Source organism: Empidonax traillii, unplaced genomic scaffold (genome assembly GCF_003031625.1).
Source record: "Empidonax traillii isolate 1590-97213 ecotype Southwest subspecies unplaced genomic scaffold, ASM303162v1 scaffold180:size851510, whole genome shotgun sequence".
NCBI classification, from domain to species: Eukaryota; Metazoa; Chordata; class Aves; order Passeriformes; family Tyrannidae; genus Empidonax; species Empidonax traillii.
In genome coordinates, this window is record NW_020955373.1 from 582301 (window position 1) to 654389 (window position 72089).

Below are 72089 nucleotides of genomic sequence, written 5' to 3' on the forward strand. Positions count from 1 at the left end.
GAGCGGCTTATCTGCAGGCACACAGCGAGTCAGCGGCAGCTCCAGGAATAGCACATGGGTCTCTCAGCTCAACAGGAACAGATAATGCTTAATAAAGAATTTAAACCGGCAATTAAGGGCGCACTTCTACCAACTTCACATTAAATGAGGAATCCCCCGGCCTCCTTGGGAAGTAAATACAGCTCAGAGTGAGTTAGTGGCACAGACCTGGGACCCAGAGAATGGCTTTGGATGAACAGTGTCACTTGAAGGGTTTTAGCAAGCAGAAACCAAAGTCAGTGCTGAGGATTAAGATTTGAAAGCAAGTGCTGACATACTGAGGTCCTTGGAAATTTTGTCTGTGAGGAAATCTACTGTATAATTAAATTTGCAGTTTCCTTAGTGGGACCATCATTTCCTTCCATGAACAAAAAGATAAATTTCTTAGATATTCTGTCATGGAGTCTTCTAATGTAACGAGGCTTGACAGACTGAATAAGTAACTCCGCAGCTTTTAAGAATAATCTTTTTGATAGCAGCGATTCCCTGAGATGATAACCTTCCTAAAGACAACTAAGGAGTCTACCAATGAGCTGAGAAGCGTGGTTTCGCCAGCCACAGAGGAATTGCAGTCATGACCTTGTCCAGACTCTCTGACAGGATTTTGGCAAGGACTGCAGGAATTGGAGGCTCAGGAGGAAACGCGAACTTCCTGGTCAAAATGCCAGCTGATAAGTAATTCAGCGGGAGTCCCCGGGCAGCGCTGGAGGGGGTGAGGATGCCAGCAGCACATTCAGATGAGATGAGAATAGTGGTATCCTCAGAAAAGTGTCCCACACCTCAGGCAGCCCGAGAAGAAGAGGTTGTTCAGAAAGACCTCCTCTGACATGTGGCTGTGACAAAATACCTGTAAATCATTTTATTCTTTCTGTGATGCATGTTAGCCAACAACTTTTAAAAATTAACCTATTAGTAGGTTAGAAGATATCAAAGAATTCTACGTTTGCTTCCTCTGGTATCTCACATTTGTAGCTGCCATTTATATGGACAGGGCTGCTGCCCTGCAGGCACCAGAGCAATGGTTGCTGTCTTTATGTTTGGGAAAACCTCACCGGAGTTTTTAATTTTAATTCCAATTTATTCGGACTGGATAAGCAGCCTTAAGACTTTGAGTAAGAAGATTTAGCAGTCCAAGTTTTTCTTCAACGGGATTTAATTAAAGCAAAATTCAGGCAACAGGACACAAATCACCTTTATCAGGGGTTATGAAAATATAGGGCATAGGGTTTCTATACTGACCTTTTGTTTCAGGAGAAATTCATGGCTACAGAGAGAAATCAAACTGCCTGCTCTGCATCTCCTCTACTTCTCCTATCCCTGACTCACTTCAAGGTCACACCAAGAGGCAAAGCAAAGGGATGAGCATATCCATGTTCCTTCACATCTAAAGCATCGGGTGGGAAGTATTTTTCTGCAAGCACAGACTAGAAGTATCTATAAAGAAAAAAGAAAAAAAGAAGTCAGTTTATGCCAGATATTAACCCAGATCATGTCCAGATTCACACATCCTTTAGTTATGCTTAGAGGGGCCTCCTACTCTGAATTGATCTTTGTGTCCAGAGGGGCAGATAGTACACTTTGGGGCATTTAAATGTGTCTACATTTCACATTTCTAGCATCTACCACCAAACATGTGGTCACTGTGAGAAAACCTTTCCTGTAGTCACTGTCTTCCTGTGCCTCAGGCAGAGGGAAAAAGCAGGGTTAGAAAGACCATTCAAACTATCCAAAGGGCTGCTTTTGCCCTCAGGAGGAACCAAATCCCAGCATGTGACCTCCAGGATCAGTGCTCCCACAGCTGGGTGGCCGCAGTGACACAGTTTCTCCAACGTCATTCCGAGTCAGCACCGTCACTCCCACTAAGGAATTCCATCATAGTTAGGAGTGAATAATCTGCTGTTATTGCACCACAAAGTAAGTGTGTGCCACGGCACACCAGATGTTAATGGTGCTGTTGCATGGGAATAGATGGGAGCATAACAGCACCTCTCTGGCTCCACCAGCAGTTGGCTGCCCATATGGTGGTGGCACAACCCCCACACTGATGGATGCTCAGCAGATGCTCTTGAAGAGCTAAATAATGCAAAGAGAGGCTGGTGTGAGCAATATACAGCCCTCATAGTTCAGGCACTGCTCACAGCCAAAAAATGCAATAAATTGGAGGGGGAAGGGGCTTTAAAAAAAAAAAATCACAGGCCAGTTAACCTTTCAACATGTTAAAAAAGTGGTTCCAGGGGCTGCTGAAGAGAGAGTTTTACTTTATTAACAAGCTTCTGCACCTTCATTAAAAATACTTCTTTTGGAGAAATTTCTGATTCAATTAAATGATTTTTTTGACCTTCTGAAATCTATATTTGTCTGTCTGTATCTGGGATTGTCCTCAAGACACCGATGCATGTGTGTGCTTAAGCATTCATAAAGTGCTTATAGTCTCCTTTGAAAACACTGGGTCCCTCAAGACCAGGAACCTTCACCTGAGTGAATATATTTCTCAGCTCATCTGCAGTGCTCACATGGTTACACGTAACTATCAGAATGTGAATCTTCCTAGGATAATACTAGGCTTATTTTTATTGTCATGGTTAAAGAAAGATAACCTCTCTGCTCATATCAATATTTTAGAGCATCTTCAGTGGTTGAAATTAGGTCAGGCACAGCAAAACTGCTGGTAGTTGAGGTGAAAAAAAGATCAATAAGGTTACCTGATACAGAGACAGCACAGCCAGCAGCAATCACAATATTAGCACAATATGCATCAAAATCCACTTATATGTGGGAGTCTCAAGAAATGGAAACAAATACTAAAGCCCACACAGAAGACATAAGCTATGATTCATGGGATGAGACAGGAATGCAATTTTCAGAAGAAACACCACTGAAAACAAAACAATCTAAAGGAAAATGCATTAGGTATCAGCCCATTTGAAGGAAAAAGGCATCAGAGCTGCCAACATTGCCCTGTACCTCCTCCATTTTGATACCACAAGCAGCCGCAGGGAAATAAAAGTTAGAACTTAATATCCAAGGTCATTAGTGCTCTCGATAACAGATTATCCCTGAAAACACGTTAGAGAAGGAAATTGTTTAAAATATAAAATTGGAATAAGCCAAAATTAGCCCATAAACTTGAAATTAAAAAAAAAAAAAAAGTCTTCTGTGCATTGCTAACACTTGTTAAAAAGAGTAAAAACTGTAAGGGGTTTAATGCTTAATGTGAATTAACTCAGCCATGTGTATTACACAGCCAAAGACACAGAAATGGCCATCTAAATTGATTCTGGAACTGGTAGGCCTGCAGCAGATTCGCAAATGATAATGCATATATTAATAGATACTTTCACTAATTTCACTAATGACCAATTTTAATGAGAAATTTGGATTTGTAGATGAAGAGAAACATTCCCATTCCATCATTTGTACACGTGCAAGGAATTCCATATCCCAGGCCAGAGACTGAGCCAGCCACAACAAGGACTTGCCTCTCCAAACCCACATCCAGGGCAGCATGATGGGTAGCTCGCTGCCCTCATGGAGCTGGCCCTCCTCGAGCACCTTCAAGATTTATGTCTTCCAAAATGATTCTTGACTCAAGAAAATGCATCCCTGTCAGTTTTTAGGACTAGGTAACTAAGCCATCAGAAATACTCTGGGTGCTTCTGAAAAGAGCAGCCTGGTGCACTGGAACAGAGTGATCCTGCATTCCTACAAGGCACTGTTTAGAAAACCCTCCAAACAACTTCCAGTGTCCAAGACTGGCTTTGCTGGTTACCCCACAGCCAGACAAATATCCTGGCTCGTGTCTGTCACCACCATTTTAGTCTGGTCTTCCACCACCACAAAGGCTCTGCGGGCCCCCAACATCTGAGTGAAGGAAGAAATTATTTCAACTGCAACATTAACTCTAGGGGCTCAAAGGTTTTTTTTTTTTTTTCCAAAATTTAATTTATCTTGCAACTAAAAGAGCTTAACAGTCAACACATGCAGAGACTCATTATCTCTGCCTATGGCTTCAAAAGGCTCTGGAAGTTCCTTGGACCCATTCAAAACCTCTTCCACTTTCAAGTGCCATCAAACATTCACTAACAGTAACATGAATATCCAGGCACAGTCTGTGTCTGATCTTTGTGGCTACCAAATTGTTATTTCCTTTCTGTCCCCGTCCTCTATATTGTATTTTTATGTGTTGATTTTAAGGAGGGTTTTTTGGTTCTTTTTATGTCTCTGTTTTCACATTTCCTTCTAATTAGGATGCTTTTATGTCCAGCATAATTTCGTACATGTTTGAATAACTGCGCCTTCCTGGCCATTCAATAAACCTTCCTTGAAAATGTCCAGTTTTTACTGCGTTAGTGTGACTTGTCAGGAATGCTGACAACCACTGCAAGCTCTGAAATAAAAAAGAGCAAGTAGATAGAATTTTAGAATAATTAAGGTTGGAAGGGGCAACAAGAGGTCATCTAATCCGACTTTCCACTCAAAGGAGCGTCAACTAGGGGTCAGCATATTCATCCCTAAGGGTGCTTTGTTCTGTGTGCATTGAGGAAAAGTTCAGATTATGAATACCCAGGCAGCAGCTTCAACATTGAGTAACTCCTCTTGTCCCTCAGGAAGAAGTTTGATATTTCTCTCTCCAGTGGAAGGTTTTCTCCTAACAATACTCTCTCCCCATGCTGAACTTCCATGAACTTTAGAAACTAAGCATGTAGGCTGGCTTGAAATGACACATGGTGAGTTTTTCTCTCCATTCTTTGCAGAAACCCTCTCAAGAGCATCAAGCAGTACATCCTCCTTCACTAGACGAAAAATTAACCTAATCCAGCAGGTTAGACATGAAGTGCAGGAAATCTGATAACAGTTCATAGTGTCTTTGATACAAAATAAGCTGTCATTGCCTCTTCCCCACATTGTACCCATACAAAACCTATTCTAGCATTTTTTTTTTTTGCTTAGACGTATCCACATTTCTGTTTTTCACATCCAAGTCCACATACAATTCTTCAAATTATTTAGACATAGCATTACTCTACAGATAGCCAAAGATGAGTCTTTTACATTTCCATTTGTGTTTGAATTCATCATATCCCCAATGTTTAGTTTGTAAAACAGTAGTAAATCCAGCTACTCACCAGGCTTTCAGAAAAATACAGGTCATGGTGCATTCTTTCAGAAAGGAACCATGTGGGAGAGATATACTTCAGAGAAATGGTGGAGTCTCCCCTCTTCATTCTTCCCACATTCACCTCGGAGATCATTCACATAACTATGAAGCACAATCCTATAAATCAGCAGAGAATTTAGGCTTGACAGCTGTGCCATCTTGTTTTATGTATCACCTTGAGACACTTTCAGCTAATTTCACTTTTATGAAAAAAGAAAAAAAAATTCTTTACAATCTTCATATATTGACTTTGTCACTCAGATATATCTTGTTTTTTTTTTTTGGTAGACTGTGGTCTTGCTTTCTTCCTTCCCTGTGAAATAGTTCAATAACTTATTTTCTTTTAAGAGAAAATTTTACTCCGTACATCCAGCATGATACCCAAGTGAGACACACACACATATGTGCACACACAAACGTGCCCACATGCACACAGAGGGATGTGAATCCAAACACTACAGAGCAGTTCACGTGCACAAGCAAAAGGCTGAAGATTCCCTCTAACATGACTTTCATCAGTTTTGGGTGCTCTTGGGTTCCAGAGAAACCATCCTACTGCTTTCTGAGGCTGCTGCCCCCACCGCAGCTGGTGATCCCCTGGGAAAGTCTCGTACCTTGTTCTCATCACCGGGCATGAATTTAAATCAAAGCTGTCTGGGACTGCACTACACTAACTTGCTTGCCAAGGCTGCAAAGGATTGGGTTCCTTCTATTTATCTGCATGGACAGCCCATATCTCCAGATCAACCCCATGACAGGAATTTGATCATACAGTACCTTTCAAGATACCAATGCAAGCAATTTCTGCAGAGCTGAAAAATATTTATAACAAACTGCTTGAAGAGTAAATATTGAAAATCATAAGGGATAACAAGCACACTCTAGAGGCAAGTTTACACATGAGAAAGTTCAAGCTGTACTGGCTCCTGTTGCTGCAAAATGGAATAGAGGAGATTTAGATAAGGGTAACTTTTTATGGGACCAGTACCAGTGTCAAAGATATGTGACATAAAAGAGAATTTGGCTAAAAGATACCACAGAGTCTGAAGTCCAATATACTTAGAATTGTAACCTGTGAATAATGGAAGTGTACAGAAAAATAACTCTAACAAATACAATGATTGAGATCAGAAGAGATGTGCTGTGCTGGAAGATCTGACAGTATCGGATGAATGCCAAAACCCCCTCTAAAATAATCTATATCAGGAAACCAGGCAGGGTGCAGGTAGCCCTGGAGAGGCTCTAGCAGACTGCTGTTCAATGAATTCTGTTGCACAGATGTTCCTTTGTAGTTCTCAAAAACCTTTAAGGTTCCTGGTCAGTAAAGGAGTTTGGAAAAGATTCAAACTTCAGCTCTGCAGTGTCAGCACATATTCCTATCTGTGCTAACTAAAGCACAGTGCTGGCAAAAAAAGCAATTCCATAAAACAATGGCATGAAATTCTACTTTCATTCTCTCTGTATGATTTCCAGACCAGGCACTTAATCCCATCCCCAAAACCTACCTCTAAGTGTCCCTTACTGCTGCCAGTAGGGATTACCCCGTTGTCAGGGAGCCATTTATTGCAACACCAGAGACCCAAAGGTTGATCCGTGTGAAAGGAATGGAAACTTTCAAGTGGAAAACGCTCTTAAGAAGGGTGAAGAGGGGACAAGGACCAAAGGATTACCAACAACGAGTCCTTAGCTCTGGAAAGACCTTAAAACCCAGACTGGCCTTTCCAGCTGTCTGACTCAATGGGATGTAACATTTGCACCAAGGTCTGCCTGCTTGGCTTGGCCCATTTAAAGCAGACAGGAAAGGAGAAGTGAAATCTTGCTGCTTGCTTGCTCAGGGGAGGGTGGCATTGTCTGTACAAAAAATTAAACTTGGTTTGAAAAATAAACAACCTTAAACCTGTGAACTGCCAGCAACACTGAAAGTATAACAGCACCTTGTCTTTCTTGCTGCCAGTTCTTCGATTTGGGATGTTCCTGTTGTCTCACCAAAAGCTGTCCTTGGCTAAATGTACAATTTTCACCCATTTTTCTGTAAGGGGTGTTTGTATGTCAGAGTCACTGCTTCCCAGCTGAGTATTAAATCAGAGCTAAAAAAAATTTAACATCCTGAAATAGGAGCTAAAGAAACCCAAACTGCCTTGGATTCCCCCTGTATCCTCCCAAATGTCAGCAAGATCACATTGTTTAAGGCACCTGAAAAGAAACTGAATATTCAAACATAGGCAGCAAATTGAGAGAGGAAAAGCTCAGAGGGATGCAAATAGTGGCAATAAAAATCTAACAAAGTTTGAAGACCCAAAACATGACCCCCTTTCTTTCCCACAAAACTTCCTATTGAAATAACTGTGCCTTACAAGCTTTTCCAACAGACACAGGAACAGTCTTCAGGATGTTCTATGGCCTTTTATAATCTTAATCTATTTTTCACTATAGAGATGTCAAGTAGTGTATACCAACATATAGTTCCCTTACAATTGCTGTACCTCATGAGTAAATCAATATAACATTTAATTGCTACTTTGTGCTTATATTACAACTAGTTAACAGAAACTGGAAGAGGTAAAAACATATCCAGAAATGCATACAGCACAGAGATATTCAGCAGGCATGGAAGAGATCAGACGTGCAGGAAAAGGGCAGGTATCTGAAGTCAGAGATTTATATTGGATCAATTATTCCCAACTCCCTTTGACTATCTCAAAAGGCAGAGGAATACAGCCAAATAACGGACAAAGGTTTCTTAAAATTCAAAGTCTGTCTTGATTTGTGTCTTATTTAGAATTTCTATATCCCAGCACAATCCCTGTTACGTTGCAAGACTTCACAATTAGTAGCTTGCAAGTGGAGATAAGTCCTTGCTCCATCAGGGCTCACGTGTGCTGGTGTTGAGGGCAGAGTAATGCAGTGTTTTAGTTGAGTTTTTTGTCGCTCTATGAAAATACAAACTGTTGAGAAATAGCAAAGCAGAATTAAATGGCACTAATTTCTGCACTCCCATCACACACAGCAAGTACTGAAGGCCAAGAGTTTAGTATGGTTTGGAGAGCTGGGAGTGCAGCAAACAGAATTTCCACTGTCTTCACGAGAAGCACTACTCAAGTGGGGTTTAGAGTTAATTTGATTTCCACCCATTAAAATTATATGTTCCACACAGAAGAGTCATAAAACGCCTATAAAAGTGAGAGCACTTGCACACTGAATAACTTTGGCAGTGGGGTTGGCTCTGGGGTGAGAAGCAGCAGGCACAAGGGCAGCACAGAGAGTCTTCCTGACCTGTGGTGCAAGGGCTGGGGGGCATGCAGGCTCCCCAAGATTCACCCTCACTCTACTGTGCCGAGCAAAGCAGCACACAGAGCTGGATACAAACCATCACAAAAAGCAAGGCTGCTGGCCCTTCTTCACCAAGCATTTCCTGATCTCAACAGCCCAGGGGTGGGTTTTTGGGTAAGATGTGCTGTAGGTGCTGTAAATGGCACAGGAATGCCATGTTCCGAAAAAGCAGGCTGCTACAGCGTGCCAAGGACCGTGTCTTCAGATGATGTAAATCTGCTCAGCTTCATTGAGCCATGGTAATTTACACCAGCTGAGGGATGGACCAAAGGCATTTATTAGGGCTGTAGTGTATTTAAGAACAAGCACAGATCAATAGTCCAACAAATATTCATTTCACATCACTGCTTTTCAGAAGAGAGGTCAAATGGATTCTTACACATTTTTCTTTTCTAAAATTTCAAGCAGAGAGCAGTGAAAGTTGGTAATTAAATCCCCTTTGAAGGAAGCACTGGCAATGAGGAACAGGCAAGAGCTGGTACTGCACCGAAGCTGCAGTTCTGGCTCACAGGTGGCATTAAGGGCTCTGAGAGAGCATGACTTATCCCTTGAACTGTCTTCTGGGAAGCCTGCTATCTCATCAGTGACAGGCCAGTTGGAATGAACATAACAAATGAACAGTTCAGCATGCAGGTCCCAAAATAAACCAAACTGAACTCCAGACATGTAGAAACCAGTACCTTTCCCTGGTTATTTTTTATTTTAACGCACATGACTTCAGTGAGCTTTGTATTGGTTGTGCTCTCTGCCTGGTTATAAGGAAGAAATATAAGAGGCATCACAGGGAAAAATATTCTCATGAGATTTCCATCCTCATTATGCAAACCCAAGACAACGTTAAGATTTTAATGAAATTTCCAAGTGTATTGACATTTTCAAATACAACATGACAAGCCTGGCTTTGGAAAGGGATGCAGCGCTTCCTGGGGAGAGAGCACACACAGCCTACAACTGAGCAATCATGCCAGACCTTGGGACAACTTTTATCAACAATCTGCCTCATCAGAATGACATGAGAAATTGTATAATCAAAATGCCTCCCTTAGTGAAAGAAAAAGAGAAGAAAGCATCGTATGTTAGATACTAAAAACGGTAATTTCCTGAAGCTATAGCGACCATGTGAATGGAAATTTTAGGTCAGGCTGCACTGCAAAATACAGAAAATTATTTGTCTTGCAGGTTGATTTTAAATTAATCCGTATCACCAGTAGACCACTCTGATTTGCTCTATGTTGGTCTGTTCTCTCCATCCTTTTCAGAGTAGAGCCCTGGCAGCTCTCCTTACAACTTACAGCAATGAAAAAAAAAAGCCATAGGGCTTTAAATTTTTAAGTCTGTGTTTTGAAAATACTGCTGTATGTATCAGGCTTCTCCTGTTTTAGAGGCCCTTTCCTGGAGAGTCTTCCAACAGGAATATCATTTACATCAGCAAGGCTTTTTGGCAGTTTTTCTTTTTTTTCTTTTTATAACCATGTTGCAGTGAGACATCAGTTTAGGCAGCCAGCTCTACAATAAAACTGACAACAGGTTTATTCTCCTTCTCCTCATGGGACCAATAGGAATTTTAGAAAAGAAAGCAGGAGGGAAGGAACAGCAACAACATGTGTGTATGATCTGCTTTGTCCCAGCACACCAATTCTGATGTTTTCAGAGTGATTCTCATTTTAAAATCCAATGTTTTCCTTATATTTCATTAGATATTTATCCATTTGGATTACTCTGCAAGGACATTATATCTAGAGCAGAGGTATTAGGAAGTCCTATCAACTTCAGAACTCCCAGGATTTTACCTTTGAGGTCAAACTGTCCCTTGTCTTGTTCTTGTCACAGTTATGCAAATCACTGTGAAACTCCAGTGCCCTGGAACTCTGCTGCCAGAGGGAATCCCCACAAAAGCATGGAAAAGTTTTAAAAAAGAAAGGCAAATGAAATCCAGTCTCTTTAGCTCATTGTGGAAGAAACTTACCTCAAAAGGAAATTCCTGAAACCAGCTCTGGCTGCTGTGCCTGGAGTCACACAAGTTCCACCCCTGCTCCTCTCCCAGGGAGGAGCAGTGGCACTGGGAGCAAAGATAATTTTTTTTTAGCACTGGGTGTACAAAGGGTCATTTTTTGATCACAGAAGGATGGTCTTATCTTCCTCACCATCAGATAAATGACCGAAACTCCTGAGCAAGCAATGGTGGTTTGGGTTTCCACTTAACCTGTTTCATTCTGCAACAAATAGTGGTGAAAAAACCAGTGAGCACAACACCCAAGAGGCAAGAAGTTGAACCAACAGTCTGGGAAGGTCTCATGGCCTGGAGCCAGGGGGTTGTATCTCACAGATTAGCTGCCTGTGGTGCAGACCAGCATGCTTGGAATAGACATGCTGATAGATTAGAAATTCCATCCTGATTTAATGGATTTAGTCCCAACAGTCTAGCACATAATTAAATCTTTTAAAAAAGATTAATCCACCTTTACTACCTACCATTTATCATCTCTAAACACTCATAGATAGAGTGTATGTGTTTGGGGGGGGGTAGAGACACACATATTTATTTGGAGAGAAACGCTGTTTTGTTAGTAGGAACAATTTGCAGATTTGTCTGGGCTCGGAAAAGTTTGTTCTCTCTCAGGCAGCTCCATTTATTCCAGCTGCAAACAGACGCTGCGCCCAGATGATGGCGCCTACAAATCACGGATCCCTCCTACATAATCATTAGGTAATTCATTCTGTCGGGTTATGCATTGTGGGCTTTAGGGTTTATTGCAGAGGAAAATAGAAGTCTCATTGTATTGCAACCCCTCAACCACCAAACCCCCAAACATTGCAACCCCTGCCTCCCTGTCCCCAGAAACCACGGACTGTATTATGGTGCTGTGTTAAATTAGCTTTTACAGCTACCTTCCATTTAGGGAGAAACAGCACCAGAATAAGATATAAGAAAATACAAAGGGTTTAGACTAAAGGTTCTTCATCCCATGGGAAATGCATAATTCAAGGTATTTGTAAATGTGTTTGTGATGTGCTGAAAAGCTGAACTGGAACAAAATAAATAAAGCCAAGCAACCAGACCTGAGAATCCCAATCCTTGATGGAAATCAGACAGGCAGGTTTAGATGTATTTTCGAGGGGATTGTGGGATTAGGGTTGGCTCACTGAAAGGCTGCCCTGGTCAGAAATAGCCTCACACCAAAATGAAGCTCCAAATGCTGGGCAGTGACTCCCTTTTATACAGCATAGCTTATGTTCATTTTTTTTTGGGGGGGGGGGGGGAGAAGGAAATAAAGCTATTGAGGAAATAACAGTGTGGAGGGAGACAAGATTAATTCTAAGTGAATCACACATGTTTCAGGGATTCAGAGTCTGCACACAGAGTAAAAATAAAAAGCTTCAGACCTAGTGAATGAAAATCAGCTCAGCAAAGCATTTGAGTTTGGATGTTTACCTGGGACTGGTGTTTTCAGAAACAGGGTTCTCTCTGCAGATTAGCTCAAATAGATGGGGATACCAGAATGGCAACAAATTGGTGAGAAAATCCTGTTTCCTATTATGAAAATGTTTTATTTGAATTTTGTGATCATTGCTAATAGAGGTTCAAGTTTAACATACCATTTCCTCCAAATGTATGTGTTCAGATACATAAATGTTAATTCTGACCTTTGTCTACTAAGTACATCTAATGTTCCTCACATATTTCATTCACCTATAACAAATTACCTATTCCTTCCAATTCTGTATGTTCAATATCCTTCTAAAGATGCTCAGAAGAGGGAAAAAAAGAAAAAAAAAAGCTGAGGAGCAGAGATATGCCAAATTGATTTCAGATTTGGGAGCAGTCCCACATTCTCTAGAATGTTCCTTTAGAAAAAAACCCCTCCAAACCAAACAACAGAAACATACTAAAACACCCCAAAACCAAACTTGTGAACTTTTTTTTTTTTTGTTTAGCAGGGAGGATTTTTCTAGCAGCTTTCAGGTTTGCTATTTGCTGGCCCACAGAAGCATCACTTTTTCTAGGTCTTGTTCAGCGCTGAGAAATCTCTAAATCCCCTGAAGCTCAAACATCCCAAGCCTTGAACTAGAAACTTGGCAAAAAGTAACCAGAACCTAACCATTAATAAAACTCCTGGTAAAAGCTGAAGCTCAAAGCTCCTCTCAGAGCTGTGCATGGCCAAGAAAACAAGGCACTCTGGTGCTCTCTGTGTACCTCCTCATCTGCTCCTTTCTGTGCTCCACAGGATGTCCCTCGGGAGGACACTCCTTGCCTTCCTTTGGGACCATGGTGGGGGCCTCATGGACATGTCCCACGCTCCCTAGTGCAGCAGCCAAGTGCTCCCAGCTCCACACAGCATCCTCACCTCCCTGCTGAGGGGGACACACTGTGCTGGAAAGGCCATGGCACCGGTCCAGCTGAGCCTGGCTTTGTGTTACAGCCCTGCAAACACTCAGCCATGAGCTGTTGCTCCTCAGAGACTGCAGGTAACACATGTCAAGTGAGGCAAATTCACACACTGTCTTGTCCTCAGATGATTTCCCAGTCTAAATTGTAAAGAATCTGATTTCTTTCTCAGCACAGCCGGTATCTGGTGGCTGATAGAGCTTCACTCAGGCTGGCAGCAGAGAAAGTGTTTCCCAGCTTTCCCAGTTGGGTTACAAATAGCATTCGTGCTAAATAGGGTTTTGGTTTCAAGATCTGGAGAATTTTCTTCGTAAGCTTAAAATCAAGAGTCGTGTGAAGGCAGTACCTGATTTTAGTCAGTCACGACCAACAGCGCAGAAGGTTTCTTTAGGAATGACAAAACCAGGAGTATTTCTATCTATCCTGTGTGATGTTTGATTAAGCATTACAGATGTTTTTGGCTAAAGAAACCCAGTGCCTAAAGATTAACATATTTTTGTCCTAACAGTGACAAATGTGTGCATACCTCACCTGTGGGGCAGGGAAGTCAATACATGTGCAGTGCAGAGCATCAGCAGTTTGGTGTTTACTGACACACCACCTACAAACCAAGCACCCAAATTACCAAGTAGGTTCTCCTGATTCTTGGTTTTCCCAGGGCCATTCCAAGTACCACAAACACGGCTGCTGAGGATTTAAAGATAAAAATAAAAAAGCCTCCAGGAAGGTACAGTTCAAAGCCACAATCCTGCAGATGCCTTACTATCAATTTCTTTTACTAACACAGATGACAGATGTACTAAATAAGTTGTTCTCCCCTCATAAATGCTAAGAGAAGTTTGGTCCCAAAGTGGCATCTTTTACTTATTTAAGCATTTCCCTCTTTCTGTCTAAGTGCTGGGGATGTACTTTTTCTGAAGAAAAAAAAAATTGATAAGCTATTTCAGCAACTAGAAAAACTACTACTTGGATTTAAAATTAATTCTGAAAGAGAAATTTAACCAAAGTGACTTAAGAGGTGGAATCAGAGGCCTGTTTGAAAGACTATGATGAATGTCTGAGACTTGTGCCAAAGACTGCCTTCCGATAGCTCAGTGTGGATTCAAATCCCCTAAGTACTCCAGAAGAGAGATGATCTGGTCAATCAGCAAAAGAAATGGAGAAATCCTGGTTGTTATTTGTTGGTGTCTCTTGGATGACCTTTAAAATAAATTAATAATAATAAAAAAATCCTCAACAAAATTACACTGAGGTTTTAACTGTCATAAAATCCATTAGAGTGGGGAGGATATGAGATGATCATTAAATCCATGCCAAAGCAGAATTCAGAAGTTATTAGGACTAATACTGGGAATGCTTGAACACTTGTCTCTTGCATCTGCCTGACTTTTTCAGGAAAACATATAGAAATTTAATTATCTTTTTCTTTTAGGACTTCGTTATAGACCTGTGATAGACTAAGTTTAAGTCTGTCAATAGGCTTAGAAATTTCTAATAGAGGAATAACACGCACGCACAGATGAAGTAGACTGTAGAAATTAAATGAGCATTCCTATAGAAAACTAGACCATAAAATTCCCAGAATTTGCCAGAAGCTGTCACATATTTTTTAGGGTCCAGCGGAAAGGTTCTTAAAAGATTTCCAAAGACTCAGTTCCCAGGACTTTGTAATAGTTGGGCTTCTTTAGTCCTGTCACCAAAATCACCAGTCACCGAGAACATGAACACTGTCTGGAGAGCTGAGCACTCCCTGGAGGTAATGCATCCCTACCACTGCTGCCAGCAGTGCTGATGGCAATGCACAACCAAAGCAAGACTAGAAACTCAGGTCTAAATAAAAATACTGGCATCAATAGAGAGGGATACCTTAATTCTATTCTGCCTACACAGAAAATCAGCATTACTGGGCTCCACAAGCCAGTCAGATATTGCAAGGAGTGTACTGTACTGCCTTGCAGCACCTGAATACCTGAAATGCTGTCACTGGGCACAAAGCCATGACATAGCTCAGCATCCCTTGGCTGGAATATTACTGACATTAAAATAGGTGATATGAGTGAGATATTTAATTTTTCAGAAGCACTGGCATCCCCCAAATTAATGAAACACGCTTCAGGATATGCTAAGGTAAATACAGAACCAAACATAGACATCAGGGTTAGCAAAACAGAAATGTCTTTCTAACTCCCCAAATGTGCTGCAACAGAGTATGTGTTTATTCATATCCTGTTAGAGGCTCACATAAGATATCCAGATTTTCTGGAATTGGTGACTTATTTGTGAACTGAGGGTGAGTATATTCTTAAGAATGAAGAAAAAAAACCCTCTAGACCCCTCAAGGTTTTATTTGCTTTACAGCAATCCTGTTCTTGCCAATCACTGTGTTAAAACAAACTTCAAGCATCTCCCAAACAAACAAACAAAAAAGCAACACTCCCCCACCCGGACCAGCAACCTGTCTCTGCTTTTTTAAATCTGACAATAAACCCATTTTCAACTGCAATGGGTAGTAAGAGAAAGCAGGTAGAGGACCAGGCATTTCCTATCCTCAGCAAATGGGAGTAGCCAGCCCAGCAGTGATCTTCCATATGAGCAGAAGCACAGAAATTCTGTTATTAGAAAGTTTCTCAGCTGTAAGAGCTAAGAGGGACAGAATATGCATTTTTGCCCCAAATGGTTCCTCTGAGGAAATCTGGGAATCCAGAAACTAAGAACAAAATGATAAAACAGAAAGAAAAAAACCCCACAAACTAAACCAGTAAAATACAGATTGACAATCAGGAAACAGTTCCATGGGACGAAGCTAGAAATCTGTAGGATGTTCTGTGAAGAGATGATTTTTGGCGTGGAAAATCTCACTGTTACAGACACATGAAGCTGGAACTGGATGAGACAATGCCCCTGAAATTCTAACCATAGGAAAGGCTCATACCTGCTGCTTCTCAACTGTGCTAATGCCACTGAGGTGGGGTGCCACACAGGCAAGGATGAGTCAGGTCTGCAAGAACAACTGAGATAATGATCCTCACATTTGCGTGGCAAAAATGCTAAAGCATCAAGATTTCTGTTCAGAAAGATCTTCCTACTATTGGTAATGAAGCATGAGCCAGCTTGACAACGAGATCCCAAGCTGAGCTTGTGGATAGGCAGGGGAATCCCCCCTGCTTACCCCTAAACCAACAAAAAACTTCCCACTAAAAACTTGTGGAAGAAACTAAATACTGAGGTGAAGAACAGCACTTTTTCAAAATCCCCTTCCCAAGGTGAACTGTTTTTCAGCAGTTCAGCTCAGCAATGCTCAGGAACAGCTTCAGCTACTTGCACAGCTGGAGGGATTGGCCTCTAAGCTTGGACTGATGGATGTGGAGGGGACCCAGTCCTGCCACTGCTGCCCAGTGCACAGAGGGGAATTCCATGGGGTATTCCATGTGCCCTGGGCAGACAGGATGGGTGCCTGCACCAGCTATTCCATGTGTAGGGCAGCCCTGCAGGCACCAGTCGTGCAGGGAGACCCAGTGGAGAGGCTGTGCTGTGCTGCCCACTCAAGGCACGGGGCAGGAACCTCCACGGCACTGGCAGCATGAAATGGATGGGGAAATGGGAGAGAAACCAGTTACATTTGCAGCAATGGGTTGACTCTTTATATGAGAGATGTTTCTTTTCTGGTAGTAAAAGTTGCTCCTAAAGAATTCCACTCTTTTTTTTTTTTTTTTTTTTTTTTTTTTTTTTTTTCCTTACAGCTGCTGCTTCTTAATGGGGCGACAGACTATGCTGTCTGTATTAGTCAGCAGTCGAGGTAAGAGAGTAGCTTTGCCTGGCAATGCCAAGCCTCAGTGTAATTTCTGCAGACATCCTCATCTGAAAACACCTCGGGTGACAGTTTGGCAGGCACGCTGGCATTTCCAGCTGAGTCCCTGCTCCTCCTCATTGAACTTCAGCACTGCCTAAAGTCACTAAATGAGACAGAACCCCCTCCACAGTAGGAAGGGTAAAAACTGTGTGAGAAATGTTCTGTGTCTGCATGTCTAGATAAAGCAAATGAACTAAATGAGGGAGGGGAAAAGGAGATACAGAAAGTGTGACCAGGGGTCACAGCTCTGTCCCTGGCAGGACACAACTTTCTGACACCCTCTGCCCAGGGCACATGTGTCCTCACGGCTGCTCCGGGGCAAACCCCGCAACCCTGAGGTAACATCTGGGTTGGGATGAGCCTTGTCTTTGTCTGCTCTGTTGTTCAGGTACCTCTCATCAGCATTGCACCTGCTGAGCTCAAAGCAGAGGAAACACACTTCTCTCTCGCATTGCTGTGAGTTTTGCTCTCTTGGCCCCATCAGTGTGCAGCCACTGCAGCAGGGATTTTGCTTTAGAGACCTGACAGCCCAAGTCAGGCCTCTTTCTAATCTCACTATTTCCCTTGAAAAGCAAACACGTTTCTTTTGAGACCACAGAGAGCACTCACTCCAGCCTCTTGGCTTTCACTTGCTGCAGATACTTTGAAAGACTAACTCCTGTTAATTAGAAAAAGATAAACAAACTCAGACCTTGCAAGTGCAGGTCTTGCACCGGCCGGTTCCAGAGGGGAAGAGGCTTTGGAAGTTGGTTTACCAGACACGTTTCTGAACCGTCACTTGAATTAAACCAGACCCCATTTATTTTCCATGCCTTCTGAAAGCTATGTTCCCAGTGAAAAGAAAGTAACATATTGATAACAGCCTGCTCTGCCACAGGAGAGGATCGAGAATCACCCACGCGTTGCCTTGAACACAAACAACCCCCAAACAATTGATCAGTCACTGCTGGTACAGAGGCAGTCTATTATGGATAAAAATACAGGTGGAAAAATTCATCAGGGATGTGCAAATACCTCTATTTAAATTCAAGCACAGTAAAGCAAGCTTTACTCCTATAAACAGGAGCAGTGGATTATGGATGCATTTCTCTCAAGTCCTGGCAGAGGGGGAATGCATTTCCAGGCAAGGGTAACCAGAAAACCCAGTGATTTCCCTGTTGAGGCTGGGATTTCTGAGGTGGCTTAACCTGACTACCAGGAAAGGTGGAAGTGCACCACAGACTGCTGTATAAATTGCTGCTTTGGCTCCCTGCGTGTGATCTGAATGCAGCCCCAAAGCTGAGCTCTGTATCTGCACACCCAGCAGCACTGCAATGCCTCTGCCCAAACATCAGCTCCCCTGGGGCAGCACAGTGCCAACGGCACAACAGGCCATGGTCACCCTGGGAATCTCTCACTGGATACGCAAGATGTTTATTTAATTAAAAAATTAAATAAATTGACAGAGCAGCCCATGGAAAAGGCACCAGGAAGGCTATGAAAGACCATCTATGTACATTGGATGGGTTTGTGTACATATGTGTGCATGTGTGACAAAGAGATAGTGAGAGCAAGACCATTTCAGCTCCTCACCACAGTTTCTACTAATGCCTTCCCCACCCTTTGCTGTAGCTGCACATGGATGATGCAGTTCTCAAAAGAAAGGCTGACACTTGTGCTGACATACTAAGCCTGACTCAATATCATCCTAGGCTCAAGCAGAACCTGTCTTGAATGAAGAAAGATATTAGCCAGACTTTTAAATACAGAGCTAAGGAAAATGCCAGCTGAGAGTGGCCCCCGGTTTTTAATTTTAGCTTCCCTCTCCAGCTATGGGCACAGTACCCAATTTTAGTTTAGTCTGTCCACTGCTCACCTTGATTTTCACAGCATTGCTTTGGGAGTCTTCCTGGCTTTCTCAGCAGAACTGTAAACTTCCAACAGCAAAACCAGACCACGGCTGTAGAGCTCTGCCACTTCTTTGCTGACATTTCTGCCTAGGAGAGAAAATACCACAAACTGTCTCAAACAGAAAGGAATAATGACAAGAATCCACTCATTTCCTCTCAATAGAAAACTTGAATTTTGAAAATTCAGGTAAAGAACAATAACTAAAAGTACTAAAGATGATTTCACCCTTAGGAAAGCGAAAGAAAAATGTCAGCATTTTGAAGTTTTCCTCTCCACCATGACCATGCAGAGTTACCCATCTGTGCTGGGTTGACCTTGGCTGGTTTCCAGCCATCCACCCAGCTGCTCTCCTACCCCCCACTCCTCAATAGGAGATTTCATAGTCAATTCTCAATACAAATGGTTTAGGCAGCTTGTAATGCCTAGTAGTACCCAAATTATAAATCCTGTGAAAAACTTTTATAAAAATAGGGTTACTATAAAGTATCCTCTGTTCATATACGGTCAAAACCCCCCTCCCTATGCCTAGTCTGGGGATTGTAACCCTAAATTCTGCATAAGTGATTCCTCTCTGGACAATATGGTGGTCTTGGATTAGAGCTTGAAGTATAATTAGTTCATATGAGAGAGAAGGTATAATCTATTTCTCAAAGTGTGGTTGGTTTCAGAATACATAAATTCTATGTAGACAGAAATAATGGAATTTACATAGAGGGAAAACAAATTCAGTGTGGAGAATGAAAAGAAAGTTACCTTACATTTTGCTACTCAGAAGACCATTCACAGAGTGCAGTGGGCTCTCTTGTAACCCTAAATTATTTGAAGTTGAATTTTTTTTTTTTTTAAGAACAGCAAATCAATATAAAACAAGACTATGCCTATAAATGGAATGAAAAGAAATTTATCAACTTCCATTCAATCAGGAACAGAAACACAGTCTGCCAATTTTTTATCCCTACTATTTTTCAGTCCTAGAGATTTTTCCACCAACATCAACGTCATCGAGCAATATATGGCATCAGCTGGTGACTGTTTATACTTCAGTGCAGGTAGATGATATATCTCTACTTTCCTCACTTGAACTCCATTCCATCTCCCCTCTGCAATATCAGAAACAGGAAAGTCCAAAAAGTTATTGCATTAAAACTTAATATAAGGAAAAAGCAGGTTATTCACTTTAACTGAGAGAATGGGGTCCCTGATGAGAAATCACGTCAGCAAATTCTGGGATGACTTCCAAAGGCACAAATAGGTGCTAAGGCTCATAACCATGGAAAGTCAAAGGTAGTCAATAGCTTGATTGCCCTACTCTTTAAATAGTGACAGTCCCACTGAGCTGAATTACTGCTCAGGCTGGAGAGGCTGGGAGTCATTTTCCCTCTTCAGTATCTCTACCATCACCTGTTCCTCCAAACACATCAGTACAACTCATCAGTCTTAGACTACACTATGTCTTCTCCTGGTCTTGCAGAACAAGTTGTTCCTTCAGGGGGGCAAAGAGGTGCTGCAGGCAGTGTGGGCTGCAGGCAGTGTGTGACAGCCAGCCTTTAACAGGCACACCAGGAAAGGGGGACAGGGAGACAGGGAGATGTCAAAACCACGAGTCTGTCTGTTGAGGATACACAGAGACTGCAAGGATACCTTTCCTGGTATGTGCTTGCATACCTTTATCATGACATACCTGATACAGGATATTATTTGGTGACTTTTTCCTTGGTGCAAAGCTTTTTGAAAAAAACCTCCAACGTTAATTGTTTGAAAACAGGATTTTTAAGTAATGGATGGGGAAAGCAAACAAAAACCACCATAAAAACATACAAACAAACAAACCCGCAAAAAGCCCCTTCTCCCTGCCAAATCAGCCGTGCTTGGCTTACAGAGAGGCCATTCTTTGTTTTGGTTCAGACAAATTCTTTTCCAAAAGCTGCACTTTACACAGAGAGACTTCATTCAAATATGCAATTAAATATTGCTTTCCTGAACAGAAGTGGCCACACAGAGCATGCTGTCAACACATCCCTGCAAGATTTCTCCAAGAGTTCAGCAGAATAATTAGCTTTGGTGCCGTTGCACAGTAGTTTTTATCTATCAGAGTTTTATCTTGCCTTCTCTCAGTGGTGAGTCTGAGAGAAATTCTGAACGTTTGCCTCATGGGTCTAATCATCTTATTGATGCTCAAAGCGTTTAAATGTGATCTGCAGCCCCTTCACTCTTTGACATTCCAGTTCTTAAAAAAAGTCAGATATTTTGGCAGGTGCTTAGCTCAGACTTGTTCTTTAGGCTATAAGGCTTTTGCCTGTCTAATTAGCTGTGGCAAAAAGCTGAGAATGTTGACAATCTGGGGATGTGAGGTAATAAAAAATAGATTATTTACCAGCAGCAAATTAAGCCCTCTAAGAACCAGTGTGATGAGTTGTGCCCCTCTGACAATTCCCTGTAGCAGATAGATACCACTGTCTCCATCTGTCTATCTTGTGCACAGCGTACCTGACGGCATGTTTCTAATCTATTTTCCCATGCAAAAGAATTGATCCACCAAAGCCTTCAGAGACTAAAGAAAGTAACCTCTCTGGTGACAAGAAGCAAAATCTGTCTGCTTCCAAAGATGATTTTTCCCGGTTTCCTTTGGGGCAGTGCAAATAATTGGCCAAAATTACCAAACGTTGCTTGTTAGTCAAGGAGCAGCACGGTTGTGCTTCTAGTGTGGACTGGCAGATGATGGCATGGGAGAAAAGGCAAGTATGGATGATGGATGAGGTCTGGCTCTTCAGAAACACGGAGAGCCATTACTCAATATGCTGCTTGCTCTGCTCCATGGCAGCATCTACCTGGCTCTGGCTGCGAGGGAGCTGATGCTGCTGAGGGGCCAGGGGGACAAACAGCAGTCCAAACCTGAAAACAGAAAAATCCGTATCATAAAAAGGTAGGAGTGGAGGTGACATGACCTCTTGCCTAAGCACATGATCAGCAAGGCAGAGGGGCATGCAGGTGATACAGAACAGTTTCCTCCCTTTTAAAAACCACTCAGAAGAAGGCAAATAAAAGCAATGGCTCCTTGGAGTACTTTTATTTCCCTCAGCCAGTTTACCCCAACTGACAAGTTGTCTTGGTTTTAGTCCTTTTTTTAGACCACATTACTTTTCAAATTCTCCTCCCAAAAGGTATTTTAAGGATTGAGGTTCTGGAAGGCTTTCTGGTTTACTCAAACCAGAGTGTATGGGTATCAGAGGATAGCATATGCAGCATATACTATTCTCTCCCCCGAGTTTCTTTAGAAATGCATTAGCCACACTTTTCTGTATGTTTTATGTTTTCACCACTACCTTGCTAGCACAAGGCATTAGACAATCCTTCAGATCCTCTAAACCAGTGCAGTTGTCTGATGACAATAAAACTTCTCTAGGTTACAACAATTATACTCTTCCTTCCCATACAAAATGCTGGATCCATCTAATGTCTGGTCATGGATTTCAGATTATGTCCTGCAAGAGATGCTAAAAGTCTAATTCTTTTGCAATATGTTGATACTGTAAGAACATTATTATTTTTCTTGGAGAACTCATTAATCAGTATGGACGCAGTATATGATGTAAAGCTCATGCACAAAGCAGAGGTGACATCAGACCTTCCCTTTGGAGTGGTCACACCCAGGTTAATACAGCCCCTCAGTAAGGGATATATGGATATGGATATTTTGCCTTTTGAGCAAAGACTGCAAATTGTGTAGCATTTTCAGATACACCAACTCCCTCATGTTTTGGCTTGTCTCATCATCCCCAAAAGCTAAATACGATGTCAAGGTTTGTTGAGAAGATCACAAAGCAGTGTATGCATTTTATAACAGCGAGGGATGTCTAAATGAGCTGAACAAACCGGCACAGACAAGTTAAAACCCCTTTCACACATCTATGCTAAATTCCAACAGAATTTTCTCCAAGCTTTGGTCTAAAACTTATACAGCTAAATCCTTACAGAGATGGACGAGAAAGCAAACTGCAGTTTCTCCCATCCATGTAAAAGGATGGAAGTATCAGGAATCTCTTGAGTGTGATTATTGCCAAGAGGCTGTCGGTTCAACTTTAGAGATCAAAGATGATACAGAAACATTCTTTAACTCTGTTTTTTAAGCATTGTGCAAGGAACAGGTAAGTATAATTTAACTTAGTAGGTTTCAGAAAGGGATTGAACATTTTAGTGGAACAGAACATCTACAATAATAAATAAGACTGCTTAGAAAAAGCCATGAGTGAACTGTGGGTGCAAACCCACATAAATCAATGCAAGAATTTCTATTGACTTGACTAAGCTTTGGGTTGGGTGCTAATGGGTATCAATTAAGATGAAGATTTCTTTACAGGTAAGTTATCCATAATTTCCTGCTATTAAAGGTTGTTGCACCTCAAATAACTTTGACCTTTTTAACAAAGGATGTCATGATAGGCAAGTTTGGGTCTGTTGGATTCTGAGCAGAAAAAACCCCAATATTCTATCTAATGGTACTTTGTAAGATATTTGCTGAAATAAATTTCACTGAACCCACTGTCTCACTGATGATCACAGTTGATAGTAACCATTAAAAGCACAGACATGTGAGCATACACATTCCTGTTTGATTTTCAGTTTTTCCTTCCTGAAAATACTAGAAAAGACTCAAAAAACTAACTTTCCAATATTACAACTAATTTAAAGGAACTGAAGGAACTGCCTGTGTTTTGTAAGGCTTTTAAAACAGATACTGATAATGAACTTGGCAGATTTTTAGAAAGCTTCAACATAGTGAGAGAAAAAAATAAATTAAAAGAAGCCTGAGCGGTTTAGTAAGAGAAAGAAAGTGTATTCCATTATATCTCTTTCTCCTTCCAATATCCGACACTACGTTACACTGCACTGAAGCCAAATACTGAAGCAAATTACCTGTCAAGGGGATTTTATCAATAAATAATTGAATTCAGTTTTCAAGGAGGGCCAAGGCTGGTATATTTCCCCCTACAATTGCAATGGTGTCCTGTTCTGTGCACTATAACTGGCACTGCAGCACCAAACATCCATCAGGGAGGCAAAGTCTTGGGTGTGGAACACATTTGGAACTATGACAAAAAAAAAAAAAACAGAAGAGAAAGAAGTTATATTTTTTATTCTTACTTCTTGAAGTTCCACCATGAACGCTCATCTGTTCCTGATACCTTCTGAACCTATTAACTAATCTGATCCACACTCGAGAGGCTCATGGCTATCAAATCAAGCCTACTCAATCCCCAGTTTCCACCGAGGAAAGAGATCTTGCTAAGGGGAAAACTACAACCTGACACACCATTTACTGGACACAAAGAGTTCCTACACAAGGGGAAGGTGTAGAGGGTGGGCAGAAAGGAGAGAGAGCAATAAAAGCTTGAGAAGGAGCTGGCATAGTCCTGGACACCAGGGAATCCAACCAGTGAGATAAAAATCTATTGAAAAGCAGGCTTCATTAGTTGCACTGCTCCATGGAGCTGCATGTTTACAATTTGGGAGGAAATGGTCTGAAACTGAAGTGTCAAAGCAAAAAAAAAAAAATGATGGTTTAATGCAGGGTTTGTAATGGGTTCATAAAAAATACAGCTTCTTAAAGGTCCTGGATACAATTACAGTCATTGTGCATTTAGTGCAGTGGGTATTCACTGATCAGGATGCAAAGAGCAGCCAAACTAAAGGGTACAGTGGTTTCATTTGCACCAGGATGATTAAGTTTACCTGTGGGGAAAAACTGTCTGGAGGGCACTGCCTGGGCTGGCTGTGAAGGTGCAGCACAGCCACTTCTGAAAAGCTCAGACCAGTTTCTGGAAAGTCACAGGCAAGGGCTCATGCTGAGGCAGGGGACCTTTGAGTCCAGCAAAAGGCAAGTGGGAATAACTTCATTACATGGACTCTTACTACATTTGAACAGTTTTTCCTGCCTGAAATAAGCTGCATGATCATTTCACCAGGTGCCTTTCCTACCTGCTTTACAGGAAGCAATGAAGAAGAAGGCAGCTCCTGAAGAGGTATTTGTGGCTCAGCGGGATCTAAAAAGTTGTCTTCAGAGATAAAGATGTCTGAAGCTTGTACAGAACAGAACCTGCCCAGACAAACCAACAGGTTATAGACTACAGACTGTATCAAACAGTGAAAACATACTGGTGGAGGTTTTTGAGTGTGGAATCCCTTCAGACTTTGTGTTATGTGGCACATCACTACTCCTTTTTTTCTATATTTTTTTCTGTCTTTTTTAAATCTTATCATTCCCTGGTAGCTGTTTAATCTGGTTGATGGCCCTCTTTCCATTTAGCATGGACAGTTTTGGACAGAATCTTTCCAGCTGGTGCCTTTGTGAGCTGGATCCACGTACACAACAATTGCATTCACGTTCCTGTTTTTGTGGTGGTGTTTTCCTCTCCCTTTGCCAAGGGTGGGCTGTGCTGGCACAGTAGATGTAACACTTCAGATATGTGTCTTGTGGAAACAAAGACACCCTTTAAACCTAAATGAAGACAAAATCCTTCAGACTAAGTTTTCAGCTAGTCTCAGAGATCCACTGCAGCAAAATTTATTAACTTTTAAAGCAATTGCTTTTAATATATATATCACATCTTAAAAAGGGGTTGGACACTTACATAATTGACCTTAAAATATATAGAGATTTGAAAAGCTAATGGTTAAACTAACAGCTAAAATCAGAAAGAAAGAAAAAAACCTCAACCAATTTAGGATGCTTCAAGGCTCAAGCTCTATAGCACAATTTCTAGTAAATGCATAATATTGTCCTTTGTGTGCAGGTTTTTTCAAAATGGTTTTTATGGAGTCTCCTTCAGCTCTTAGTACAGGTCAGTGCCACAAACTTAATTTCTGAGCCAACAGGCCACTGACATCATATAGCAAGGCTACTCCAACCTACAAAAATCTGAATTTCTAATGGCAAACAGGTTACCCAGCCATCTTTTACAAATCCAACTTTTGCCACAAATTCCCCGTACAGCCATCAGTCACGATGCAGAGGGCAGTTCACCATAACATACCTGTTTCCACGAGCTTGTATTGCACAGGCAGAGGAGAGAGCAAGGATCAAGTGGAAAAGCAACACCTCATTTCTTGCCTTGGGCCATGAGAAAAGGCAGAAAGCACCACTGTTTTAAGAGGGTCCAAAAGAAGTGGTGCACCTTTGGCTCTGGAAGCACTGCCCCTGGTACCAAGCCAGCAGCTCCCTGGGGGATCCCAGCTGGATGTCCTGGGTTGTCACACCTTCCCTGCCACTGAGCTCTGGCACACAGACATCCACAGGTGCAGTGCTGCAGGAGCCTGTGGAGCACAGTGTGGCATGAATTAGTACCCTATTTCAAGCAGGAAAAGGATCAAGAAATAGGCAGAAGAACAGCTGATAATGACAGTAACCAAATTAGTCAGCAGGAGAGGAAGATGCCATCTTAAACCACGGGAAGTTTTTTGCTCTCCCGCGTGCTTAGAGGCAGGAGAACACCTGAAATCAGTGTCTCACGGGGCACAGAGAATTTTTAAAGTGCTTTTGAGCAGCACTGCTCAGCCAGTGAGATGCTACAAACAGCAAATGCAAAGCACAGCATTACTGTTCTCCCACTCCTTTTCCTCTTTGCCCTTTTGGGAAACATTAAGTAGAAGCACAAAGAATTTCTATGTGACTGAAGTGAAGCACTGGTTAAAGAACAACTGCAAAAACACCAAGACATACTGCTGAAAAGGATTTTGAAAGAAAGATCCTTAATTTGAATGGAAAATATCTCTAAATCCTTTAAGCTGCTTTGAAAATCTCAGCCTCCATGATATGGTTTAAATCTTAGATAACAGTGTTATTCTGAAATTAGACAGAACATAACCTTACTTAGAAGAAAGAGGGGTAGAAAAAGCCAAATTTCCCCTGAAGTTTGCTTGCTTGTGCATTTTTTTTATTTATTTTTAAAGACTTGATTTACTTAGAGGGTAAAGTGAAAATCTGAGCCTGTGCTTTCTGTATGGGAATCGCTTTGGAGCAGCAGCATCAGGCCACAGGCAGATAAGCAGCACAACAAAGGGGCTGTTCTTGGGGAGCAAAGCTCAGAGCAGAGTTTTAAGCTGGGCTCAGAGGAGTGGTTGCGACAGTTTGAAGCACCTGCAACCACATAGGAGGCTCTGGATTTGGAAAGAAACTTTACTGTCAGGAGATTGTGTCACCACCTAAAACAATTTAGGGCAAACTAAGTGCTGCAGCAGGGATTCAAATGCTAAAAAAGAAATCACCTGAGTTTATTTATACAGATGCCTGCTGTACTGGCACTGTGAGGTACAGTGCTCTCACATCATAGGCTGGAATGTCCAACATGCACATATCTATCTACCTATAGCTCTTTTTATTTTAAACTCTGCTTATTTATGTACCTAATTCTCCTGGCAAGAAAACTTCACCTTAAAATTAACTATTCTTTAAAAAAGGGGGTAAAATGAAAGGTGGCCAAGTGTTATGTAGAGGGTATGTTGAAGATGTGCTTAAAAGTAATGTGGAGTGTGAAATAGCCAGAGTGGTTAGTATTAAAGTTCCTTAGAGAGGATAGAAAACAGTACAAAGCGAGATTTAAGCTTCACTTGTGTTGGAGGATTTATTAGTTCTTGAAAAGGAAGATTTCAAAGAAACTAGTAATGAATGAGGGAGTAATTACATACTGAGTTTGCAGAGAATAAACTAATTATAAAAATATGGTGTGTTGTAGGCCATCTGCCCCCCAAAAAAAGAACTGAATTGTCAAATTACTGAGCCAGAGATGACACATTATAATTATACTGTTACTATGCAAGATATAATACAAAAATCTAACAACATTTTGTAATAACAACCATTTCTCTTTCTTGTTTGAAAATGAGAGTCATCAAATGCTATCATGAGATTTGACGTTTCTTGTCAGCGTCCCAATGTGTCGGGATAACTGCATTACCCATCTTTTTGGAAGGAGGAAAAAAGCTAGTGACAAACCCTATGGAGGCATCACTTGGGAAATTCCAGTGCTACCTAGGGAATTGAGTGAGATTCCCCACCATTTGGAGCACCAAGGAGTCACTGAATAATCTCAGCCAAATTATAGAAGTTTGACAGAATGCATCAGGCTGGCTGAGTGTTCCAAACTCTTGCCTTGCCTTTGGATTTAATTAATTAAAGACTCTGTTTCCCTTCAATCTGTCTGTTGTCAGAGTCCTTCCTTTGAGACTGCTCACTGAAAATGCATTTTAAACCTCGTTTTGGTACAAACGTAATAAACCCCACCATTCTGGCTGGTTTAAGACCGTGAGCACCTCCTGGCAGTAAAGGTGCTTGGAACCTGGAGTTCACTTTCAGCCATTAGAAAGAAGCAGTGGTAGAGTTTCATAGGTAGGAATCAAATAGTGAGGGCTTCATTTTATATTGAACTAGGTCTGGCTGTTACTTACAGGTCTTTTTTCACCTTTATGAAGCTCTGCACAGTAATTTCATAAACTTGGTAAGATCCAGTGCCTAAAATCATCCTACATATAACTCAATTCTGCTGTACTCAATGGCTCTTTGGGATTTGAGTCTCAGGAGACTTTCAGTTCCTACTGAGGAATTTTGTCTTCCCTGAAAACCACACAGAGGATAATCAAATAATCAACAACGATTGCTAATGTGAAAAATGAAGGGGCAGAGGGAAAAGGTACAGAAAGCCAAAATGCATGTGCTCATGCTGCTACTGTAGGCGTGGAATCTCTCAAACACAACAATGATTTTGCTTTGAAGCTTTGCACAGACAAGAGCCTGTCCCCTTCCCAGAGCAGTTTTCATGAGTCATTCACATTTTCCCTAGGCTAGTAAAACCCTTTGTTTCAGGTGAGCAAGGAATCCTGTCAAAGACAAGAGGAACCTCGTGGTCTTAGAGCACAGTTGCTCCTGTGCCTTCTTAGCTCTAAACACCTAAAAAAAGGCACCTAAATTCTGAAACATGAAAATACTACTACTACTATTACACCTCCTTCATCCTTCCTCTCTCTCTCTCCAGTGACTAAAACCTGTAATTTCTATTCCCATAATACGTCTGTAGCAATAACCAAAATTGTTTACAAAGAGGAGAAACCTATACATATTGAAAAGAGTTTTAGGTGATACTTTCAATTCCTGATGTACTAAAGCACAAGGAAAAAATCTCAATTCATGCATAAGGTCCTGTTATATTAATAAAAACCCTTCAAACTCACAAAACTCAGAAGAGAAAGAGGGAGAAAAAGGCAGAACATTCAAAGTTTTTGAATTTTTGACACAGTGCCCATCAGGCCTAAGAAGTCCCTGCATGATTATAGCTTCCTCTTTGCCCAGAAGAGTCTAGATCAAGATTCAGTTCTTCAGCAGCAGTAACTGTGGCCAGAGAAAGCTGCAGAAAACCTGGTCTCTCAGTTCCACACAACTGAAACTCTGATACCTACAGCTTCTCATGCACTTTTTATATCATCTTTGAGAAATCAAGCTTTGGAGCTGAGTTTGCATCAATTCACACAGTTAATGCTTGTTAACATTAAAAGTGGTACAGCTTGTGATTAAAGTTTGCAGTTTAATGAGTAATTACAGTGTTCCTGCAGTCCAGTGTGCTGCACTTTTCAGCCTGCAGCACTGACATGCACACAAAGCAGTGAATCCACTCGTGCTGATGTCTTCATCGTATACTCTGCTTTTATTTGCACCCCACCACCCCAGATTGAACATTTAAGAGGCAGTTAAGAAAACTAACAGTTAGATTGGACACATTAAATAGGATTTCCAAAGAATGTATTAAAATTTAGTATTAGGATAATTATAAACCGAGTTACATTTTCTTCCACTTATTTTGGTTCTGAAGGATTTTTAAATACTAAATTTAGTATTTAGCTAAATCTAAACAGTACCTGTATTTCCAGTACCAGGAATTAAACTGGCATACTCCTGGTCACATTTTCAATGACATGAAGATGTGAAGCTGCCACTGTCTTCAAAGAGAGAAAATTCCCCAGAAGTTTAAGGCATTCAGGCTGGCTTAGCTCGTTCAGCTCATCTCCCAGGTGGGAAAGCAGACCACATCTGAATAGATCAAAATAATAAAAAAAACCCCAGTTATGCTATATATCCAGCTTATTAAGTTAAATTCATACACTAATTTTTCCTCTCAACTAATATACATGTGGCCCTGCACAGGCCAGTGCCCTAAGAGACACTTTGTTCAGTTGACACTGTGGTCCCTGAGTTGTGCCATCATTGTTAGATGCAGTCAGACAGTAATTATGTTTTTAAACTTCTCAAATTGTCCACTGAAAAGTTTTTTTTTTTTGCCATCAGGTGAACAGCGTTTTAAAATTAGTACCCACTAACACAGCTGCACGTGTGTTTTTGGAGCTGATGCCAAGCTTAAATGGCCACTACCCAGAAAAATTCTTCCTTTAGTTTTCATCTTGCCCTCAGCACATTTTGCATGGGGCATGTGCCACGTCTGCAATTTTGCACATGTGAAAAGCAAACCAATGTCATCAACTGAGCACAGCCGTCGCTGAGATTAATTGAAAAACAAACAACCAACCAGAAAAACCCTGAAGAGAGATTTTCCCCATCTCAGTATATTAGAAGAGGGATTACTCCTGACAGCAACTTGAGAGAAGAAGAAATAAAGGACAGTGAAAGGGGAAGTAGTTTGCAGCATTCAATCAGTATGCAGCATCAGACTCTTCATTTGCAAAAGCTCTGCTGTAGAGACATTCCAGCATCGCTGAGAGCCACTTTGCTTCCAATGACTGTAGCTACTGCAGATAAAGCCTAACGACTCCTGTAGTTGTGGAAAGATTTCCCCCAGTGAAAGTGCACTTTAAAACTTTGTTTCCCCGCTCCTAGGTCAGTAAGACAGAGCACACACAGACACATACACACAGGGGAATCCATTTCCATGATTTTTCCTATGGACATGTCCTCTTGGTTAATATACAGCTTATGTTCAGCTTTACCTCTCTCAGTGCATACAGGAAAGGTGCAATAACTTCGATTGTGTTGTTACCTCCATCTTTGAGCAACTGCCTGAGTCACCTGTGAGGTACCACGACTCAAACACAACACTTTCCCTCCTCATTACTCCAGCCCCAGCATCAAGAGTGTAATATTGTCTCCCACCGAGCTGTATCAGCTAAAGCTTGGTAGGGAAGGAGGTTTGTATGGGATCAAAGCTGTAGCCTCCACTTGTCCACCTGCTCCTGGTCAAAAAAGAGCTCACCTGGCTGTACTTTATGAACTCATTATCTAGTTAGCCTGTGGTAGCCCAGGGAATATTTTAATTTCCTTTCACAGAAACAGAGTAGGTCCTGCTGACCTCCAGGACAAAACAAAACCCAGTAACAACTGTATTAACGCAGTTAAAAGTAATCTTCTGAATTTCCAATAAGACAATATAAAGTAAGGTGAGAAGTCTCCCAACAAGTTTACTCAATACAGACTCAATTACAGACCTACTAAAAATGACCAAGTCCTGAAAGCATCGTGGTTGTAAAACAGGAGATGAAAGCAGGCAATGAATGCCACCCACTGCAGACAGACACCAGGACAATGTTAATAATAAACTGACATAATATATATCCAGACCCATGCTCTGTACCTTCCCTATGCATGGTGAAAGCACTGTGGCACAAACTGAACACCAGGTCACTGGATTTCTTTCTCCTTTTCTGCCCCAACGGGTTTAACAAGTGTTTCCTTTGTTGTTAATGCCAAGTAACTGCTACCAGTATCACTTCAACCTTGAAATGTCTGCTTAAAATGCTGCTCTTGCTCTAAGTAAAATAATTTTGATCAGATTCTGTCCTCTGCGCTTCTCATCTCTCCCCTAAACTGAAATGTGAAACATTTAAAACAATAAAAATCACTGTACTGGAAAGCTGCACTGTTTATTTTTCGTACACTGCGTGCAAGTGTACAGCAGACCTTTAAGAGTCCTAAATTCATCCTGACCTTCTTCATCGGTTATTTACTTTGGGCCTTGAGGAAATGCTTAGCTTAAATGGCCTTTTTCCCTTTCAGAAATCTAATCTTCCAGAAAAATTCCACTGGACAGCAGGTTTTGTAATGGAATTACTGTAGTTAATTCCTATCACAGCAGTTCCTTAATGAAAGGCTGGAAGAAAGTCAACAGGTACTGTATTCTGCAAAAGCTGCTGTAAATACAAGTGTCGTAGTTCAGAAAGGTGTGTCATCTCCCCATCGAGATAATTAATGGTCTCTCGAGTCAGACAATTAAAGGTTGCAATAATAATCTATAAGATATCTCTCTTTGTTTCCCAATTAAAACTTTTCAGACTAATTAAAACCATGATTGTGTCATGCAGTGTGGTGGTTTCCAACTGGGGCAATAAAATAATGGGTCTCAGCCAGAGAAGATAAACGCTTGAAAAATATTACCCATTTAAACACCATCCTATGTCAACATTGATCTATGAAGTTTTGCTTCACGTAGTGGAGGAAGCCATCTACTCTTTAAGGTAATCTGCAGTCATTTTCATAAGAACTGAGTGTCTTGGCTTTTATTAGTTCTCTTCAGGGAAACCTTTATCCATTAAAGTCCTGTAACCAGGAGCGAAGTGCTTGGGTTCCACAGAACAAATGAGCCCAATGTAATGTCAATTATATGAAAAAAAGAGAGAAAGATTAATTAAAACTCTTCAGAAATCTCTTCAATATCGTTGTCTGACATGCTATCAGCAGAGTATGTCTTCCATCTGGCAGCTTTAACAATATAACACTTTTAGACTGCTCTTAAGGTAATTATGTCAAATATACTAAACGTGATAGGAAGCAATTGGTATTAGTTTCAGATTAATCTCTGCACATACTGGCATTCCAGTTCAGTCTTCAATGACTGAATTTGCTTTTACTGTGTTGCTGGACAATAGGGTTTTTCCATTTCTGGTTGGATTTTTGTCCTATTAGCTGGGATTACACGGGGTCTGCATGTTAGAGCACCACTGGGGTTCTCACAGAGGAATCAAAGGGGCAGGACACAGTACTGTGACCTGGTCTCTGAGATGAGGAAAAAAGGATGGACCCATTACCTGCACTCTCAAGGACCTCCTGTAGCCTTTTCTGGCATTAGTATAATCATTTTTAGATTTAAACTCCTCTTTGCCCACTGCAGAGATCTGGGGATTTATCATTCTTGTGGAACATCAGTGGAGTACAGCAAAATCACATCACTCAGCAGTTATACCCTGAATGACTTCTGTCTCCATTTCTATCCCTGATCTCACCACTTAATTAGTGTTAGCTAATTACTCTGAATAGCCTTGCATCTTTAACTAAATGAATGTGTGTAATCCTCTCTGCTTTCCTATTAGAAAAAGAAAGGGAGTTGGTGGTATCACACAGATAAATATGCTGCATGGGAATATCTACCTGGAAATTGCAGGAAATTTGTTTCCATCTCTGCTGTGCTCCCATTTTCTGGAGGCATGGGTCAGAAGCTCTGGGCTCCTGGTGGTGCTGAGCTGAGCTCGAGGATGTACAGCAAGGTAATGGGGCTGGTGGCTGCTGGGTGACACTGGGGAGAAGCAGAGCTTGTTCCCCTTCATGTGTAATGCAGAGCACTTGGACAGTCAAACAGGAGCACTTGGACAGTCAAACAGGAGCTGTCTGAACCCACTGGGCAGAGCCTTTCCCATCAAGACCACAAGCAGCCACAGGAGGGTACTCCAGCATTTCCATACCTGATGAGCCACCAGCAATGAGATGTCATTCTGTGTGTAGATGAACTCATTCACCCCAACCAGCTCGCATTTCATGACAAATTATGAACTTAGCATGATTTGCACTCCAGCTTTGTCTCTGTTTAAGGCTTTCTTACACCTTATCCCTGTCCACTCTTCAGGTCACCCTGGCTCCTTAGCCAGCAAGGGTGTTTGGGGCTGACAACTGACATCAGGTGCAGTACTGATGGTCTCAGCTTCTGCCACCCCTCCCCTTACAGAACTCTGCTCATAGGTCTACTTGTCAATTGTCAGGCTCCCTGAATTTTACCTTCCTGAAAAGACGATTTCCAGTATAACCCAGGACTTGCATCAGTGCTGCTACGACATGAAAAAATGCATCAAATCTGGACAGAATTTTCCTGTGTCAGATTCACCAGGAAACTGTATTATTGACATGAATTAAAATAATTCACTGTATAAAAATGTATTTGTTCTTGCTACAGAAATATGATTTTGATAAAGGAGTCTGACTAGAATTACACATGTGATTCTCAGTTTGGGGTTTTTTGTGTGTATGGCACCAAATCTCTGAGCCACTCTGAGTTAAGACAGGTTTTGGTTACTTAGATCAGGATTAGTTACTATCAACTGCAGTCAAATAGGCAAGTTCAGCCTCTCCTTTTCTCTTCTGGTACTATGCAAACAGCAAAATTCCTCTTGTAGAAAGAAAAAATGAAAACTGAAAAATGGAAGACTTGAGAGAAGGCATCTGGATGGTTCTTTGGAGAGGCCAGACATTTCTTTTAACGGAGAGCTATAGTAGACCAAAGAGACAAACTTCACCAAAAGGTAAATTCTTTCACACTGAACCATGTTAATATATAATTTCATTGCTGAATCTATGAACGAGAATGAGGTTCATTTCCAATATTTGACTCTACATGAGAAAGCTGTGAGCTTAGTAGCTTGATCAATTATTTCCTTTAGATGCTGCTTCTAATACACTGATGAGATCTTGGGCAAATCAGGAATTTCTTATTTAAAGTGCAGGCAACTGAGTCTGACAACTGCGCTGACATTACGAGGACTGGATCAAGCTTGAGGTCTTGAAGGATAAACAAGGCAAGTTTGTCCACTGCAGTCATTATTTACACAAACTCAGGCATACATTGCTGCAGATGTCAGTTTGGTTCCTGTTTTGAAGGTCATTTCTGTAGCTTAGAAGACTGAGTTTAACTACATGCTTAGCAAAAACCTGAGATTCTGAATGAGAAGCGTCCCCTAGAGAAGTTGTCTTGCCCATGTTCCCATCTTCAGTTTACTGTCCCTAGTGCCTATCAATCACTGAAATGAAAGCTTTGGAGAGATCCTGATTATCTGAATCTTTTACTTTCTATGCAGTTCTGATTCCTGTTTTGGCTGTAAAAAAGGAGATAAAGTTTTCTGCTTATACAACATACCTCATTAAAGGATCCGGGGGGCGAAATGTGCGCATAAAATCAATGAAGACAGGACTTCATGTCAGAGCCCTTAAATTCAAATCCCCTTGTGTTCTGGGAAAACAGAGACATCAAAAAGATCTGCACATCTCAAAGCCATATGGAACAAATCAATCATAAAGCTGGACAGGAGGTCAAGATGCTCTGTTATGGAGCAGTCTCACCTTTACTGGTGCCCACGTAGGAAGCTTGGGAATAATCTGTTTTGGGAAGACATGGCACAGACCTGCAACTATATGGTCAACTTCAGATTTTCTAAAGCAATGGAATAATAAGGGCACAGGACAATCTGTTTTGAACACCAGAGTTCTTCTGGGATTCAAGGCCATAACTTTTTTTATTTCCCTCCTAAAATGTTAATTCAAATGTGCAACTAAGTAAGTGCCAAAACAACTTGTAAAACTTTTAGTAACCCCACATTGACAGAAAAGTAGTATTGCAGAATGTGCTTCATTCCCTTTGATCTATGATTTATTGATGTACAGCATGAAATATTCATTAAAACAGACTGCTGTTTCCCGTTGATTTGTCATGTTTTTAATTCATATTTTAACACATTAATAAAACTGACACTATTAATTATTTTTTGAAATACCAAATATATTTGAGATGTAAAACTGGCATGGGTTATGCTTGATATTAAAATATCAGGAGGAATTAGTTCAAGCAAAATATGATCTGCAAGTGCTTGTAATGATACTCTATATTCTATCGCCCCAAACAACTCCCTAGTTCCCTTCACTACTTTGAAACAACTTTAAATTACAAATGCAAACTGCACTTAGAAGCAGTTGTAACATTAAGCTCATGCTGCTTTGGCATTTCATACAAATATGTATGTTCATCAGTCTTTGCTTTGGTTCTAACAGATAAATATATTGGAGGGGCACAGGAACCTGTTTTTCTGAAGTCATTACTGATCTTGGTCTTCGGTGGTGTTTTTTTTCTCAGCAACATTTTGATTTAACAATCCACAAGGCAGCTCTGTTCTGCCACTCCATCTGCTGTGTAGCAATAATAGGAAGCCTTATGCATTTTTAAGGGAAACATAGGCTGCCTTGTAAAAGGCAGGCTCATAATTACAGTTTCAAACTTGGAGGAGGATATATTGAAATGTGCCCATGAAAAATTAAAGTTCACATATTGGGCAGAAAAACACTACTGAGGTATGTTCCTTTATGTCACCCAATTATTTGGCCCTCAGAGATGAATTGTAAAGTATCGCTCCAAATTAGAACGGTCACCTTTTAGGACTGTCTTGTTCAACTGGTGGCATTTGAGATCTGGCTGTTTCTACTTATGAAGATCTTATTTTCTAGAACTCAAAGAGATTTATTAATTTACTCATTTGAAGAAAACTAAAATTCCAAATACATAAACAAACTATTTTAAATAGCACATCTTATGAACATTCAGATATCAGTACTCATTTCTCAGGGAATTTTTTCAAGAGCATATAGCTACAGAGAGAGGTAGAAAAATATTAGTGACCCAAGACCACTCAAATGGCTCAGCAGCTTCCCCCTTGTTGTTGCCAAAATTATGCAATTAAAATAACTACAATCTTTCTGTTTTCATTGGAGCCAGACTTGCATGTTTTCTTTAATGTCAATTCTGAAATCTGAAATGGGCATAGCTGGGCATAAAATATTAAGGTGCAACACTAGGGTATAAAAGTTCTCTTTAGCTCCATGAGACACATTACAGAATCCTAGATTTAATCAAAATGCAAAATAGACTGTAACTTCTCCCCAGACCTGAACATTCCCAGTAAGACAGGAATTTTCAGGGATGGGGAATATGACATCGTTGAGCAGGAGCTAGGAGCCCACAGGGTACAACAGCAGGAGGTTTCTGGCTGTTTGTGTGTCTGCCCATCTCTTCCAGCCCCCTGCTTCTGGTGCAACCTCACAGGAGCAACGCTTTGGGGTGACCAAACCTCGCCAACACTCCAGGTTGCTTTCTCTGGTTTGCCAGGATGTTTAAAAAAACCCCACATCCAGCACAGATTAAGGATTTGGAAAGTTGTCTAGGCATCACTGAAAGATCCTTACCTGTGTCATCAGCATCTTTCTCACGTGGCAGAAAATCAGCAAACCAGAGAGCTTGCCTGGGGATTTGAGAAAGCCCACCTGTGCTTCTTTTGGATACTCCTCATATGGAGAATTGCAAAGGCAGCTTTTGCAATTCTTTACCCAATGGTCAAAGGGACCTTTAGGTACCAACTCAGGCCTCCTTGCAAACTGACAGCTGGGTGGGAAGGAGTGTCCTGGAGGTCTCATGCTGCTCTAGCTTTGGCAAAGAAATGTGTGTGTGTGTGTGTGTGTGTGTATTGATTTGTTTTATAGCAAATCAGCATTTCACCTGACCTTTAAAATTGAAGTATCCATGGTTCAGCAGCTCCCAAAGCCTTTGCCATCACGTAATTATGGAACTGTGATTCAGGTCTGTTTAGCAGACAACCTCAGGCAGGAAGTTCTGCAAATATATTGTAGTTGCTTCTTTATTAATTGTCAGGAAGTTCAGCTATTGGAGTTGAAAAGACACCAATAACCCAAAGAAACATTAAGTGCTGACTGAAAATAAGTAAGTGATTGTACAGCAAAAGGTCAGAGTCCTGCAGACCATTCCACAAAGGTGTGCCCATATGATTGTTGCACTTCCCGTGTTGTGGCTACAATCTCAGGGTTCAATCCAACAAAGAGACTGCATAAACATCACTTTCAACATGTTAATGACACTGGAAAGCACTCACTGATCTAGAATAAGCATCTCTTTCTCTACTGTACTATGGAGAAGGCTTGAAATGCAAGATCAAACCCTATATTGGGATGGAACAGATGCTGGTGAATTATCCTGTCAATTATCATTGTCTCTGCACTAAAACTGAATAAAAATATAACAGAAAAACCCTCAAGATGTGTGTAAAGTTTATTATTTGAAATGTCATTGCAGTTGGAAAACAATCCTTAATCTAGTAAAACTGGGTTTGCAGCTGCATGCACACATGGTGTGGTGTAAGGGCATCTGAATACGTTACTGCAAACAACTGCAGCAAGAAACAGGGACAGAAATTATAAGTCAGCTATAAGGACATACACAGATAGTTCTAGTTGTGGTATAGCTGGTTTTTGGGGCTGTGCTTGTGTCCACACCCAGGTATTTGCACCACTAATCCTCCAGGTGACCCGGGAAGGCCCAGATAGTCTCAGCACAGATGGGATGGGGGACTGGCTTGAGACAACAGGACAGCTGGAAAGGAGGTGATTGACTGAACCATCACAATTAAATTTTGGAATTATTGTTATGGAAGCTCTCTGGGAGGGAATTTTGGACAGTTGCAGAAGTTGCCCCAGGCACCTCCTGCTGTGTTAAGCCCAGACTGAATGCCTAAACATGTTAGTTAACATTCTGGGTGGAGAATCTGGCCCTGCCCTCCAGAGATTCCCCTTGGTGACTTCTGCTGCTGAAGGGATCAAGCTGTGCATCACTATTTGTAAATAGTTAATAGAAACTGGTGCTGCAAAAATGCTATGTGGGAAATAATTTGTATGTAGTTAAGCTATTTAAGAGATGTTTTGTCTTTAGTTAAGTTATACCAATAGCAATGAATTAAACATGCTAGAGCAATCCCCTAGGATCACAGGCCAGCTGACTTAGAGTAATTCAGCAGCACAGCAGTTTGCAGAGTCTCACCTAAACCAGCTGAAGACACTTCTGCAAGGACACTTACAACAGAGACTCCAATCTCCAACCAGGAAACAACCACCCATTGTTTTTGGGAGACTGGATTCCCCGTGTGAACATTACCTCATGCAATAACCCCCCCAGATCACCTCCCTTTTAAAAACGCTCTGAGGGAGTACCTGTGCAATACCACCCAGCCTTAAACAGATGGGCCCTCCAGATGTGCTCCTGCACTCTCCTGAAAGGACAGGGTGCCACAGCTATTCTGCTTTCAGTACCCAAAAGACTACTTACAAAGCTTGTTTAGACAACTCAAATTTCCTTAGCATGTACACATCCCACAGGAGCTGTGATGAGCACTGGCCAGATTCAGAGAGGTCTAGCTGACCCTGCAAGAGTTATTGGGCTATTTGCTTTGTATATGCCTCATTTTCCCTCTCTGTAAAAGGGGGTGATATACAGCACTTGGAATCTGTGGATGATTTAGGAGCTACACATTATTTTTACTCTTCTTGTCTGGTTTTGACAACCAGTGATGTCAGGTCAAAAGCAAAGCAAGTTTTCATTAATGAAACATGAATCCTTCCCTAATACAGTGGGACTGAGCAGTCTGTAGGATGATTTTGTTGTCTGATATCGTTACCCTTTATGATCTCATATTTTATGGTAGTTAATGCCATTGGAGGAAAACATGATTAGAGCAGAAAGCAGCTTCAAAGCAGCCATTGCTCAGTGCATTCATCACACTTGCCGCAGAGCTGGATTTTTCCTCTCTATAAATATAATCAATCAGTGCAGGTAAAGAGTTAGTTGCAAATAGAAGCACTTTATGTGAACTAGTGTGTATCCTGTTTTTATCAGTGTGCTGGGAAGTGTAGTTAGAGTGGGATAAGTTATGGGGTGTGGGCTTAGGCATTAATGAATATGAGAAACTAAATTATTGAATTTTGCAATGCAAATTATTTTTTGAGCACAAATTCTTCACTTTTGAATGTTAAGGGCTCATAAAAAATGTCAATGGTTTATGAATTAGGCCATTAGCATGCAATTTGTGATTCAAACAGTACCACAGCCTCATGTAATAAGTGACTGAATAAAGAGCAGCATTCCTCTCTACACTTGCAAAATAGTTTGTCTGGAATTTCTGAAGAGAAATGCAGGGAGATGTCACACGAGGGACTCATTCCCTCCCACTGGGAATGCACGGTTAGACAGTGGAAGGGTCCTGTGTCTATCCCTGAGTACAGTGCCTGGAAATGTTGTATTTTTGTGGTCCGTGCAATCATGGCAACAGACAGAGCATCTGTACACATCAAACAAGCCCAGTGCTCTCCAGTCACCTGCTCATGGAGGTGTGGGCACCCACATTGCTGGGCCTTTTGCCAGAGGTACCAAGAAGTTTAACTGTGAAATCCCTCAACACTTCAATAAAAGTAATATCTACTCATGGTGGGATGAACATTGAACACTTTTGAATACATACATACATCCTCATTGAAAAGAAAATCTGTGTTAAGCAAGTGTATCTGAGAGATGGGGTGCCCTGTATGGGATGGGGTAATCTGAAGGTGTCCCAAACACCAACGAGCTCAGACTGCAGGGAGAGAACTGTTGTCTCGGTGGGCAATTCCCAACTTGAACAGCAGTACTCTTCTGTTCCCGGGCTAGTGCTTAGCGAGGTAACAAAAAATGCTCAACTATTACGGATATAAAAATTTACACTTGCCCAGGATGAGAGCAATTTTGGAAAGAAAACACTAAACATGACAACATCTCTGTGGCAGGTTGAATATTGCTGTTCTCTAAAAGATCTCTGCAGCTGCTCAGTGTTTCAGAATCTGTGGTGGGGTAGAAAAATTAACCAGAAAGAAGAGGAGGCAGAGGAATGGATTATGTATCTAAATGCTTTAGATACATAACATACACTCTTAAAATAGTATTGTATGCATTATACATTATACTATGGCATATGAAAGCCCTGAAGGGAAGGGCACTACCAATTTGAAAACGCAGTTCTCTAATTTGTGCCTGTGGCATCAATGATCCTCCCTTTCTCTGCTTGCAAATTGGTGGCATGAAGGCTGAAGCTGATTCCATTCCAGAAGCTGACCTTTGGTATGGTCTCTAATGAGGCAGAAGGTATCAATTCCAGGGACCTCAGTAGGGGATGTGCACTTCCTACAGCTCCTTACAATAGAGCAGCATTCATCACAGGGCTCGTAGCAAAAATGGAGAGGGGCTGAGCAGCTTGTGGCAAAATAGAGGAATGGAAAGAAACCTTTGATTCAGAATCAGAAACTACAAGGATTTTTGGCTGGCCCTGCTGCTGGCTGTGGTTAGCACTCAAGGCAGTGCATTGTTTCTGTCTGCCTATCTTAGCTGTGTAACAGAACTTGCCATGGGCCATATCCCAGAGTCTCTGACCTGCCTTTCAAGGTTAGAGCAACTCCTGTCCTGGATTCTTTTCTCTCTCCCTTCTTGCAGCTGAATACACACATATACTCTACATGTATATTGTGTGTACTTAGCAGACAATCAAGAGACTGATGTGATGGGTGTGTTTGAAGGACTGATAGATCAGGCCAGTTTCAAATTTCAGAAAAACACTAGATTACCATTCACTAAAAATATAGGTTGCCAGTGGTTAATTAGTGGTCTTAATGAATAATTAGCATTACATATGCAAATCACATAGCACTTAAGAACCTTATTCTAAATTAGCTATGAGTGTACAGCAACCACGAAGTTGGTGCAGGCAGTTAATGCTGATACAGGATGGCCCAGTTTATGAACTCTTCCCTATCTGTCTTTTCTTATCATTCCATTTGTTCTGCTCATAGCTCACCTCTACTAAAGCAGCTCCAATCTGCTTCTGACCATTTATTCTTTCCATGGGGACCAGGAATTGTTCTGGTTTCACTAGACATCTTGTTTCCTTGTTCTGTGTGATGTATACACACACACACACACACAAATATGTACAGAAAACAAATATGTTTCTTTTTGTTTCTCCATATAACATTCCCACTTGTTCTATACCCTCTTTTCTTGCAGATTTTACTACATACACACTTTTCCCAGCATCTCCATTTGTGCAAGTATATAATTCCCCATTGGCCACTTTGCTGTTGCACAGTATTTCTGTATTTCTGCTTAGATTTGCATGTTTGCTGCTTACTTTATTCGTGGTGTTACAACACCAGGGCATACTTACACATTGCCACCAGATATGCTATTTTAGCATGCTTATGTCCAGGTTAATAATATCTTGCTTAACATGCTTACACTCCATAGGTGCAGCAGCCCCTGCTTTGGCTACACTCTCTCATGTTCTGTGGAATTATTCTGTGGTCTTTTCTAACCAAACTGTTGCTACTGATTAAACTCTAATAAAGGATAATGCTTTTCCCTCTGCTTGTTTCACCCTCCTGGATGGAACATTTGCTGTCTTGAGAGTACCCACTAATGTCCTGCCCTCCACAGTTATGATGTAACTGTCTGTGGTCATTGTCCCTTTTAAAGTAAAATTTAAACAGATGTCCTTCACCCCTCATGCTTTATTGGGCTGCTTGTCATCATCACAAGCAGAGAGCCTGGGTCAATGATTAGCAGCCGAAATCAGTGGCGTACAAAATGTGTTAAAAAAAAAAAAAAAGAATGCTGATTTATGGCTGTTTTCTGTTACCCCACCATAACCACATGACCCTGTTCAGTATTACAAAAGGCTGTGTACCTGCCAGCACCTGTCAACTCCCATGACCAATGTCAGCATCAGAGCACTTCAAGGTCTTGCTTTTACAGCTCACCACAACACCAGATGCTAATACAGACCGTATCCCTCGCTCCTGGCAGGAAGCAAGGGACCGAGGAGACCGGGGTCTCTCAAGTGTGAAACGTTAACACTTAGTACCTCAAAGTGCTGTCAGACTGCTCATGCCCTGGGGGCAGGCACCTCTCTTCTGGCCAGCTGTTGATGCTCATGCATTGCAAAGGTCAGAAATCGTAAAAGAAAACCTTAGAGGGGATGTTTGGTGACTCTGAATTATCAAAAACAAAACCAAAAACCAAACCATTTTTAAATTATCCCTGTGGCTTTGGATTTTAGTGTCGTGGCCAGGTTTGCATAGCAATGATGCGTTCAGAGCACAGCAGGGCTCCTCTCCCCTGAGCTGGGGGGAGAGGGAATCCTGCCAAACGAGAGCTTTATTAGTCTGTATCAGACTGGGGTGGCCACCTCAGGGTGGGAGTCCCAGCGGATGGGCTGGTGAGAGGATCTGAGACAGAGCCCAAAGCATGAGACTGACACTCTGAAAAATGGGAGCTTGGAGCTGTTTGTGCTGTAGCTAACCACAGAGGCACAGAGTTATATTCTACCAATATTATCTCGAATTTAGGTCAATACCGGGTTTTAAACTAATAAATTGTGGGGGAAAGGTTGCTTTTTCAATAAAAGACAAAGAAATAAAACTCCAGCCTATGGCCCTACCATGATTAATCCAGGTCAGTGGGCTGTGCTTGTGCTCTAGTTGACCAGAACACGTTTGATTCAGTGCAGCTGAGTGGGTTTACATAACTCATGGAGATGTGGCAGTCATTTTTAAATTATCCTCTCTTAATATGGCAGGCAAGCATTTTATTTCTTATTGTATTATTGCACAGTAATATCAAATATGTTCCAGTCAAATTCCCATTTATGGGTAAAGAGGACACACACTGTTTCCTTGTTCTGGTTTGCATGTTTTTTTACTGACCACTAGTGAATTGTTTACAGCTGCTGTGTCTCCAAGGTCAAGCCTGCACCCCATCTCTTATATTCCATGTCTACCCTCCTCCCTGCTGCATCCACACCTCCTTCTTGTTGTCCCCGTTGTTTTTACCAAGCCTGTACTTCTCCACACTGCATCATTATGCTGGAGACATAAATATCCCATTCTACCCACAACACCTGCTTGTTACTGCTGTCTATATAAAGTGCAGATCTCCATCGCAGACAAGCAAAAGCAAACCAGAGACAGACCCCTGATCAATTATAGAAATTGCCATCCCAGCTAAGCCAAGTAAAACAAAGGCAGATCAAGAAGAGTTCAGAGGAGGTGGGTCTGACATGCCTCTGTCCTGAGGTCTGGGAAACTCAGGACAAAGCTTATGGTCTATTACCTGCAAAGGCAATGCTGTATTACTTCACTGCTACAATGAAGGAACTAATTGGTTTTTTTGTTCCACCATGTTTGTTTATTATTGACTGGGAAGAACTCGCTTGCAAAGCCCTGTGGAGCTGTGCTGCCCTGCTTTGCTGTGGGTGGGTATCTGCAGTCACAATGAACCACGTGGAACACTTGTACCTGACCTTGAAAACTTATATTTCTAGCTAGATCAGCTTTTAATTCATGAGAATGAATTTGAAATCATAAGAAAAAAAGAAGGAACTAAAAAAAGAAAAAAAAGAAAAAAAGAAGAAAAACATCCCAGCCAGGGTGTGCACATAGAAAGACAATCTGAAAAAGTGGCCCAAAGAGCAGGGAGTGCTTTCTCTAGAAGCCTGTGTATGAAAGCGTTGTTTGGGTGATTAGTCACTGAGTACAGTGCAAGAACTCCTTTCTTCCAATACCCACCACCCCAGCACCCTGGCCTTTCAGAACTGCAGTCACATACTCTTGCCTGGAAATGAATGATGGTTGCCTTCTGTAATAAAATATTCAACTTCACAACAACGCTTTACAAAGAAGGAGGTTCATGAATTTTTCAAATTATTTTGTAAATCACTCTGAAAGCTGACAAGGAAGGCTAACACCTCTGCTGGTGTACAAGTGCCAAGTTATCCTCGCATTCAGCCTGACACTGGGATTTGTGGGAACCTTCCCCAATGATGTGTCAGAAATCCTTTCCTTTACCTGCTGCAAGCAGTGCCCCCACACTCAGTACAACCCAACCCACGCACTGAGAACTGCTCAGGCACTCGAGGGCAATTCTGTCAGGAGGGTTTGAGGGTTACCTGATGGGATGTGCCTCCCTATGCATTCCTCAGGGAAGCATGGGTAGCAAAGCTCATCATCTACTTCCTGGCATTTTCCAGACAAGAAACAGGAAGTTTGAAGTGCCTTTGTTTTGCACTAGTCATGACTGCCTCTCTTCTTGGAAAGAAACTGATAACTGACTTAATTTTTTTCTACAACCATTACCAGCAGTGTCCAGATCACTTTTTGTGGAATCACAGAAATCCCCAGCACCAACGGCTAGGGGAAACATCCCTCTGTAAGATTACAATCTCTGCAAAGCCCTACAGTAGGACTGCACCGTGTAGGAGAAAGGGTAAAGCTTTTCACACCTCCCTTCTCACTCCATACTTTCCGTGCAGCTGCCCATTCTTAGGCAGCCTGGTGATGGCTGTTCAACAGTGCAGCCAGAAAGGAGGAGGAACCCATCAGCAGATCTAAAAACAGTCAGGAAGGTGAGCAACAGCACCTGCAGGAAGGTGGGAAACATTCACACATCATCAACTCAATATACATCAACACTTTTAGAAAAAATTAGTCACTATGGTTGCACCTGTGCAAGTTAAAAAAACCCCATTCCTGCCAAATGTCAGGAAAGGGTTGTCTGGAGAGATGTTTTGCTGTGACTGCACTAGACAACAGACAGGCCAAATTTTTATTGCATGGTGCTACTTAAGTGAGAAACTCCTCCTTCCCCATCACCAGCAGAGAAGCATCACAAGTGAGAGCGGGTTTATTGTGATGGTTCTCCCCGGGCTGCTGCAGAAAGGGCTGACAGCCCCCCGGTGCTTGCAGCAGGGCACGCTCTGGGTTCAAACCCTGCTGGTGACCCAGATGGAGGAGTTGTTATACAATGTTCTTTAATTGGCAATTTTCTGCTCTGTTCTCTTCTGCATCTGTTATTTATGTATCACAGCTTTCCTGCATGCTGGTAGACAACAAGGAACTACAGCAGTGGTATCCCCTCATATTTAAAACATTTAGACAGGCAAACCCCCAAAATTCGCATAACAGAACGGTTCATTACACTCAAAGGAAATTTTGTTGCTTTACAAAACATTTCTCCGAGATGATAAAGCCCACATGGCTGCTGCACAACAACTACTGAGCAACAGAGGAAGAACAAAGAATAAACCAAACAGCAAGATGCTTCGGCAAAGATGCTGACCCAATAGAGCAGCTTCCAGCGTGCAGAGCCGCAAAACCACAGCACTGCCTTGGAGTTAAGTGCCGATGAGCTTGGTGTTATGCCAACAAAATCATCAAGAAGCTGGATCTCTCCTTGTTATTAAATTGGGCGAGCAAACAAATGAAAGGAATCAAAGCAATAACAAAGGGCAGATAACCCCTGGGCTATCTCGTAAGCAGTGGCTGACAGATGTGGATTACTGAAAAAGTAAAGAGCTTGCCACTTGTATGTAATAAAGCCACAGGGATTTCAGCAATACCCTTTTTGTTTTAAAGAAGAGCAAAGGCATATATTGTCAAAACCATAAAGCTTGCCACAGTGCACTGCTGCACTATATAAAGACATCACAGGCTTACGGTTTTGAAAGGAGTGACAGCTATTACATGCTGAAATTTTTCAGTGAGGCACTGCATGGAGTAACTAAGGATCATGCAGGGAAGCATCATCTATTTGTTCCTTGACAAGAACACCTGGATGACCCCTCTGAATTGGTCAGTTGGACTTACTGGCCTGGACATTTATCACTGCTGCTGTTTCTTTTTTTTTTTTCCTTTATTTTTTTCCCAAACAAACTCTAGGAAAGCACTATTTTAGTTTCATAAAGAACCCAGAGGTAGAAAAAAAAGGTTGTCATGCTTGTTTTCAGTTCTTGTGCTGACCAGGTATAATTTGTCATCTGAGGATGCAAGCTGCAATTTGAACTAGAAGTTGCCTGAATTTTGGCACAATTTCTAGTAGAGTTGTAAAAGCCCCACCTGTCACCATTTTCACTGCCTAATCAGCTTATAACATTAAGGAATTGTTAAAGGTGCCTGTATTGGCCTTGGGAGTGCCGGGGGAATGGCTGGGCTTGATGACCTCAGAGGTCTTTTCCAACCTGAGCAATTCTATGATTCTCTGATGAGCTCCTGCCTTTGTTGCTGTTGTAACAGTCCTTCCCTTTCAAATTCAAACATACGTTGTACTCTTTTTAAGACTGAGATACTCCTGCCTTAGTTAATGCCTCATTTCAGTTTGTAATTGCTATTTTTCTGTGGAAAACTGACCGTGATGGGCATTGTATAGCAGCATAACAGGCAACTTTTTTCATACAACAAACATATATGCAGTCATTCGATACACACACACAACTGATACAACTCAGAGAAAACCTACCTGATGAACAATATGCTCCTCTGTTCATCTATTTCCATTTACATCTCCCTCTAAAAGCTTCAATGAAAAACATGGGAATATCACCTTTAACAACCTGACACATCTTAAAACTTTCCATATGGCACAGAGCAGATTTCTCTCTGTTCCTTCAAAGTATTGTTGTTCAGTCTTTCACTTCATAATCCCTTGGTGTTACCACCGGGAATTTTCAGCAGGGCTGATTCCCAGCGATGTGATGCACGAAACTTGATTCTAACCCTGAAAAGTCCCATGATGTCAACTTAACATCTCCCCATGGATAGTTCTGGATCTTCTGCTGTGATGATCTGCAGGACTATTTAAATTTAGCAATGCAACTTGTGGCTCCAAAGTCCCTAAGGTTTGCTTTTACATGATACAAATCATCATCCCACAGCTCCATATAAGGTCCTATTGCCTCACAGTGAAGAACATAGAAAACAGAAATATAACATAAATTTAACAGTCTAATTATTAAAAAAAAAAAAAAATCTGTTGTACTAGTATACTTATGGCCCAAGGAATTTCTTGGCACTTATTTGGGATGACAGCCTTTAAAGAATTGCCAGAATGGATCAGTCTGCCCAAGCTGATGTGGTGACTTTGTTTGTGGCCTGCAGAAGGTGTTCAGAGAAAGGCAGCAAAGCAGATCATCACTTACGGGTGTATTATCAGTATACAACCAGCAAAATCCAGACCAGTACAACCTTAAACCAAACTGTACTGATACGTATATTATATCTACATGCATTATCTCAACTCTCTTACATTTTTTCATCCTCTTTCTCTTGTATGTCATGCCTAAATGAAACTATGAGATGCCATTTCTGCACTGGAACATGAACAAACAGCAATTCAGTTCGAATAAAATCACACTGATCAGGTTCTGCTAATAATAAGCTAAAGGTTTAGAATTAAAACATTTTAAAGTAGAAATCAAAGAATGGCTTCCCCTGTATATACTAAGATTTTTTCAAAATATTAGAGCAAAAAACCAATCAAACAAAAAAAGAGATAAGAAAATAGAAAACCATGGAGTAATTTTAATACATAAAGAAAAATGCTACAGCATAATTTATAGAACCTCTGAATATGTGAATAGTGAAATAGGTAGTCAGAAAACCAGACATTTTTATTAATTTTAAAATAAATTTACAGCAACTATCTATAAAAATTGGCTCTTGGGGAAAGAGTGGTTATACTTGAAAATACTGACATTAAGTAACTCCAAAATATCTGAAATTATCAAATAAAACAAGTATTACAGCCACTTTAATAGGCAAAGTCTCCTGGTCCTCCAGCCATCACATGATAAATCTCAGCCCACACATCAATTTGTTAGAAGGCAAGTCAGAACAATAACAAAGACAAACAGCCATTAGTGGACAAGACAGTTTCATCAAGCAAGATCTTGCAAATAATATATTGTTGTTTGTCATCAAGACACTTTTAATACACCAGAGTCCTTTCCAAAAGCACCTATAATCAATTCCTTCTAATTTACAAACTCAGACCACGAGAGTGATAGTAATTTCATATTTTACACACCCACAGAGGTTACGACAATTGATTCAGTTCAGCAAAGTACCGTAATGACTTTGAATGCACTTGAAAGATTTTTGCATTTGTTTTCTGGAGCTGTAAAAAAAGTAATTCAAACTCTGCCACATGGGCACAATTTGTAAAGGTTGTACATGAAAAGTATGGATTCGGTTCTGACAAAGACAGCTCTCATCTTATTATAACCCATCTGCAAGGCATGCTGGTCGCTGCACTAAAACACTTGGCTTCCCTTTGTTTGTACTTTATGCTATCTGAATGGATTTCAGAATTTCTACAGGAAAAAAAAGAGGGGCAATGAAAAATGGGTGATACTTAAAACCGCTTCAGAACAACTGGTTTTCTAGTCAATTCTTTTCATCAGTGCTTAAAGTAAGGATATGCAACCTCTGCCCTTAGATTAACAACCCCCATAAAGATGAAAGCAATCAGAACCCTCCGTAGCTCAATGCAAGGTTTCCACCCATAAAACAAGACAAATGGCTGCGTGGCCTGCCTTTCACTGCCTCTCTCCAGCCAAATGTAACTAGCAATGAAACAGCAGCCCTGCTATTTCTGCCCTCAGAATAATATGAAACAGCTCAATTTACAAGATCATCAGATAAGTGAGTTTTTTTTTTCTTTTTTTTGGCACTTTTTGAAAAGGTTTAGTGACCAAAGTTGTGGTTTCTGAGGGGTTATGGCCTCAGAGAAAAAAGATGTCAGTGACTCCAGTCTGCAAGAGGAACCAAGAGCTGAATAGAAAGAGATTTTTATTGGGTTTTTTCAGGCTTTAGATGAGCCTTGCCAGATCCCAGCTAAGCAGACAAGACCAGAGAAACCCCATCTAGTCTTAGTGACAAAGAAAGAACTTAGGCCATCAGTGCTTGTTAAGGAAGAAAGGAAAGAGAAGGGCACTCAGACATCATAACACTGCAATGTGAGACCTTAAATAGCACTTTTAACATATGGGGGAGTCTCCCAAGTGCTTAGTCCTACTTTAGGAACCATCTCTGTTTCCTCTCCCAATCACAGAGAAAGATCAGTAGATCACTGAAAACGTGGGCTACTCCCACACCTGATGCTTCAAGCAGCAGAAGCCTCCACAGGATTCTCTTGCCATCAAAAGAGGTTTGGGGTGTGTGTGTGTGTGAAAGCTTTACTTTGGGGACAGATGTGCTTACTTTTATTTCCAGTGCTTAATATGAGAACATTGCATGCTCATTTGAGCAAGTTCTGCTTTGTGGGCAGCCTTCCTTTTGATGTGCACCATCCTCTCCAAGGCCAGGGGGGAGGTCATTCCCTGCAGTGCCCCACACACCTGCTAAGGAAGGGATACCCCACAGTACCTGAGCAGTTCCACTGTGAAATGAAAAGATGTGCAGGTCATATTACATTCAGCCAAAGTAACTCTTTGTTAGTCCATTGATATCAAAGGAACTATGCCCACTATGCTGAAGAACTGAATCATGACTTCAAAAGAAACTTTTTCATTCATACTTAGTTTTGACTTAAAGATTAAGTCACTGGAGAACTTTGTGCTGTTGAGAAGATATTAAGCAGCAGGAACCTCAAAACAATAACACAGCACTACTTTTCTAATGCTCCTTGTCAGTCCGTCTTGCCCATCTGAAAGGTCTTTTGGGTAGGTTGTATTTTGATACTGAGAGATGGTGCAGCCTCTGCCAGTATGGATAGGGATCTGATTGGAGGCTTTTATGCTAAAATTGGATGCTACAAGAAAGCTGTAAGAACAAAAAACCCACAACCCTATTTAGATTAATGCTTTAAAATATAAAACCTTTGGTTCAGGGAAGGCTATGGCAATTCTACATTGTGTTCAGCAGATCTAGAATTTCAAGTACAGTGTTTGGGGGTTTAAAAGCTTGCCTGGTTAGATAGCTGATGAAGTGAGAAGCAGAAATTGCTGCTTTCCTCCAGACCAAGGGAATCAGTGTCATGGAAGACAGTGTAGTAGCAAAGAGATGGTACTGGTACGGTAACACACTTGGATGATTTTGTGATTTATATTCTCCTCCTTATCTGTGACAATATCCATTCTCTGAAGATGAAACAGGAAACATACAGCTGCTGCATATATATTTATTTTCATTGTGTTCTAGCTTTCAGAACAGTTCCAAGGTCCATGAAAATAATAACCTAAGGCAGCAAGAAGAAAAAGACATGGCTGCACTCGACCTGCCAGGTGTTCTCCTTGCAGCTCTGTCAGAACACACACTGTTGAGCAGGGAGTGCCTCATTGCTGCCAGCTACCTGTGCATCTCCAGAGCAAGCACAGGTTCACTTCTGGAATAAAATATGCCATTCATTTATTATTTGTTCTTTGACCTTATTAAAATGACTTGCATCTTTGCATTTTATCCCTTACACAGTTTGCTAAGAGCAGGTGCCGGAAAAGCAAAATTGTCTGCCTGGAGTCTTAACAAAAAAGAGGACAAACCATCATAATAAATCTAACATAAGCCAGGAAACAAATTTAGAAGCCCAACTTCTTCCTGTTGGAGGAGAGATACTATTTCCTTTCTGAGGGCATGGCTTGAGCCCCTATGGATGTCAGGTACTTTAATACAGATGCAATCAGGTCCAAGGAACAAAGTCACCATGATGGTTAGTTCAAAAAATGGGCCCTTGTCCTTGACACATAAACTTCCAAAAATCCAAGGTGGTTGATGGTAAATTTAGTTTACAATACAAATCCAAAACCATTATTGTTCCTTTTCTGTGTATCTAGGTCGAATATTAAAATAATTACAGTCCATGATTAGATACAAAAAATGTGAACTTGCTTTGAAACGAGGGCAAACAACTCATTTTTTCCCCAAACTCCTACAAACAAGTACTTTAGTGCAAAGTTGGCCTGTGTAGGTCCCAGTACAGAATCCCAAGTCTAAAAAAAACATACTGATAATATTGAAACTTTTCTTCCTTCATTCCCCAAGACACATGTGATACTCACAAGTCTGTTTTAAACCTTTCTATCTTTGAAACCTTCAGAAATACTTTGATAAATGAAGAACTCTAGATATTTCTTGAAGATCATGATATACTCACTGAGTGAGTTCCAAGTCTAGTTTTAGTTCCAAAGATATTGCAGTGGCTGGAAAGTGGTAAATGATTTTTTATTAGCCATAGACAAAAATCAAATTTGTGCCTCAATCTCCATCAATCTTAGTAAGACTCTGATGCAGTGATACTGTTTTATTGGCTGGACTGATGAACACTGGAGTCAGTTCCTTTGTTCTCAGTTGGTTAAAAAAGTTATTCAGGTTCTGCTGTCAAGTATTTCGGAGCTAATGTTCTGATTTCTGCCACCACACTGATTCCTGAGAGAATTCCACCAATACTGTCTTTCTTTTTCTTTAGTAACAGGTATTCCTTTACACAGAACATGAGTAAATTGCTGAAGTTTCCCTGTGGCAGCATCACTGAGCCTGTTTTTGCTGAAGCTGAGTGTGCATCATTTGACTGCTTTGCCATTCCGTCTTCTGGACTCAGTTGGGGCTGGACTTGCAAGAAGCAGTAAAAGCCAAGAGAAGAAAATTGCTGTCCTCAGCCTCCTCAAACACAACATAAGCCACTGAGGGTGATCTACCTGAACCTACTTTATTTCCTATTAAAAGAGCAGGTGCTGGTACATCATTAGTCACTGAAATTCATTGGAAGAGCAGGAACTTATAGCAAAGGTAACAGTGACTTCTTAGTGGCTGTGACTCAAGCCCTTTGCTTGAAGGTCATTTGTTATTTACAAAATGAAGCTCTTTCCACAAAGGCTCTGTTCACAGTCCCATATCTCAGACTGGATGGATATCCTCTTCTTCTCAGGGTGTTTCAGAACAGGAGTATAAATGCTGACATGTTAATTCTCCCTTTGGGCTTTCAACCAAAGATACTGCTACACAGAACACTCAAAATAATGAATGTAGGGGCTGAAATATGTCATATAGAGTAAAAAAACCCCTAAGCATTATACTCATCACTTCCTCCAGTAACAGATATTATGTGATTATTTGTTTACCAACAGATCACAACATTCCCAAATTAATTACTGTTGTTTTGATTATTTGAGGAATAATGTTTCAAAACTATTATGATGTGAAATGGTAACTGATTTGTAAGCATCAGTTTTAGACATTTAAATCTGAGCTGCCAAGTTCTGCAAAGCTCATATGTTCTGCTTACAGGCTGTTAGATACAACTTTTAGAGACTTGTATAGAGGAATGATTATAAACTATAGGATGCTTTCTGCACATAAGGATAAGGGTGATAATTAATAATGCTTGTGTGCTGTTAACCAAACACAAAAGGATTATATTAAAAAACCAAGCCTAAAATATGTACTCAAAAAAATCAACCTAGGATAGTAACCTTCCCTGCTTTCCCCCCTGCTTTTGGATGATGACATTTAGGGCTCAATTCACTGAGAAAGTGAAGCCTGAGGAAAATTTTAAACACTGTCTATTGTTCTCTTTTTAATTAAAAAAAAATTAAATTAATGAAAATATTCTTCCCTCCATGTAGACTCAGTGTAACAAATCCCACTTTTACCCTTAGCTTAAAATAATTTTCCTAAAAGTACCTGGAAGTGTGAGATTTGCTTCCAGTGGAGATTCCGATGGCCATTTCTTAATACCTACTCATTTCATTATCTCTCTCCCCCCCCAACTCAGCATGCTTTGAATGTCCAAAACTAATGTTCTTTAACAACTTATTATGAAAGAGCATATGCATATATTCACTGGCTCTCTGTAGACAAGTGCAGGTTTCCTCCGTTTGGGAACATTATGCAGCCCTCCAGTACCTAACAGAGCCTCCAGGGAACTGGAGAGGGACTTTTGACAAGGCCATGTAGTGACAGGACGTGGGGCAATGGCTTTAGGTGGGCAGAAGGTGGGTTTAGGTTCGATATCAGGGAGAAATTCTGCCTTGTGAGGTAGGGGAGGCCCTGGCACAGGTTGCCCAGAGAAGCTGTGGCTGCCCCATCCCTGGAAGTGTCCAAGGCCAGGTTGGACGGGGCTTGGAGCAACCTGAGATAGTGGAAGGTGTCCCTGCCCATGGCAGGGAACTGCAACTAGGCTATCTTTAAGGTCTCTTCAAACCCAAACCATTCTATAATTCTATAAATTTCTTTACTTCCTTGCAGAGCAATGTATTGCCTCTCTTTCACATAGTACCAGGATCTTTGCAGCAGAGCAGTCACCAGAAATGTTTTTCAATAAAAATATCTCAGCTTACCCACAGACTAAAAAGGTTTTCCTTGGTCTCTGACTAAGACTCATTTTTAAACACTCTTATATTCCAGTAAGACCAAAGTTTCTGAATGCTTGAGGAGGGAAAATTTCCCTCAGTTCAAAGATACTAAAAGCTTCTCACCAATCTTAATTCACAACAGTAAAACTTGAATAACCAGGCTGATGTACAGGCAGCCTGGTCACTGTTGCACAGACAGCAACAAAAACTGAGGTAAAACTGGGGTAAAGGCATTGATTGTGTGTGATAAATTCACAACTGGACTATTGGCTGTTTGTCCCAGAACCTGCCCCTGGGAATCCTGACTGACAAGGGTTCATACAGCTTTGGAGTTTTTGTAACCTGCTGCACTTCCAGCATCAGGCAGCTCCTTTGCTCTGCTCAGAGTGGTGCCCAACAAAACTCCTGGTCCTGCATTGTTATTTCCAATCACTTTAAAGAAGACCTTCCATCCTTCTTTGCGATAATTTATGTGCCAATTCTTTACCAGCACTTAAATCACTACTACTTCTAACCAGCCATTTTTTTGCCTTGAGATGTTTAATTATTACAGGATAAATGGTACTAGTGAGGGATTCATGGGGAAACAGTAATTAGCAGTTCCATCTATCTCAATAAAAGAAAATATTATTATTAATTAATATCCATACAAGGAAGCAGAAGGAGTTTTTAAAAATCTACAATAGAGATATCTACAGGGGCCACATTTGCTCAGAATGTCTCTTTGACAGGTGCCCATTTATTATTTTAACAAGCTGAGATTGTCTGCATCTTCAATCACAGGAGGTCAATCCTTCATTCCTGTCAAATCTTTGATAACTAAAGTGTCTGTATTAATAACTAAAAACTGGAGAGAACAAGCTCAGATAGCTACAGTATGGGGTCACATTGCTTGAAATTGCCAAAAGGCAGTCAGTTTGGAAAAGGAAAGAGTTTATCACAGTGTGCCGTGGTGGTGATTAGTTTAGATATGCTTTGGCACAACTTGGCTGCCAAGCTTGCGCGTCCAAGCAGCCTCTTTCCTACCACAGCAGTTTCTTCCTGCAGGGGAAGCTACAGCCACATCTGTGAAGGGACAGGAGAGGGATTTTTAAGTGCCCAGATGATACTTGGCCCCTTGCAAATATTTGACAAGTGAAAAATAATCCTATACATCAGGCACCTTAAACAATGTAATGTAACAACCAAAAGTTACAGGCTCTCCTGGAGGAACAGGTGAATATTTTAACCAGATTGTTAAGGTATTAAATTGTATCCCAAGGGGACAGTTTGAAACTGCCCCAGAAGGACTAGAAGGATGACAAATACATAGATTTTCTATGCCCTCAGTGAGATATTTTCCTACTTTCAAGAAAATGACATGTGAGTTTCCTTTTCCCTGACTGGTTTTGGAGTTAATAGCTTTGAAAGAAAATTTCTGAATGTATATGGGAGGGCAGAGGTTTGTCACGGACAGAGCTCAAGAGCAAACCTGAGTCTACGAGCACTTAGAGAACTTTGTGTACTCTCAGGTTCTCCTGCCTGACTTGTCACACCCACCACCCACAAGTTAACATAACTGGTGTGCCTAATTTAAAAGAATATACCAGAAAAAGAGACCAGACTCTGGTGCTTTCAATTTATAGAACACAGCCTGAACATCTCGCTCACTCAGACGCCCTCTCCTCCTCATGACACAAACTCATGGTGTCAAAAATGATGTCAAAAATTAAAACATCCTCTCTCAAACTTACAAATTAATTTGATTCTCCAACTTGACTTCCAGGGCTTTTCCTAAGCCTTGGAAATGATCTACTGTTCCCTACCTTTACAAGCACCACATTTTTCTTATCCATCTAAACAAAAACACAAAAGCTTTCAGGTTTTTAGAACCCCCCTCAGAGGCTGCCCTCGGTGATGGGGTGTACAAATGCAGCTCATTGACCTCAGCCCTGGCACAGCTACAGCTGCTGGGGGACTGCAGGGTCCCCAGACTCACTCAGATGCTCTCTCAGATGCTCAGCAGTACCAGTGAGTACCAGCAGTTTCTGAAGATACAGAATAAAAAACAATCTAATGCCTGTAACAGTATAAGAATAGGAGGAAGCTATGGTGAACTTAGTTATGAAGTCCTCTGGACTACTTGCTCTGACCTTCTAGGAATGCAGAGTTTAATGGTGATGGAGACTCCTTTATTGCCCCATTAGTCATCAGCTGGGTGGAGTTTAGCAGTGGGCATGTTGGCTGGGTTGATGGTGGCAGTACAAAGATGTAAGGCAGAAGACAGACATACAGAGCAATAAACTGTAGAGATACAAATGTGGTGAAAATTAGAAGCGAACTTGAAAAATCTTGGATGTGTCTGCACAGGTAAAGCTTTAGGTTTTGCTCCTGACCTGTCTGGTGGGCAGCCTGGTTTCTCTGTCTGACTTGGTTTCCTCCTTTGCTCTGTAAAGCAGCAGTAACAGTGCTGAGCTTTTCTGCCAGGCATTACATGACAATTAGTTATTTGCACTGTAGGATACTGCTTGTATCAAAACTACAGATTTCTTTTTAATGGTATTGAAATGTATTTAAATATTGTACAAACACATAAAGAGATATGGTCCTAAACCTGAGTTAATAAAGTGGCAATCTGATAGAAAGGCAAAGTTTATTCCTAAACATGCCTCAGCCTAAAATTAGAAGAGAAGGATGAGTCTGTACTCAAAGTATGTGGACAACTTCATGCAATCACCCCTATTTCTTTATCTTACAGATTTGATTTGAAAAATCTCCTGAAATAAAATCTTCTGGAGTGTTTGACAAGATTTCCAAATTTTTGGATATACATAAGTTTAATTAAAAAGTGAATTGGTCTTCAGTAAGGTTATTTTAATGAGTGCAGCCCAGCAAGGAATGTCGACTGTTCTATTGCAGGGGGAAGAAAACAGAAAGAAAATGCCCTTGCTCTTACACTGCTCAGGAGGATTTTGCCCTTCTCACATCTCTCACTCTACCTACCCTTCTCATTTCCATATTTTTGTTTTCTCCTTTGCTTTGCTACATGGCAGAAAATGATGCTGAATACTGCTGTAGTTGTATTCATTCATTTACAGATCATTTTTCTGAGCACCACACACAAGCACTCAGCTTTTCCAAACACAAATCAAGGCTGGTTCCCTTAATTACTCATGGATTTCTGTGGTGCACAGGTGAGATGGGCTTTCATTACCCTGCCTGTGTTAAAGGAAGTAGCTAAATCTACATATTCTTTCAATGACTGCTCAGTGCACAGCACTAGCACAGATGAATCCTTGTCAGAAATAATTCAGTTTGCCTGAACAAGGAGTTTCAGGGGGTGACATTACTTTTAAGTCAGCAGATGAATAATAATCCAACTGATTGCTTTGGGAGGAACACAATAAAAGGAAACCCAGTGACTTTTTCACCCAATTTACTGTTTCTGGGAGTATCAAAACAAAATTTAGACGTGTTATCATAAAAAAAAATTTAGACATGTTATCTGTAAAAAGAGACTCTGGCTTCTCTTTCAAGTAAATTGGTAGCACAGTATTAACAAAAAAAATTCTCCAAGCAAAATGGAAATGCTAGCAATGCAGCAGTGCTTAAATTTTATGAGAGTTAGATTATCACTAGGTACATAAAAATGAGCGGGAAATCTGCAGTCGACAAGAGCTTGGTGCATAATTACTTTTCCTCTCTCACCAAATGGCTCCAGGTCGGAACACTTCATTTAAACAGAAAGACAGTGACAAAAATGCTGACTTGAGGTAAACGTGTGCAACACAAGCAGATTTAACACTGCTAAAGAAGTTAAAAGAAATTCAAGACTGTAGGGGTGCTTTTTACAAAAAAAGTATGTTTCAACACATAATAATTTTGTCAAAAAGGACTGCTGGAGATCACTCCGACTCCCTGCTCAGGTGAGGCAGGTGCAGGGAGTCTGGGATACCTCCAAGGATGGAGAGGCTGTGACCTCCCTGGACTCCTCACTGATCAGCTACACAGGGAAAAAGCTCTCACATATGTATGGATAGTGTTTTTTCCAAGTCCACCTTGTGCTGTTGCCTCTTGACCTTGCACTGTGCTCCTCTGAGAGGAGCCTGGTCCCATCCTGTTAGGCAGCTGTAACCACCTCCCTGGCTTTCCTCTTCTCTGGGCTGAACAACAATCTCAGCCTTTCCTCACGCCCCACGTGCCGCAGCCCCCGGCCCCCCTGGCAACTCCCTGCTGGGCTCGTTCCACTTGGTGAATGTCTGTTTGTAGCCACCACAGCTCACACGGCTCCAGATGTCCTGTCATCAGTGCCAAACGGAGGGGAAGGATCACTTCCCTCACCTGCTGGCTCCACTCCCGCAATCACAGAGCCCAGGAAGATGCTGGCCTTCTCTGCTGCAAGAGCACACCGCTGCCATGTGTCCTGCCCGTCCCTCAGGTCCTCTGACAATATTGCAGCTTAATTAAAAAGAACTGCTGTTGTCAAAAAGGAAAAGCAAGTTCATGATTGTTCCAGCTCAAAGGGCTGGCTCACTGCTCCCTACATCCAAGATTGGTTTGCTGTTCCCTGCATCTGAGATCTCTGAAGAGCAGCACACACTTTATAGTGTTGCAAGGTCCATTTTGATGTTTTTGTAAAATGGGCTTGTACGAGAAACAAACTAGATTCTTCCCCATACTTCCTTTTTAGACAGAAATCACTAGTTTCCATTAGTCTCAACAGAACAGTATTTTAAGTTCCAAATAAACAACTCCCCTTCAGTGCACATCTTATTCTAAGCAAATGCTTAAGTCCAGCCTGATTCAGCAAAGCTTTTAAATTTGTATCTAAGTGTCATTGCCTTCAGAATGAAAGTTAAGTGCGTGCTGCTATGCTTTGCTGAATTTTGGCCTCATGCTATAAGAAAAGGATAATTTGGCTCATTATATTTTGCGAATGACACAATGCCCCTGAACATTAAAGTTTATATCTATTTGCATATATATGTGCAGCATTAGGTTTGGCTCTCAACTCTGTAGAGATCAAAGTACACATAGATCCTTAGAGACTATCAGACAGCAATTACACTGCAAAATAAATTATAGGCAGTCTCCCTCTACATCTCAGTGTGTCCAGCTGCACATTTCCTTGGGTTCCTTTACTGCCCTTGAATGTGCCTTAGTTTCATTTATTGCATAAGACACTCTTAGATGAGAGCTTATGAAACAACCACTTCACTCCCAGCGGTGAAACAAGGCTCACTTTTAACAAGAATATTTTCTGGAAGTTGAAAAAAAAAAAAAAATTATTTTCTCGTGGGTTATGCCCAACTTGTTTCCAAAGGTCTTGTTTGTGATTTTAAATAACTTTCTGCAGAGGACAAACAGAGGCTGGAGGGGTGTTCTCTGAACAAAGCTTTTCTTAGCATTTCTGGGCAGATTTGATGCCTTTCTGCAGTTCTCAATTTCTGTGAGCGTTAATTTATTTCGAAACTCTCGGTGTTACTGCTCAAAGCACTCCTGTCACAGCCACAGCACGCACTGGGTCTACGTTTCCACTCTCACTCACAGAAAGTGCTTGTGACTGGAAGCGCGAGAAAGTCAAGTCCGAGTTACTCCACTGCAATGCCTAATTGAGGAATGTCTCTGCATAAGGACTCTTGCCTGGCACACTGATGGGCTCTGACATTCTTTTTCTCTATCAATGTCAAATGGTTATTTGTGACTTTAATGATAAATTACCAGTATTGGCATCGTGATTATATCTGACTGCACTTGGGATGGAAATTTAAGAACAGACTGAGGAACCGAGATATTCAGCTCCTTTCATCCATCTTTATGAGGTGAAACCCAGCATTTGAAAACTCTGGGCTAAACTGATCATGATGTTTAGCTTTTTTTTTTTTTTTTTTCTAAAGTGAATTGTTAGTCTGTGATAGTGATCCCGGAAAATTGAAACTATCTTTTCATCTGCTGAAAAATATTGATCAGGAAAGAAATGGCCCCCTTCCCCAGTCCCATGTGCACATAGCAGATCCAGATTAACAGGTGATGGCAGCTGAGAACAGCAAAGTTTTTGACCCCCCTGGAAAGACACTTCACAAATATACTGTTTTTCCTAGTGTTTTGAACATTTTCCTCCACCCACTGAGCTCACACCACACAGGCACTGAAGATGCCAGACCTGCACTATGATTCCTGACCTCAGAAGGTTCCAGCCGGTTGTGGACAGAGCAGAATGATGCGGTGGCAAAACAGCTATGGTTAATTTGCTTATTTTGCCTAGGTAAGAACCCTGGAAAGTCTGAGCCCTCAGCAGGGAAGTCCAGTGCAGTACCTACAGGAGCCCTGGTTTGCAGCAGAGCAGTCACTGACCCCGTTTTTCTCATCCTGCAGTGGCAGCAGGAGCAGCAAACCCTGCTCTCCATCCCAGCTCCATCCCCAATCCTTTCCTGGTACAAGATACCCCAAACAAGAGTCAGTCCTGCACACTGCTTAGGTAGTCTTAGGAAACTCAGTCTCTGAAATCTAACTGCTTATTAAATGTAATCCTCTACAACTGAGTAAAGGTATTGGAAATTTGGCCAAACTAGGTCAGCTCTGGATTAACATTATTCTGTCCAACCAAGTCTGGAAAGGTGTCATTGGTGATGCTAGTTGCTATCTCCAATATCTAATCTGTTATTTCTTAACATGTCAGTTCCTACCCAAGAAAGTTTACCACCAGTTCTGTTTCCTTCCAATCACTCACCAAATTGGGTCTTGAGTATATTTCCAAATATCCCTCAGAATTAAAAACAAACACACAAACAAAACAAAACAAATCCCACTGTATTCTGCTGGTGTCCTGATACCCCTGCATCTCTGCTGCTGCTAAGATTTTTTTCCTACTCTCCTCTATTTCTCCCTTGAGATGCAAATTTGAAGTTCTTTGAGAACAGGAACATTTTTTTCCCCTTTTAATGTACAGTGCTTTGCCAAATGGTGTGCTGGTGTTTGATTAGGACTTTAAGCTCTTCAACAATAGAAATAAATGAGACTAAAAATATGCAGTTCAATATTTTACAGCAATGGTGGTTTTTGAATTCTGCAATCAAAGTTTAACCCAATATCTGTCTAGAGAGAACCTCTGTGAGCTGTGGGATCTAGAGGTACCTGAAAGCTCATGTGATTTGCGATCCTTTACTGTAGTTTTCTGAGTTTTTCAAACTTGAACAGTGTGAATTCTTTCTAAGGACAAATATCAAAAGATGAACAGGAACAGGGTGATTTGTGATGAATAAATCTCAAAAAGTTCAGAAGCTATGCTCTAATGGGATATGCACCACAGATTTTGAAAAGCTATCTGAAACTGAAGCAAAATTCCTATTTTGTAAAGCAGAGTTTAGGGGACCATAGTCTTTCTTGCCCAAGATGAATTTGGTTGTGTCATTCCATAGAAAGCATATCATAATTTAGATTAATGCTCATGACTGAGAGAGAAACATTAGGTAATAGTAGGAAAATGAGGAAAGTGAATCTTGCAATCCAAAATAAGATTTCAATTTTCAGTAAAAGCTACAGATAATAGAAGGAATACTCTTGTGTTTTATTATTTTATTCAGAATTTCTCATCTATCCCTAAGAAGGATTTTTCTTAATTTAAGAGAAAAAGTAAAAGAGGTTTGGATTGAACTGCATAATCAGTGAACCAAACAATCCCAAACTGCTCAAGCATATCCGACATCTGCTTGAAGAACTCGATTGCAAATAGCAGGAGAGAGTTTCCATTACAGTACACACAGAGCTGGGCTGGGAAAAGCAGCATCAGAAAGTGTGATTCCCATTTAGTAATTATGCCTTGATTGTTGTTTATATGTTTGCTCTACTGTAACTTGCTTGCCTTATGGTGGCACTACTGCTAGAGAAAACACAAAAGTAATTTAGTTTTAAAGGGGAAATGAAAGTTTTAAAGCAGTTTAACATTTCTGTGGAACTGTAATGATTGGAGATGACTGGATTGAGTCGATAAAGAGTACTAATTTCAATAGTAACTCATGCCTTAATTCTCCTCACAGCAAACAACTTCCCTCCCTCCTTTCTGGCACACAATATAAATACTCTTTACACCCCAATCAATAGAATCTGGGAGAGAAAAAATATTCATTTTTATTCCTCAGAGGCTTCATAAAGACCAAATTTCCCCAAGGCTCTTATTTACTCCTGTGTTAATGGCATTGGCTTTGTAATGAGGTGTAATCACCAGCACATCATTCATGTTTTCTTCCTCTCTTCTAGATTTACCACCTACTGGTCTCTGTGATCTCAGAAGAGTTAGGAAGAGGTGATAAGTCTGTTGTAGGCAATGACCTGATACCAGTGATTACATTAAAAAAGTCAGTATTACCAAGACACAACCCTGCAGAGGACAGTCAGGGACACCTGAGGGGAACATGTTGTGACATCAATTGTTTCGTGCATCCCTAGAGAAATGCAGGGCTGAGTGGAAACTTCCTCAAGGTCTCCCCACTCCAAGAGTTTCCCCTCTCGCTCTAACAAACACTTGAGAACATGTAACAGTGACCATTTGTGCTGGGGAGCAGCCATCCCTCGCTCTGTTTTGGTCCAGCTCATGGGCATTTGCTCACTCCACGTGTTACAGTGCTCAGCATTTGGCCCCAGAGAATATCGCGTGATTAATGCATCAAAAGACTTGTCTCCAAATCCTCCTCCCCTTGCTTTCCAGCTTTTTATTCTCTCAGTTACATTTTCTCTTTGTTCCTTTCTGCAAACCCCAGTGTAAATGTTTTTTGAGTAATTAATGTGTCAAATACCAGACCTGAATTTTCATGGGCAATTAGTGGGCTGAGTAAAGCCAGCAAAACGCATTTCAGTTTTAATAGTGAATTGTGGCTCATTTGCTGTTTTGCAGAAATATATCCTGGAATACTGAGAGCTTCATACGCCTGTACACTTTTTATTTCTGTTTCATCTACCAAAGCTCCCTCTCCTTCTCCATTTTTCACCACATACAAGATGCTGCTTGTAGTCTATTACAACTTGTATATTGTCCTTCTGCCTCATCGATAATTGATCAGGTTAACATCTGCTTTCTGCTGGTGCCAGGAGAAATATGTTTGTTTCTACAGGACTCTGTGATTCCTCAGGGCCATGCACAATTGCACTTCCCAAAAGAGAGATGCCTTGTGTTCCTCGTCGAGGCACAAGGCACAGAAAAAACACACCACACGCCCATGCGTGCTGTGTCTCAGTGTGGTACCTCTCTGAGGAGGCTCAGGAGGGGTTACCAGCTTCCTTACACAATTACACACTGTGGCCCAGCAAAGTGGTAAGTCTGTTGTAGGCAATGCAAGAACATTATAAGTAGTCTAGGTGTGAGGTAGGAACCCCACACTCCTGAAGTCCTGATGAGAGCAGGAGACATTCATGGTGAGGAGAGAAGGTGAAGGCTTGAAAAACTGCCTTAGAGAGAAGCCCTAGTATGCAGTTTGACCAATGGCACCTATACATTCTCAACTATTAGAGAGATTCCAGTCTTTCTGGGGAATTAGCTGTCTGATTAAAAAAAAACAAACCACCTGAATCTGAATCAGTTCGGCTTAGAGACAAGCAATCAAAATGATTAGCAAGGCAAGGAGATGGTTCAGTCTCAAGGACACAACATACTACTCTGACTGGCACAATCCATCACAGGTTGGATGTATCATAATTGTACACCACAGATTTGTAAATAACCTCTTTCTTGATGTCTATGTTGACAAGGAATAATATATGTGAGAGCTCCCTTGTTAGGTTACCTTCTGTCTAAACAGACCATCCTGACACTTAAGTGTACCCAGGGCATCTTTAGGAGGTTTCTAAGGAGCATCAGAGGAGGATGAGATTGAACAAGGCAGTGCAGCAGAGGCATGGCACGACCTGAAGGGCAGGGTGACCTTCCCACCAAAAAGAACTACCTTTCTTGAGTACAGATAAAAGGGTTGAGATTAGAAATACAGTGTGCCTTTGAAGGAACAGATTTTCCACCATTAAAAAGACTGCTATTCTCATTGGAATCTACGATTTTAAGCACATCTGGATAAATTCCTATGAGCACCAAAACACAGATTATCACTGCAACACAGAAATCAATGTAATATCCCATCAATGCCATTGGCTTTCACGCACAGGTAGGTAGGGTAAGGGAGGACTGTCACACTAAGAGTGCACATGAGGGATAAATGTGCAGATCTCGTTCTGGCCATCTGTACAAAAGAATGAATATTAAAACCAGAAAGTGCAATGACTGCTATAATTTCAGAGAGAGAGATAATTTGCCAACAGTCAGTACACAATGCCACATGGGATGACAACTTCTAAATGAAATTAGTAGCTCTAGGTGAGCAGTTGGAGAATATAACCACTATATTGTTTTGGAAAGTATCAAGCACCCACCCCAGAGAGTAAAGCCCTCTGCAGATAACCTTCACTGCAACTTGCCTAACTCCATAACACCATCCCAGGGTCCTCCTGGGCAGGACACTAAAACTGACCATTTGCTCACCTGGATGTATCTGTTTCTGTCAGGTACCTGGTGTTGCAGTGTTATAAAACTCCTGCATTTTATATACACAGGGATACCAAGGTTACTTTTCCATGTTTCAGCTGCTCCATGCATGGCAGTAGAGGTGTTTCTACAGACACTCACATCAAACCCCCAAAAATGCTTTCTGGAAAGGAGATTTCCCTCCCCATTTCAGAAACATGATTCACAACCCCCTCCTGCCTCCTCAAGGCTTGTACTGTAGGCAACAGCACCTCTAATAAGCTTAAGGGAAAATAAAATACATCAAGGAGGATCAAGCAGAGTTGCAGCAGTCAAACCCCACACCAGACATGCAGGCAGGTCCCTGCTACGAAGCCAAGAAACAGACAAAGAAAAATGAGTTGTCAAGGAGATGATTCTACTGAAGAGACTCCTCCTGGAGCTGGACATCTGGGTGCTTCACATGCCAACTTTAAATCATCAGTCAGCTGGTCGGGGGGGTGGGGGTTAGGGGGGCAAAACAGGAGTAAATATTCTTTGCCAGGGCTGGGCTGGGTGGTGTCTGCAGCACAGACCCCGGGCTGCAGCTGCTGGATCTCTACTTTCAACATCTACTCAACCCAAGGGGATAGGGCCAGAGCAGCACCCTTGCAGTTCACTTCACCTGAAAGGCTTTCCAGCTGCTCTTTTTCAGGTCCAAGTTTTGTTTTGAGGCCAGAACTCTTGAATGTTTACCCATCATGATGGCGGGTCTCTATCCTCTTTTTAAATTGCGCAAAACCAAAATAAATAAACCAAAAATAAACCAAAATAAACCAAAATCCATTTGTATGGATTAGAGGAAAACAGTAATGAAAATGACCATTGCTCCAGACAAATACAAACCCACATCCTGAGATAGGTAGGTCTGCTAAAGGAGAGCTTGAGGCCACTTACTCCCATTTCTGAAAGTGAGTTTTGGTATATTTTCAGTTGAGACAGTCAACCGTATGTACAAACTTTCTGCAGAGAAACTGTCTCGTCAGCCCACCTTTTTTCACCTACATTATAAATTTTCAGCACTTGGATACATGTAACACTGTATGCAAGAACCTTCTGATCATCTCATGGATATCAGCAATGCATGTATTTCTGTGGAACAATACTGGAGTCCCAGCTTTAAACTCTCAAATGCAACCTTTGAAGGAACCAGAAAACACAGAAAAAGTATAAAATTAAAACATTAAGTACATGGTACTTTCTGTTTATAAGGATTTGCAAATCTGTGCAAGAGTTTAAATATCCTGATAACTGCAACTGAGGGAGAAAAGTCTATAGGAGGGGGGAAATACCATAAAATTTCAGCTGTAAGTGAAGTTTAAAGTTCTTTCTGTGATGGCAGGGTAAGGATGCCATTCATCTTCAGTTTCAGCAATAAGCCTGAATTTGCTCTCTTTTCAAGCCTTGTTCATCACATGCATCATGCTCAGAGCTTGTGTTTTTCCTTAGTTTACTGATGGTCTTATTACATTGTTATTCATGAGGGAAACACTTTATTCCCCTAGTATTAAAATATTCTTCTGTGAAAGGGAAGAGGTTGTGAAGTGTGGTATAATTTACAGTTTCAGAATGCTGAAATAACTTTGGCTATAAACCTGTAGCATTTATAAGTTTTCCACCTAAAGACAGGGATACTCAAAACCAGCAAAGTCCCTGTTAAGCCACTCACAGAGGGGAAGACTGACAAGTACACAACAGGGAGAGCAGTACTGCACATGAAACGTGTTGAAGATGGATTAATGAGAGTGGCTTGGAATGACTGTGATTGTCTGTCTCAATCCATGTCCCACTCAAGGCCAGGAGCATGTTTCCCACCATGTCTATTTGCTGATCAGGTTTCAGGTCAAGACTCTGGAATATTTCAATTTCAAAGGAAGGGTGTCTACATAAAATAACATTTGAGTCAAACATACACTGGCTATCTTGATGTCCTTTATGTCCTTCTAACTAATGCAAGAACAAATATGAAGCTTTTAAGGTGACCCTTCAAGACACGAAATTACCCTTGGTTTCCTTAACACTATTACAATATCTGGCATGGAGTCCTTAGCCAAGATTTCCAATGAAATCAATGGGATGTTTCCTTAGTTACAACCTAAGACCAGCAGATCCTCTGACCCTGTTGCTGAAATCCATATGACAAAGATTCTGAAATCTATTAAATTTGTCTGCCAAAAAGGAGTCAGTTCCCACTGGCAGGACAGGACATTGAAACCATCAATTTCTGCTCATGGGGCTGTCTTTTCCATGGACTTTGCTTCAGATGTTTTCATAACCCTTAAGTTTCATTTTTGTTTGAACTCAGAATTATCGGGCTTCTGCTCAGCATTGGGCCCTTGTAGTTATCAGGACTTTATCCTCTGACAAAAATCACCCAGAACTTACAACAATATATGAGGAAAAAAAAAATACCAAAATTGCAGCCCACTGAAAAATATTTCCTGTACCTGCACAGAAATAGAAAAACACTAGGCTCAGATAAAAAGGTTCAAAGACATAAATCAGACTTAACCCTCACTTGCACCTTCTATTAAGGCTTAAACCTAAAACTATGTGCTATTAGCTTGGGTTTTGGTTTAAAAATGAGCTGGCAATGGCACCAGTAACCAAGCAACAGTAATTGCTTCTCTGAGATTAAACCACAACATGACATTAAAGCACTGCTACTGAACTTCCCTACAAAGGTGCAAAATTTTTGCAGGCAGAAGTTAATTATGTAGAAGGGCAATCTCAATTTAAGTTGCAAGCGTCTCTGAGCTGTACAGAGGCAGGAAACAATGAGGTCAAGAGTTCAGCCTACCTGAGTTTTAAATCTAGAGGAGGATTATTGTAGCTCCCAATTTATAATTGATGCACCCAGCCTCTCAAAATAATTTCAACTAAATCAAAATAAACGACCTTTAAGTAACTGCTATCCAATAACACTATTGGACTCCACAGATTTTACTGTGGCTGTACTTGTCAGAATTTCACTTCTAAATGACAATATTACCAGGAATAAGAACTAGAGGGCATTGTGTATCTTATAACCAAACTGGAAGGTTCAAACTATTCTTTATGAACATTCAAATCTATTTAAGACAACTAGTATGTCCCTTTGTGTTTACAGATATGAAGTCACTCCTTTGGGCTAATTATTTCAACTTGAGAGCACCATCACTTTACAAAAGATATCCATCTTTTCCATTAATGCATTAAGATTATTTCTCTGTTTTTTTAATATAAATTAATTAAGAATTAAGAGTCAAGCAGCTTTCTTACTTGAAAGTTATGCAGATCATGTGATTTTCAAGTATGAAAAATTTAAAGCCATATCTATGTTCTGTTTTCTGAGATCAGCTGGAAAAGGGAAAGTGACATTTTAAAATCCACAGCATCCTTTGATTTTTGATATATGTGGGAGGAACAGAGCAAATATCATCTCGAGCATCAACTGAGTCTAAAGGAAGTGAGAAGAGGAAGGTGGATGGAAACACTGAAGACAAACTAGAATTCTGGAATAGCTAAAAGCTTATGAAGCTTGGACCCACTTTGCCATGGTTTTCCTCCATGAGCTCTGACAAGACTATTGGGTCTTTTTATGCTTCTGTTCTCCATTTGAAAAATGAGAATATCACTTCTCCTTTCTCTCCCTTAGAGGACAGGGTGAAGATAAACCTATAGAAATCACAGAAAAGACCATGGCTATGGAAGTTCCTGAGGCAAACAAGTTGGACAGAAAAATAAGACAAATCTCAAGAGAGCTTGAGGAACAGACATGTCTCGGAAATAAAGCAGTGGCTGATGGTTTCGACACTGCAATGCAAACTGACACCACTTTGGCACCTCTGCAACAGGTTGAGGTCACGTTGCTCCCTGCTGAGGACACCAAGGCATTTCACCCCAGGTGGCAGCTATTTTTCTCTCCCCAGCCACCTCCATCGCTGCTGAGTGCAGGAGTGGCTCCGACAGCACACGGAGCCAAGCCAAGAGTCTGTTGCTTAAGCAGTTTCCTCACACCAGAAGGCACAGAGGCATTTTTGTCACTTGCACAGCAGTTGCCATTAGGAAGTCAATGTTTGCCAACTTATCAACCCAGTAGGCTGCAATTGTTCCATATGCTTAGAATATGGCATTTCTGTGGTAACCGTCAAATATCCAAATGCTGGTGGTGACTGTTCTCCAAATATTGTTATTTTAGCTCCTTTCTCGGAGCCAAGAAGGAAATGGACTTCTCACCCAACTCCTTCTCAGCCCCCACTGATTTTCAGTAAAACCCTCTAGTATTTTCTTTTACAAGGTTAACGATACAGCAATTCTATCTTTCAGTGTTGTCACAGTTCCTTTTCACCTCCACTTTTAACAAGACAATAAACAGTTTGCTTCTGGAACGTGGGGAAAGAAACCAATGTGTACTCTGCCTGATACTTGAGTGATAGTATATGATGAACAGATGAGACCTAAAGCACTTTGCTTTGCCAAGAAAGAGCACATTATGTCAAATGTAAAGCAAGTACCCAATATTTCCCAGCTGAATGTAGAAGATTACAGGGTTTAGCCTTAGAGAGATGAAACATCTCAAATAGGTATCCAATTCACAGCTCCAGATCACACATATTAAGCTTTGACATTTTTATTCCAGTATCACAGCTAATTTGAAGATCACTGTTCTGAGAGTTTGAGATAGAAAGAAATACAACCAGCAACAAAAATATGTAGTTAAATGCAGTACGGCCTCGTGGCCTTGCAGGGCAGGCTGAAGGAAGTCACTTTCTCACAGATATTTGCATTTTAAGAGCTGGGAAGTGCAGTGATATATAAAAGTGCACCACTGTGCTGCACAGATGTGAACTGGTGCCTTAGAGGCAGGACACAGAAAGCTGTGGCCAGAAGCTGAACTTACAACTTTTGCATTCCTGCAAAATGACCAGAACCTCTTTACTGACATTAAACTACCAAAATTTAATTCTGTTACCTTGGATATTGCCTCTATTATTTGTCACATCAGGTTTGTTGAGGTCTGTGTTCAAACTCCTTCTTCCCAGAGGTAAGCTGTTCAACTAAAATTTCGAGCACAGATTGCAAAGACATTCCCGCTGGACTTACGGACAAGTAATGCCCTTAATTAGAGACAAGCAAACTCATTAAAACTAAATAAGAACCAGCCCAGACTTTAGACCAAAGTTTGAAGGGAACTTCTTCATTATCAAAGAAAATCAATTTCTGCCCACACTCTCCCTTTTTCTTTGACATATCTGACCTCTTACTTATTTTTAGAACCCTTTTTCTGCCTGATAAACTGTGGACAGAACACCCAAGTACTTTTTTTCAGTAATGTCTTAAAAATGCAATAATTGTGATACAAGATTAGATGTTTCCTGGGTCACTAGTTAGCAGCCATTGTCAAGAGCACTCTGGACATTTAAATTCCTCTGAAGTTATGTTTACTCCATACATCCTTGATATTTATCTGAATGTCCAATTTTGTGTTGACTCATGCTCCTGGCACTGGTGATACCCTATTGCAAAGGATTTAAGCGATAATAACGAGTAAAACAATTCCCTTCTATTAGGGTGTTTTTAGTGTCACATCACCTGATGAAAAACCTCCTGACATTGACTCTCACTTCCCTGAAGTCTGAGGTCTACAAGAGGAGATGTGGGATTTAAATATAGGAACTAATATATACCCTGCAAAACATGGCAGGCTTTTTAAGAATGGCATGACCACATGAAGCCATGTTAATAAACATAAAGAGACTGAACAAATAAAGCATATTTGAAACGGATTTCTCTGGTTCTGGCCAGGTGAAATAATATTTAATGGCTTGGGACAGGGGGCAGGGAAAGCTGGAAGTGTGAGAACAGCACAGTGGATGCCAAAACCTGTCATGCAGCTTCCACCCTCTGCTTGCTGTTTGACCTTGAGAGCCTCCCTGCGTCCTTGCCCCGGCAGAAAGGTTTCCACTGTATTTTCTAAGCCATTTCAAGCTCTGCATAGGAAAATTGTTATTATGTAATTCCCATTCATTGAAATATAAGCAAAATCAAAATAACCATCAGTGTCAGATTATAGTTTTATGGCATGACAACACAAATAATATTTGCACTCTCTGTAACACAAACCCATAAATCCTCAGTGGATTAACCTTTCAGAAACCCTTGCCAACTGTTCCTGCCACTACAGCACAATTCAAAATCTCAAGCTGCCAAAGAGCTCTGTTGCTGTTTTGAGAACACTGCAATCAATCATGTTAAGGAAAGGAAGATGAGAGAGCAGATTAAGCAGAGACAGAAATGTTAACTTTAGAAGTAAGCATCAAACTTCAGTTTTTATTGGAAAGAACCAATTGTAACTCAGAAAACTGAGAAGATCCCTCAATTTCCCCTGCTTGTGTAGAGGATCATTTCAGGTTCATCAGACTCTTCAGCTCATCACACAAATGTATCTGTCCTACAGCACAACTTGTGCTTTAAAGATGTGCAACCAGTGCAAAAAACAAGTGCTACAGATGATAGCACTGCCTGCAAAAGCTTCAGCTCCTGGAAAGACCAAGAGTATAAATTCTCCTGGAGGATCTCGCATTCAGAAATATTCTATTCAATGGTTGTTGGTGCTACATCTGAACTATCCACCTGTGGTTGCATTTAAATTAGTCAGCTGACAATGGAGCCCCAAAAATGTGAGCAGCAGGGCCTGCCCAAGAGCTGGATAAATCCTCTAGCTTTAGGGGGGAATTTCCTAGAGGAGTTTCCTACAAGACCAATCTTATTATGTTTTGTTTTTATAAATCTCCTAATTTTCCTCTGTATTCCATGACTCTACAGATAAAGAAGGATTACAGCCCAAAACTCTGTGTGTGCATGTGTATACAAATGCTTTATATTATTTATGCTGTGCAGGAAACCCATGCAATGGATGCACACATACAAGTACTGGAGTTTGGCTTCCTGTTTTTTATATAGAGAAAATCTGCATATGCATATAAATATATACACAGGCCTGTTAGTCACTCATGGCTCTACAAACATCAGTGTAAGTTAATTACTCTCAGGCAACGACATTCCTTTAACTGAAGGTGCTTTCTTTCTGAGATATAAATACAGTATTTTCTTGTTTAAAGCATACGTGGGCTCTCCTCAGTTTCATCAAAATTTTATTTTCCTTTTTCCCCTAGGGGAAAATGCATGAATGCCACTGTCATAAAAATTAATGGAAAGGAAAAGGAAAACAAACCAAACCTAATTCCAGCCTGGTCAGACTAATGATGTGGGTGATATTAAATGAAACCAGAGGAGTAAACACGAAAAGGTGACCAGCTTTAAGATGAAATCCCAGCTCCCAAACCCCTGGTATAAGTCTTTCACTACAGATTTGCTGCAGATGCACTCCCAAAGTGGGATGAGGGATGACACAACAATACAGACTGAGAGCCACTGATATCAGCTTTTCCTGCACTTTTCAATATCTTACTTCTAGGCTGCGTGCAAAGGGGAAATTGCTTATATTTACTTGTCTCATGGAGGGCTTACACTGTTAATTTCATTAAAGCTCACCAAAAGCTTCAAAGTTAAAAACAAACACTATATAAAAAAAAACTATTAGGCCTTATACTGTAGTCATGGGAATATGATGAAAAGAAGACAAGGTAGAAGAATGAAAGCACCTTCTGAATTTCTAGATGTGCTCAGATCATTTGTTCTGACTATAAACGAGCTCCCTATTACAACCTTTGTGGGAAAAAAAATCCAACCAAACCATCACCACAACAATTACAGTCTCTGAATAAGGGATGGGAAAACTACAACATGCATAATAAACTTTTCACCTATAGGTGTCCAAAGACTGTAGTCTGTTCTTTGCTCCATTTTAAGG